This window comes from Pimephales promelas, chromosome 20 (genome assembly GCF_988280905.1).
Source record: "Pimephales promelas chromosome 20, fPimPro1.hap1.1, whole genome shotgun sequence".
NCBI classification, from domain to species: domain Eukaryota; kingdom Metazoa; phylum Chordata; class Actinopteri; order Cypriniformes; family Leuciscidae; genus Pimephales; species Pimephales promelas.
In genome coordinates this window covers 7,812,296-7,880,203 of record NC_142788.1, presented here as the reverse complement: position 1 = coordinate 7,880,203, position 67,908 = coordinate 7,812,296, and the positions used below count along the sequence as shown (strand labels likewise).

The 67,908-nt window shown below is 41.5% G+C and overlaps 1 protein-coding gene across 3 annotated transcripts; it reads right to left on the bottom strand.

Moving 5' to 3' along the window:
* Positions 1–25,463: 25,463 nt before the first annotated feature.
* Positions 25,464–63,321, bottom strand: LOC120478337 (cadherin-like protein 26). Of its 3 annotated transcripts, none has more exons than XM_089124181.1 (16): positions 63,247–63,321; positions 53,620–53,736; positions 53,365–53,511; positions 53,115–53,253; positions 50,971–51,149; positions 50,703–50,834; positions 48,582–48,764; positions 48,153–48,472; positions 47,901–48,043; positions 47,064–47,288; positions 38,689–38,910; positions 37,518–37,636; positions 26,681–26,773; positions 26,560–26,595; positions 26,399–26,479; positions 25,464–26,217 (listed from the first exon to the last, which is right to left on the bottom strand). In XM_089124181.1, exons 1-16 carry the CDS (start codon positions 63,295–63,297, stop codon positions 26,017–26,019), a joined length of 2,388 nt encoding a protein of 795 aa, XP_088980307.1. In that variant the 5' UTR covers positions 63,298–63,321; the 3' UTR covers positions 25,464–26,016. The 3 variants fall into 3 exon arrangements, with proteins under 3 accessions (XP_088980307.1, XP_088980308.1, XP_088980309.1); XM_089124182.1 differs by having other exon boundaries at positions 26,399–26,476; XM_089124183.1 differs by lacking the exons at positions 50,703–50,834; positions 50,971–51,149; positions 53,115–53,253; positions 53,365–53,511.
* Positions 63,322–67,908: the final 4,587 nt, after the last annotated feature.

Sequence of the window (67,908 nt, the reverse complement as noted above, 5' to 3'; positions counted from 1 at the left end):
GTTATAGTTATTATTTTCTAGTTGCGTTAGTTGAACTCTAAATGCCTATATTCAAGATATAGGAAAATTCGAGAAGTGGAACAAATCTGTTGTTGTATGTGCCAAACACACATTTCTTAGTATCGACGTAAACCTCTCGGTTTGCCTTAGCTGAATATAAATAGTAGATAGACCAATGCTACTCTTGCGTCATCGAAGGGTAACGTCCCCTTTTGGGGGAAAACAAACGGATTCCCCTGAGAACAGAACTCGCTCTAGATCAAGTTTCTTGATCGCAAAAATGGCATAAACTTCTCACACACTCACACTCTCTTTGCCGGCCGAGGACCGGTATTTAAGTCCGAGTCCCTTTAAACTGGTCGAAAACTGGATTACTGACCCCACGCAATGGCCAAATATGGACTATTCAGACATCTCTCACTATCTCGTGGAATGACCAAGTAAGTAGCCTATTTATTTTAATTGTTTTGTCATTAACACTCACAGTATGACAAACTATGATGAGGCCATGTCACTTGGATCATATGTAACTTTATTAAAGCTATTAACATAGTTTTGTTGTCGACTATAAGTTACTGTTGAAATAGTGGCAGGCTAGACTAGAGTGGACTTGGCTGGTTTCTGCTTGTGTCTAGAAAGTGCTAGGACTTTGAAAGTTGTATAAAATATTTGTATACAAAATATGTATAGGACCAGTGTATGTGTATGTATGGGCTATCAAATTGGATGTTGTGAGTGTGACATTACGCTATCCTATCTAGAAGGCTTGATCTACTGCTGTTCATGTTGTTATATCTAGCCCAGAGCAGTAGTCGTCGAAAAGTCATACAGGCCTTAAGCACTTTCTAGACACCAGCAGAAACCAGCCAAGTCCACTTTAGTGCTAGTAGTTCACTCCAGTCGAAAAGAAATTAAAATTTTTGATGAAAACATTCCCGGATTTTTCTTCACATAATGGACTTCATTGGATGCCAAACGGTTCAAGGTCCAAATGACAGTTTCAGTGCAGCTTCAAAGGACTTTAAACGACACCAGACGATGAATAAGGGTCTTATCTAGTGAAACGATTGGTTCATTTTGATGAACGAGTTCGAACAGGAGAGTCACAAACGCGCATCACAGAACAGAGCAAGGCGAGCATTTGTGCTTATAAGACTTAAACTTTTTTATTTATTTTTACAATGACGATCGTTTCGCTTGATAAGACCCTTATTCATTGTCTGGTGTCGTTTAAAGCCCTTTGAAGCTGCACTGAAACTCTCATTTGGTCCTTGAACCGTTTGGCACTCAGTCCATCATGTAGAGAAAAATCCTGGAATGTTTTCATCAAAAACCTTAATTTCTTTTCGACTGAAGAAAGAAAGACACGGTCATCTTGGATGACATGGGGGTGAGTAAATTATCAGCAAAGATTTTTTAAAAAGTGAACTACTGATTTAACAGCTAATGTAGCATACCTAGTAGGGGTCTCATGATTCTCCAAATCCTCAATTCGATTACATTTTCGATTCTAAGGTCACGGTTCGATTCGATTCTCGATTTTTATCAAGCGGCCAATCAGAATGCTCTCTGTCTTCATGCACTTCATGAGGCACACACGCAAGGTCTCTCACTCTCTGCCATGCACACAATACGGTTTGGAGCAGTTTTTTCAGTCTCGGCATCCACTCTCGCTCTTGCTCGCTCACTTTAGATTCCGGGAGATTTGAACTAATTTGCGGGCATCTGGGAGCCGCTATCAATATGCGGGAGAATCCCGGAACTTCCACGAGACTTGGGATGTCTGCAAACTGTGGCTTTTTTGAAGCACGAACGTTTTCAACATAACTCACTGGAAATCCAAAAAACTTCCACACCTGTGACTTCAATGAAAGAAGAGGAGGGGGAGGGGGGGGTTCAAGTTCTGTTGATGGGTCTCCTGCATCTGCAGTTGCCATGCTCTTTTGAATGGCTGTAGCTAAGTTAGAGGAGGTTGACCATTGACTCGCAGCACTTCAACACGCGTGTTTTTTCTGCTTGGCAAACCAAACGGACATGACATGGGGGCGTGGCAGCATCGGCGATTCCATTTTTTAATTCAACGTTTGAGATTGTAAATTAATTTCGATTAATTTCAATTTAAAATAGAAATCGTGACACCCTTAGTGCCTGGTGAGAGCTAATTACATAATGTTAGCTGCTAGCAGCTTCGTCTTTCTAACTAGTATAGATAGTCGACAACAAAACTATGTTAATAGCTTAAATCAAGTTAAATATGATCTAAGTGAAATGGCCTCACTGTCTAGTTTGTCATACTGTGAGTGTTAATGACAAAAAAATAATAATAGGCTACTTGGTGCCACGAGATAGTGGTAGATGTTTGAATTGTACATATTTGGATCATTAATCCAGTTTTCAGTTTTGCTATCAAGAAACTTTGCAGATCTGTTCTCAGTAGCCTGGGTTTCCCCATACTGTCTTGCCGCAGCGGGATATTATCCACACTGCTTGGCAGCCTGGACACCATGAACCAGATTTTCACCTGAGATAGGGAACCAATCACAGAACAGGGAGGGAGCAGCAAGATGATGACGACGTAAAGGCGACACACCAAAGTAGTTTGTTTATATCTATGGATCCATCATGGCAGCGGACGTGAAGATATATTCTCAATGAATGTTGAATTGGAAATTGAATGCATTGTATTAGCCTTCTCATGGTCATGCAATAATTAGCCTGGGTTTCCCCATATTGCCTTGCCGCAGTGCAATTTTATTCATTCTCACTGTATCATACGTCATCTGGTATCATTGAACTGATTGGCTATGAGCTACGTACAGGCGCATTGGATAGACATTCGTAGCACCCAATAATACTGTCACAGGTCGAGGTGGGCCAAATTGACCAGCACCCGCCCCTCGAGACCCGCACCACTCTTGGGGAGTCTGACGGAGGATGGATACTTCCTACGGAGGATGAGGGGAGCTCATCTGCCCCCGCCTGTCCTCACCACTTTCTATATAAGCACCATAGAGAGCATCTTGACCAGCTGCATCTCAGTGTGGTGTGGAGGCTGCAGTGCCTCTGACTGGAAGGATGATGGAAGGGTGGTGAGAACAGCAGAGAGAATCATCAGAGTCTCTCTCCCCTCCATTCAGGACATTGCAGAGAACCGCTGTGTAGCTCGGGCCAGGAAAATCTGCAGGGACCCCTATCATCCCCTATTGTACAGTCTATTTAGTTTACTGCCCTCCGGAAGGAGGTTCCGCAGTATGCGGTGTCGGACCTCCAGGTTTTATAACAGCTTTGTCCCCCAAGCCATCAGACTGTTGAACACTGATAAATAAGCTGTCTTATACTTTGACTGCTGTCAGATATGGAGCTAGATATTTTGATAGTAAATTATTTAGGGGATGCACATTTACTTATGCTGCATTGAAACTGCTAAAAACTGTGGCCTATGCAAACGAAATTTCGTTCTGTATACACTTGTTGTATTATGAATGACAATAAAGTTTGTCAAGTCAAGTCAAGTCAAGTCAAGGAGGACAGACAAGGAGGGAATCAATTAAAACCAAGTTTTTATTAATTATAAAAAATATCTTTAAAAGAGGGCAGGGTCAGGGCTGCTTTGTGTCACTTTCTCCAGGGGTCAACCAGGGGGAATTTACAGCACTTATCCGTTTCGTTGCAGGCTGGTAGTCGCGAACTTGCTGCAGGAAGCCTCGGGCTGGAGGTCTCGTTCTCTACACTGGCGGGGTCAGAAGGTACAGAGCGGCTGACGTTTTAGGCTAGAGGTCTCCACTGCAAAGCAGTCAGGTGTGAGTATACAGGCACGTAGTCCTCTTCACTGCAAAGCAGTCGGTGAGTATGCAAGTACGTACTTCCCTTCACTGGCGGGGTCAGACAGAGCGGCTGGCGTTTTACTGCAAAGCAGACAGGTGAGTATACAGGCACGTAATCCTCTGGCATACAAACACAATCCTCGTCTTAGCACATAATCTTCTTTTTCTTCCTAGACAGACAGAGAACTTACGGCTAGAGGTCTCCACTGCAAAGCAGTCAGGTGTGAGTATACAGGCACGTAGTCCTCTTCACTGCAAAGCAGTCAGTGAGTATGCGAGTACGTACTTCTCTTCACTGGCGGGGTCAGCAGACACAGAGCGGCTGGCGTTTTACTGCAAAGCAGACAGGTGAGTATGCAAGTACATACTTCTTTTCATTGGCGGGGCCAGCAGACACAGAGCGGCTGGCGTTTTACTGCAAAGCAGACAGGTGAGTATACAGGTACGTAATCTTCTGGCATACAAACACACAATCCTCGTTTTAGCACATAAGCCTCTTCTTCTTCCTAGACAGAGAACTTACGGCTAGAGGTCTCCACTGCAAAGCAGTCAGGTGTGAGTATGCAGGCACGTAGTCCTCTTCTCTGCAAAGCAGTCGGTTACACATTCACTACGTGTCTCTTCACAGCGGGCTGCCAGATAAATACACTCAATGGTCTGTGGAGTACAACAGTATTAGCATCTTCTCATGCAGTCAGAATGTGATAGGAAATTCAGGTAAGACATGGACATCCAGCGGGTTTAGGTTTACACTTCACACAGCAAGCAGTCCATCACATCACTTCATGTCAACAATTCAGCACTCAGTGGAAAATACACATGTATGGCTGTTGCCCATCTTCTGATCTGGCTTTCATATCAAGATGTCCCACAGACACAAGAGAGGAGGGTGAAAATTGATTTGGACTACTCACTGCCTCTCACAAACGATCTTCAGCCCCATGTTTACCTCTTTCTCCCAACTCACAGCCCCGTGCTCATCTGTCGGCCCTCCTTCCTCCTCACCATGGCTCACTCTTCCCACGGGAACACTGTTCCCAAAAGCAACGCAACATTTAGTCTCTACTTGCTCCTTTTATATTCCTTTTTGACATGATGTGTCCCAATCGCGAGGCTTTGTTCCCCCGTCCTTTGTTTGCGCTACCCCGGAACTAGCCCGGTGTCCCGTTGTTATGGGTCCGGCGGGAGGAAAAACTCGGAGAACTTTGGTTCCGCTTGCACTCTTTAAAAAAAAATAAAATTGGTCACCCCGTGACATACCCCCCCCCACCAAACCGTTCTAGTCCCTAGAATGGGGCGACTCCACTGGTGCATCTTCGTCTGCTATGCTCCGCCCCCGTCTACTCAGACCCATGGGGGAATCCTGCCGACTACGCCATTTTGATGTCACAGGTCGGGGCGGGCCAAACTGACCTGCATCCACCCCTCGAGACCCGCACCACCCTTGGGGAGCCTGACGTAGGACGGAGCAAGGGAGGACAGACAAGGAGGAAATCAATTAAATCCAAGTTTTTAATAATTATAAAAAAAGGATCTTTAAAAGAGGGCGGGGTCAGGGTTACTTTGGGTCACTTTCTCCGGGGGTCAACCAGGGGGAATTTACAGTACTTATCCCTTTCGTTGCAGGCTGGTGGTTGCGAACTTGCTGCAGGAAGCTTCAGGCTGGAGGTCTTGCTGCAAGCAGACAGGTAAGTACACAGGCAGGTAATTCTCTTCACCGCAGGGTTAGCAGACACAGAGTGGCTGGCGTTTTACTGCAAAGCAGACAGGTGAGTATGCTGGCACGTAGTCCTCTTCTCTGCAAAGCAGTCGGTTACACATTCACTACATGTCTCTTCACAGCGGGCTGCCAGATAAATACACTCAATGGTCTGTGGAGTACAACAGTATCAGCCTCTTCTCATGCAGTCAGAATGTGATAGAAAACTCAGGTAAGACATGGACATCCAGCGGTTTTAGGTTCACACTTCACACAGCAAGCAGTGCATCACAACACTTCATCTCAACAATTCAGCACTCAGTGGAAAATACACATGTATGGCCGTTGCCCATCTTCTGACCTGGCTTTCACATCAAGATGTCCCACAGACACATGGAGGAGGGTAAAAATTGATTTGGATTACTCACTACCTCTCACAAACGATCTTCAGGCACATGTTTACCTCTTTCTCCCAACTCACAGCCCTGTGCTCGTCTGTCGGCCACTCTTCCTCCTCACCATGGCTCACTCTTCCCACGGGAACACTGTCCCCAAAACAACGCAACATTTAGTCTCTACTTCCTCCATTTATATTCCTTTTTGACATGATGGCCGTTTCTCAATATGCCTTCTTGTCTGTACTTGTGTTCTTGTGGACTTGTGAAACGTCATTAGTCGCGGCCCAAGTACTGTCCCAATACACAAGTTTGCATTTCGGCAAGAACAGTTAAAAATCCCGGATGTGTTCTTGACACTCCCATTTTACCGAGGATGCATCAGTTGGTAACTTGTGTGAACTTGACAGAGAAATATCCCATAATTCATTTCGGCATTCGCGGAAGGAGCGGGAAGCAGAGAGAGGCAGGTCAATTTTAAGTTACCTGAATATTATGGCCGTTTTTTCCCGCTGTTGGCTAGTGATGTACACAAACAAACAACAGAAGCAGAATTAAAATGAGACAGGTGTTGCTTTATTGTTATGAATATACATTACATTGTGTATGTAGAGTAATCCCTTAGGCTTGGGCGATAAAGCCTGGCTGTTATCGTCAATAATTCTCGTTGTTTGGGCACCGCAGACGGCATCTGTGCAGGGGTAACATTACTATTGCGCAATACCAGCAAGAACACATCGTCTCAAACTGTCAGCAGCGTGCTGTGTGCTTGTCACCTCGTGAGTTCGTTCTTCCAAGAACAACTAGCAAAAGCTTTCTTCCCAAGAACACAAGTATGTTCTTTGCATTCTTGGTTTTGAGAAACGGCCGATGTGTCCCAATCGCGAGGCTTTGTTCCCCCGTGCGCAGCTGCCAGCAATCTTCTGCTGATTACCCCGTTTGCGGGGATAGTTTGCTCTACCCCGGAACTAGCCCGGTGTCCCGTTGTTATGGGTCCGGCGGGAGGCAAAACTCGGAGAACTTTGGTTACGCCTGCACTCTTTAAAAAAAATAAAATTTGTCACCCCGTGACAATACAGCTCTGGGCATTCGTAAACCACGCCTCAAACACGAGAAAATGAACATGCGGTAATGGTAATTTGCATTCAGAGGTTACACCCTTTAGGAAGAGAAAACCCTCTTTTGTGTGCATGTTATATCTAAACTATTAAAAACATTGTTACCTTTTGTTTGACTTATTTGGAAATGGGACATTTAAACCAGTCACCCTGTTACATTTCAAATGGTACTAAACATGTAGGCTATAATACTCGATGGTAATCATTCACATTAAACCATATATATTCTTGTGTGAGTTTTGGAGAGGGGAAGAAATCTATGTACAGTGAGACTTGTGTCTCAAATGGGGCATTCAAATGATAATTTCCAGCAAGGTACAAGGAACTGTCTTCTCGAATAGTGGTGGTTCCTCAACCAGTTCTTCCAGTTTGTACAGTCTTGCATCATCATTTAAAGTTTGTTCATTTCAAATTAAAAAGTTACATAGTGATATTAATTCAAAATGATTAAGTTATAGGGTTGAAGATGCTCTGATGTAAGCTAATAATTATCCACTGCTTTGCCTCATCCAAAATTGCATACCGTCTGAGTAGATAGCCGACTACATTCATTTCAACTGTTGAAAATGTTGATCAAATTTATTCACAGTATGAATGTGTGGTATGACTAAAATCCAGACTAACCCTCTGTCATGTTTTCATTCTTGTGGCCTGCGTCATTGCTTTACATAGTTGCCATTCATTAGTTTTCGAGTAAATGTAATTACTTAACCTACTGTACTTAGGTAATGTTTTGGCTACTTTGTACTATTGTTGTCATGATCCTGGTTCTTCTCTCTTTCTCTGTCTCCCTCTTGTGGCCGTTTGTTCACTCTCTCTCTCTCTTTCTTGCATTACGCCCGCAGGATCTCATTATCTCATCTCTTTCAGCTGATGCTACTCTTCCTATTATCTGTGCTGGTCTGCACCAGCTGTTTCCATTCTTCCCCTGATTGTTTCTCCTTCTTCTAGCGCTTTCTGTCCCTATATCCTTGTCGGATTATTCTATGTTGTGGCTTAATACTGACGCCGGAATTAACTCTACTTTGTCCTGTCCTGTCCTGTCCTGGTGTGAGCTGTAATTCCTACCTGCATATATTACTGTGTGGTTTTGCTCTCTGACTTCAGTTCAGCACTGGAAGCTGTGGTCCTCTGCCTCGCCACCAACCTACTGCTGATCTCACCTCATTCACGGGAGGTCCGGGGTTTCTCTGCCTAGCGAGTCGCCGTCCGTGGCTGCATTCGGGGCTCACCAGAAGTGGGGATTTCTGTTCTCATTTAGTGCCGTGTGGCTGTGACTGTTTTCTGCTATTATTCCCCTGAACTTCTGATGATTACTGTTGGTCTGCTTACTATCCATTAAAGACTATCAGTTGACCGCATCCTCGCTGTTGGGTCCTCTTTCCATCCAGACGTTACAATTGTATCACACTATTACTTTATATAATTAGTAAGTAATAGTAAGATTCGAGCGGTTGTAGTTTTGAATTTGAAAATGGCAAAGGAAATATCAATCAGTAGATTCTTAACTCTTTCCTCGCCAGCGTTTTTGCAAAAATTTACCAAACAGCACCAGCTGTAACGATCTCCAGCTGGAGTGCCCTGAGAGTCACTAGAGGGCACTCCACACCAGACAATCATGTTTCACTCACAACTACAATTCCCAGAACTCACTGCCCAGACTCATAAGCAGTCATCTCATTCACCTGGTTCTCGTCTTGTTCACTTCACACTATAAATACCTGTTGTTCTCATTCACTCACCGTGAAGTCTTGTTTTACTGTTAGTAGCATTTCTGAGCATTTTTCTCCTTTGTTTGCTTCCTGTATTCTGTATTTTATCATTGCTGACCCTTTTCTGCCTGCCCTGACCCTGGACTGTTTCACTGGACTCTAATTCTCGCCGCCTGCCTCGACCCTCTGCCTGTATCTGGTTTGTCTCTGCATTGTCTCCATTGCCCTGTTTGCTCCCTGCCTCTTTGACTTCTTCATTAAATGCTGCATATGGATTCCCTGGTGTCTGCTGTGTCATAACACCAGCATTGGATATTGTACTGCCCGAAGAAACCAAGTTAATCTCCTGCTAATGAGCTTGGCAAATCACCATTAATTAAAGACTGCAGGGCTGGACTGGCCATCGGGCAATTCGGGCATTTGCCCGATGGGCCGACGTGCTTTGTGGGCCGGTGGGCCGATACATCTCAAACTTATTATTATTTTTTTTTAACTGCCCATCTAACTCGTGTCAGCGGCTCATTGCGTTTAGTTTAGCGGCCGCGGCGCTGGGATCTTTGTGCCGTTGAAACGCATCGGACAAAAAAGTCAGCGCGGGTCCTTTCTCACAGACCGGCCCATGAAACGCAGATCAGCGGCCCATTTGTTATTTTCTTGATTGACACTGGGCTGGTCCAATCACATCTTTAATCACCTCCCTCTCTGGGCTGAGCGAGTGTGCAGTGTCAGTGAGTATCTGTCAAAATAGTCAGAGCGAAGGAAAAGAAACGCAAGGGGTGCTTCTCAATATCCCTCCTCGTCTCCTCGCTCCTCCGTCCTCCCTCCTATGACCCGGAAACCGATCGAGCTCAGCCATCTTGAAGGACATCTCAATTCTCTAATTGCACCGTGAGGAGTCGAGGATCGAGGAGATAGGAGGCTTCCTGAGGAGTCATAAGCGAGGATACACAGGTGCATCCTACGCGGAACTGTTATATTGACTAAACGTGACGCACGTGTCAATTCTCCTCCCCCTTCACATCGGTCACAATCATTTTAATTTATACTTTACCTTTGCAGTTTATATAAACCACACATCTCAGATATTTCAACAGTATAGCCTATCTTTATTATTATTTATTATGAATTTATTAAATAACCAAACTTCAACATCATAAGGGCAGATCCTTTTAGCGCTGCTGATGACACTGTGGAGTGACGCTCGAGTGATCAAGAATTCCAATGTATATAAAAAAGCTTTTATTCGATTCCTCTGTCCTTCTTTCCTTTCCTCGCTTCCTTCCCTCTCGTCCTACAGTGGGTGGAGCTGAGACGCAAGGAAAGGAAGCAAGGGAAGGAAACGAGGATGCACAAATAAGAAATGAGAAGCACCCAAGGAATGTGCTGAGAAATGGCGTGAAAAAAAAAGAAACCGCCTTCAGTGTATGATGAGGAGTGAGGGGGATCACGAGAGACATTAGTGAGTGTAGATAACTGTGGTAAGCAGAACTAGGCTACTTTCAGAACACAGGACAGGCTATGAGAAGGAACCAATTACTCAGTTACGCATTATTTCCACGTCTGCTTATTTGACAATTACGCATTTTACTAGAATTATAATTAGAGTATAAGACCCGTTTGTAAACCATGTTTTCCGCCAAAATAAAAGCTGAATGCCGTTTCCATCAAAATAAAAGATAACGTGTTTATATCTCTTTCAAGTTACAGAAATTAGTTCCTTTTTTTTTTTTTTTTTTTTTATTGTTTGCCCACAATAGAAAATAATTTACATTTACAGAATCAAAACAAAGTTCTATTTGTATTACAAGGTGTACACAACATAAAAGAAAAGACAGTAATAATTGAAAAAAAATTAAAATAACTACACATAAACAAGGTCACATTGACTTAGCATCCTTTAGATTGGAAGTTAAGGGAGTTCCTTTATATAATCCCAAAGGGAGGACCATATGGACCAAAATCTGTCAGATTTTTTATGTTTATCGTAAGTGAGCTTTTCAAGTGGTAACCATGCAGCGATTTGTAATATCCACATTTTGAAGGATGGAGCCTGCGATGCAGACCAAAGTAACAAAATGCATTTTTTAGCAAAGTATACCAGTGTCACAAATAGTGTTACTGCATCTTTTTTAAACAGAATGTTCACATTGAGATTTAATAGATACAAAGCTGGGGTCATATCGAAATGTAGTCCAAGAAGGTCTTCCATTACACTATGTACTTTCTTCCAGTATGACAAAATTATGTCACAGTGCCAAAAACAATGCATGAATGTACCTTTATCCTTATTGCACTTGAAACACAAGCCTGTAGCGTTGGTAAACATCTTCTTAATACGCATCGGCGTAAGATATATTCTATTAAAGAATTTGAAATTGAGCTCATGGATCCCAAGGGAGGTGCATTTAGGGTACACATTCTCACATACAACAGTCCAGTCATTCTCTTCAATGTTTTGACCAATGTCCTTCTCCCAGACTTCCTTCAGTCCCAGTAAGGTAGAGGTGCAATTACTAGACAAGATGTCATATGTCCTTGATATCGATCCCTTTAGACAGATGGGATTTAATAAAATGTCTTCAATCTCTGTTATGTCCATTCTTAACTCTCCTTTGTCTGTCTTTAGATTAAGAAAATGTCGCAACTGAAGATATTTGTAAAAATTTGACTTTGATAGTTTATATTGCTCCACAATCTGTTGGAAAGACTTTAGAGTTCACTCTGAGTATAGACAAGAAATCTGAGAGATTCCCAGTTTCAGCCATGACGAAAGCCCAATATTTTGTAATGTTAAAGAGAAATCAGGGTTGAAAGATAGTGGAGAAGATAGGGAAAGAAAGGCTGGTATTCTAAAATATGACTTAATATCTCTCCAGGCTCGAAGAGTGTTTGATATGGTATAGTGTTCCGAAATATTTTTAAGCTTTGTATAGTTCTTAACAAATGGTAAAAATCTAATTGGTAGTGGAGAGCAAGTTGCTGCTTCTATATTATACCAGATAGAATTGGTCCTCTCACTACACCAGCTAATCATATTTTTAATCTGGGCTGCCCAAAAATATAACTGAAGATTTGGCAAAGCAATTCCACCTTTGTCCTTTGGCTTCATACAGCCCATTCTCACTCCCAAGGCGTCACCTAACTGACGCCTTGGGAAGCATTTGGACATGCTTCAATATCTGACGCTTTAGGCGCCCTTTAGCGTCAGTTAGATGACGCCCTAGGATCGCGTGTACCCTACCCCCACCCCACACCTAAACCTAACCGCGTCCTCTAACTGACGCTTTCCTTTAGCGTCAGTTAGATGACGCCGTAGGATCGCGTCATTTAAGTGACGCTAAAGGGCGCCTAAAACGTCAAATATTGAAGCATGGTCAAAGGTGACGCCTTGGGGTGAGAATGCGTTGCTTCATAAGTTTGGACAATTTGATCCGAGGCATTTTATTGTTCCAAATAAACTTTAAAAGGTGCTTATTGAAGTCTTTGAAAAATGAACTTTTTAAATAACTAGGAATAGATTGAAATAAATATAAAAGCTTGGGAAGGATATTCATTTTAATTACATTTATTCTCCCTAGAAATGAAATCGGAAGTGAACACCACGTTTTCAAATTGACCTTGATTTTTTCTATAAGAGGGTTATAATTATTTTTTACAAGATCGTTAAGTGAAGCTGTGATAAAAATACCAAGATATCTAAAGCCGTCGTGTGAAATTTGGAAAGGGGAGATTAATTTTAGGTGGTCTAAAGAGGGGATATTTAAAGGTAATGCAATGGATTTCGAGAGATTTATTTTATAGCCAGAGAGACTACTATAGTAAGAAATACATTCCAACAATACAGGAATAGACTGGTCTGGTTTAAACATAAATATTAATACGTCGTCAGCATACAATGACACGCGATGATCTTGTCCTCCCACTGTAATGCCATGGAAATGTTTGCTCTGTCTAATAAGTTCTGCTAGAGGTTCAATGACTAGAGCGAAGAGCAAGGGTGAAAGGGGGCAACCCTGTCTTGTGCCTCTCCCTATACAGAATGGAGCTGATGTGAGACTGTTTGCAACGATTGCAGCCTTAGGATTGGAATAAAGCAACTTGACCCATCTGATAAAATTATCCCCGAAATTAAATTTCACAAGAGTGGCAAACAAAAAGTCCCACTCAACTCTGTCGAAAGCTTTTTCAGCATCGAGGGAGAGAACAAGTGAAGGGTGTCTTTCCTTTTGAACAAAGTTAATAATATTTAACAGTCTGCGTATATTATCAGTGCCGTAACGCGATTTCACAAACCCCGTCTGATCTGGTTTAACAATCTTAGGTATTATGCTCTCCAACCTACATGCCAGAACTTTAGCCAGTATTTTTGAGTCTGTATTGAGGAGACTTATTGGCCTATATGATGTACAGTCTTGTGGGTCTTTGTCCTTCTTTAGTATTAGGCAGATATTTGCAGTTTTCCATGTTTCAGGTATTATACCTTGATCTAACGCAGCACGTAAAGCAGGCATAAAAATATTAGAAAGCTCAGGCCAAAATAATTTATAAAATTCCGGGGGGAAACCGTCAGGTCCTGGTGATTTATTAGATGGCATTGAATGTATTGCTGCCAAGACCTCTTCTGAAGTTATAGAAGAGTTAAGATAAATTTGGTCTTCATCTGAAATAACTGGGAGAGAAATATTATTAAAAAAGGTTTCAAAATCTAATTGTGTAGCATTGTTTTGTGAACAATATAGTGATTCATAATAAGTTCGAAATGCATCATTTATAAGCGCAGGATCAAATGTAGTGATGCCATCTGACATTCTTAGAGATTTAATTATTCTCTCAGAATTATTCTTTTTTATCTGATATGCTAACAGTCTACTCGATTTGTTTGCATACTCATGATAATTTTGTTTGGAAAGAAAAAGTAATTTTTTTATATGATTGGTATGATCAAGATTGAGTTCAGCTCTAGCATGGCATAAAGCAGACCAGTTGGTTTGAGTGGGAGTTGTGCTATGTAAACGTTCTAATTTTTTTACTTCCCCTTCCAATTCTTGTCGTTTAGATATCATGGCTTTTTTATGTGCAGCTGTGTAGGAAATAATGTATCCCCGGATTGTAGCCTTAGCTGCATCCCATAATACAGCAGGGGTAACGGGTGAGTTTTTATTATCTGACCAATAGTTTTTTATTGAATCTCTAACTACATTACAAAATTTGGGGTCCGACAACAGACGAATTCAGTTTCCATTCCTTACTTCTTGTTGTCGGAGTTCCTAATGTAATATCTATCTGAACGGGAGCATGATCTGAAATAGCAATTGAGCCAATTTTACTGAAAGATGTAAGATTCAAAGAAGTGTTTGGGATGAAAATATAATCAATTCTAGAGTACGAACCATGGGGGTTGGAGTAAAATGTGTAGTCTCTACTAAGAGGGTTCATTTCTCTCCAGCTATCAATTAAACCAGTCTCTTTGCACAATTTTTTAAGAACCAATGAGGATCTAGGGTTGACTAGAGTGCCTGATGAGGATTTATCCAATTTCTCATCCATCACGCAATTAAAGTCTCCAGCGCAGACTCCCAGTCCTTTACAGTGTTCATTGAATAACAAAATCATTTTGGATATAAATTTGGGAGAATCTTCATTTGGCGCGTAAACATTTAACATAGTAATATGCTGGCCAAATATTAATCCTGTGACCAAAATAAATCTACCTTCTGGGTCTCTAATTTGATCTTCAAGGATAAATGGCAAGTGTTTACTAATTAAAATAATCGTTCCTCTTTTCCTGGGGTTAGCTGCGCATGAAGAATAATATACTTGACCCACCCAATCCCGATTCAATTTCAGATGTTCACTATCCGATAGATGCGTTTCTTGAAGCATGGCAATTGTGGTTCTTTCTTTTTTAAGGAATGTCAGTATTTTTTTCCTTTTAACCACATGTCCTAATCCCTTAACATTCCATGTCATAAATCTAATTGGGCTCTGCATGATAGTAAGGTGTGACCAAGTAATAAGCTGTCAGTGTAGTATTAAAAAATAAAAAGTAGAACAACAAAAGTGTCTGATGGGCAAAAGTTTTAACATTAGTGAACAAATTAACAAAATAACGGCATCCTCCCCCCTCCCCAGGCTCAGTCCCCAACTGACAGAGCCAGCCAAATACCCCTAAACTTAGGTCTCTGTACCCCGTTGGACTTAAGGCAAAGACTATACATGCTACCAACATAAGGTTCAGAATCATACCCGTTGTGAGAAACGCTACAGTAAATCGGCTCCAATAACGTTAAACATTATTATCCCAGAATGCTCATACAAAACTAAGAGAAAAAAAAATAATAATTATAAAAAAAGTGTGACTGCTGTGACAGTCGCATGTAACGTTAATTCCGAACAGAATAGAAACAAATGACATATGAGGATCCGGGAAAACTCAAGTCACTACCCTCTGATTATGGTAAACTTAGAGTAGGCAAGAATCTCTTTATCACTTATCTTGCAAAGTCTCTAGAAACTCCTTCACCGCAGTCGGTGTACTAAAAGTGCGAAGCTCCGACTCATGAAGACAGCGCAACTTGGCCGGATATGCGAAACCGCGGAACATCTTGCGATCGACTAGAACCCTCTTCACAGCGTCGAATTCCCGGCGTTTCCTCATCACTTCAACTGAAAGATCTTGATAGAAGCGGATCTGCTTGTCGTCGTGAGTGATCTGACGTTTTTTCAACGCTGCATGCAGAATGCGTTCTCTGTCTGAGAAGCGCAGAAATCTGACAAGTACACTTCGCGGTGGGTCATTGACTCCTGGAGCAGGAGCGAGTGAACGGTGCGCCCTTTCAATTTCGAGATTAAGATCAGAAGAGAGGTCGAGCCATTTCGGTATCATTTCTCTCAGAAATTGAGCGAGCGGAGTTGATCTCTCAGCTTTTTCGGGTAGACCAACAATGCGAAGATTTTTGCGTCTTCCTCTGTTTTCTAAATCATCCACTTTAGCTTGAAGTTGGACTACCGTTTTCTTCAGCGTCGAAAACTCACCCCCGCGGGCTTGTAGGGCGTCTTCTGTGGTAGAGATTCTGTTTTCAGCTTCCGTTAAACGGGATTCGTTCGAGGATACTCTTTGTGATAGATTGGATAGAGTTTCGAGCACTGCAGAAACAGAGGTGGATATGGCATCGAGACGACTCTTGATAGTGTCACTAAGCGCTCGTATTTCGTTCAAAACTAGGTCCGTTTGTTCCGTTGGGGAAGAAGACGTTTCTACTGACGCAGTTTGTTTCTTCTTTTTCTGTGATCGCGAAGTTGTGAAAAGTGGAAAATCCTTTGATTCTTGAGTCTCAGACATGTTAGTCGTTTGTAGAATCTTTTAAATAAGAGATTCGTCGACTTAAAAGAAAGAGAGTAGCAAATTATTAAGCAAACAGGAGCAGAGCTACAGTTTAAGCGGCCATCTTCTCCAGCGTCCGCGAGCGCCCCCCACAGAAATTAGTTCTAAGCTAATTATGAAAGTTGCTTTTATTTTTCAGTGCATGTGTTTTACAATATATGGCTATAACTGTCATGTGATTAATATTATAACTATGATTGATTATGTAGTATGTAAGACAGACACTATATCCCAACTAAAAGATTTGAGTTTTTCTTTGTTCAATTTGCACACTGAATATGGGTTGGAGCTCTTAATTTTGAACTTTCAAAGTGCACCAGATTGTTGAATTTAACATTAAAAAGCACAAAATTGTCTTACGGGGGAGCATGCCCCCGAACCCCCCTACAGGGACAGAGGTGCACTGACAAATACTACATAAACATCTTGTGAGAAAGACTGGTATTGCCAATGCAATTGGAGAATTGTATTTTAAACTTAGTAGTTATTTCATCTCACTCATTAGATGGCATTGGTGGTTTTAATAGGAGTTGTTGGTATACATATTCAAGGGCGTACACAGTTCAGTTGTTTTTATGTTCATATGTAGTGGGCCAGTCAGGGCCAAAATGCCCGGGCCGATTTTTTTTTTTTTTTTTTTTGTCCCAGTCCAGCCCTGAAAGACAGGGCATCTGCTAAGAAAGCAACATTATCAATTGTCAAATGTCTCTGGAACTACATGTCCTGTCTGATCTGGGCCAGCCATTCCTGCTAAACAAATTGAAACTATTTCAATTTATTGTAATATTAGGAAAAACTTTGTGATGGTTTTTCTTTGCGATGAGAAAGTCGGCTGGTGATGTAGTTTTTCTTTAAACCCTGCAGGCACTTTTCTGAGCAAAGTAAAGCAAAATTTACGCAGGAGGGATTTAAAGATTGGACAATTCTAATCAAAGCCTGTTAGAAGCATCAGGATAGCAAGAAGGATAGGGGAGAAATCGGGAAGTTGGGAAAAAAAGTTGTGCCTGATATTGTCAATTTTTTGTGCAAAGCAAGATATTTTGTTGTGTGGTCACAGAGAAAGTGTTAAGTATTAAAAAGCAGTAATTTGGGGGGATTTTTGGTGAAGAATACACATAGTGATTAGGGTGACATACACCAAATGTGGGATGATCATAAGTTTGTGTGGGAAAATGTGGGATGTTATTATTATTTATTTATTTCAAGGAAAATAGTGTGACAACAGAAAAGATACACAATAATAATAACTTTTAAACTTATGCTTGAAATGGAGTGGGAAGAAGTAAAACTTATTAAACCCCACCCCAGTCTATTAAAGAATTTAAACAAACAAACAAAACAAAAAATAGCTCCTTCCTTCATCAATAAAATAATAATAATAATAAAAAAGATAATAATAATAATAATACCTCATTTAGAAACAGTGGATGCACAAGTCAAAACCAAACACTCGTATCATACATATTAATAATCTACAGATATTTCCACAGGTAAAAATGATTATGGGAAAAATGACACAGGGAAAAATGTTCATTTCATTCCCAGAACATCCTGAATGTTCCCTGGAGGTCCTTCAAATAACGTCCCCAAACCCTTTAAAGAACTCCACATCGTGACTGTCTGGGAACGTTGTTGGAACAATTGGCAAGCGACATTCCTGACACCAGTGGGACGTTCTGTTTTGGAAACATTGGATTTCTGAATTAAACATTGTCCTCTAAACGTTCCCAGACCATCCTGAATGTTCGTTGAAGGTCCTCCAAATAACGTCCCCAAACCCTTTTAAGAACTTCACATCGTGACTGTATGGGAATGTTCTGGGAACGTAAAATTTCTAGCTGGGTAGCGCTTTGTTAGCTTCATATACACCTAGTGTTGTGAACTTTTACGGTTACACTTTATTTCGATAGTCACTTTAGACATTCTACTAATTAAAAGTAACTTTTCAACTACGTGTCAATTAGTATATTATAGTAGACTGTCAGTAGACTGTTAGGTGTTAGGCTTTGGGTTAGGAGAATAAGTTTATTTGTAGTCGCCAAGTTACTTATTGTCAGTTAAATGTCTGTTGGGGGACCAACTAAATAAAGTGTTAGCAGATATTAAGCTGACAGTCTACTAATACTCTAATGACAGTTGGTTGACATGTAGTTGAAAAGTTACTTATAGTTAGTAAAATGTCTAAAGTGGACTATCAAAATAAAGTGTTACCACTTTTTCTTCTAAAGTGTAGCAAGACTTGGTTGTATCTTCAGCAAGATTCTTTCTTGAGAAACACAAGGTGTTGGTAGCTGCAGTCCTCATCAAGTCAGTCTTAGCCAAGTCTTAGCCAACCAAACTCTGAAACAAACAGTGTTTCCCCTACCATTGTTTGCATCGCTTGCACTGTTTTTTTTTTTTTTTTGCCTATATGAAGACCGAAATGTATGAACTTCCTCTCCAGGCTCTAGATCCACTCTGAAAGTCACTTTGTGATCATTTTACTGCTTCATTTGAAAAACTATCATCATGAGATAAACACACAGAAACTCAAAAGGTCTTCGCGGCAACCCGTCAAAATAAAAGTTCGGTTTAACTTGACAGAAATATATTACTGTTGTACAGTAGAATTTAGATATGTCCTAATGTAATAATACACTAACACTAATCCAAATAAATCATGATTTTTTTTTTTAACAAAACTGAATTTAAAGGTGCATTGCGCAACATTTCATGTTAAAAATAGCCGTTTTCTAACCCATACATGCTTAAACAATCGCCTAATGGGCTGAATGAGCCCTTCTCTGATCACTTCGATCGCCTCTATAATCCTGTACAGTAAAATAAATAAGAGGGATTCGGGCTTGAATCTGAGACTGGGCGTGACGTCATGCGCGTTCACGCTCGCCTGGCTATGTGCCTATGTCTTGCAGGTTAGTGTATTCGCCGCCATTCTCGGCATCAGAGAAGACAACTCGAGCGCAGGGGCGGTTTCTTCATTGGGGCGATTGGGCGACGCACCACCAAAGTGTGAATCACATTCGCAATCTCATTCAACCAGAGAGTTACCCTAGCCGTCACTGGATATAGTCCAATCAGCGTCATGTCACGTTCTGTGGAGTACCGCCTCTTTTTGGGCGATTTCACTCTGGCTGAGAATCGCCCAGAGTGTTCCCATAGACTTACATTCAAATATGTTTTTTTTTCGAACTGCAGGCACTGCAATGCATTCTCTATGGGTTCCGGGAGGGCTCGCACTAACGTGCTTACATCATCATACGTATCCTTAACTTGTGCAGCGATTGGTGGGAACAAACATAAGATTAAGTGAAAAATAATATTTTAAAACAATTTTGAATTTAAACAACAATAAAAACTGAAACACTACTTTATTATCTTTATTAAATTGATTTAAAAAAAAAAAGCGAGAGCGAGAGAGGCTGTTGGGACATCTCTCGAGTTGTGGCTACAGACAGTTGAACTCAACAACGTCATGGCGAACACAGTCCTTTAGAAGCCTACACAGCAAATTTCAGGAGTTGAAAAATCATGAGTTAGGCAAAAAAGTTATTTTTTTTTAACTCTAACTACACTGTGTTATTGGATACTCCCGGGCTGTGTTGTATTTTGGAGTTCATTCATTGGTGTTCAGGAGTGTGTTTTGGTTTTAACGCTAACGTTAACGTTACACCTGGAGTTATTTTTGACAAAAGTGCACCACGACACGACCCTGCAGCTGGACAAAGGAATAATGGACTTATGTGCCTCGTCGTGAGGTAGGTAAAAGTGTATATAAAACTATTTAAAAATGTTCTATATTTTCTGACAAACACGTTTGGTCATCGCGTAGCTGCTACGTTATAGGCTAGTTATACTGTTTACTAACGTCAACGACTATGACAAACTTGCTGTTGAACGTTTGTTTACTTGTTTCAGATTTTAAAATGTCTATTTCCGTGGGGGTTTGTCGATGTAAACGAGTTAACATTAGCTAACCGTCTTTCCATTCACCGTGTTTCTGAAAATGAGTGTTTTACCGTGAAATTGATGCATCAATGCATCACAGGCATACGTGGTTACAAAATTGCAGTGTCTAACGTTACCCTGGAAAATAAGATGTAGTTGGGCTGTGTAGGCCTGCAATTATTTGAATTGGCTACGTATTAGTGGTGACCCACGATGTGCGTGATTTTCAGCTAATATATTTTTGCATTCTCAATGAATGGTGCTAGATTATGCCTCATACTGTTGTTTTTGTGATCTTCAAATACGACTGTCCTGCAGACAACCGGTTGAAGGTTACTCCTCCTCAAATCTGAACCAAATGGATTTGCTGAAATAAAGGCAGTAAATCAAGAATATGGTGTTCAGTGTAGTAATTTCCACACAAAACATTATATTGTGTTGAATAAATGTTAACTCTAAGAAGTGTTAAACAAATTTTTTTTTAAGTGTTACTTTTTAAAGGAACACTCCGACTTTTTGGGACTTTAGCCTATTCACCTTACCCCCCAGAGTTAGATAAGTCCATACATACCTTTTTCATCTCCGTGCGTGCTATAAGTCTGTTTGACGCACCCACCGCTAGCCTAGCTTAGCACAAAGACTGGATGTGAATGGTTGCAGCTTTCATACTAATCCAAATGAGTGACAAAATAACGCAAACGTTTTCCTATTTACATGTTGTGGTTTGTATAGTCACAGAGTGTGCAAATATCATGGCCATATGAGACACAGACATCTTTTGACCGTATAAATACTATATTTTCTGAAGGGGAAGCACTGCTACTTGGGCAGAGTGATAACAATCACCTGAGACGCACCGTGACGAGGAGCAGAGAGTTCGCTTCGCTCAGCGTTGGAATAAAGAGTCAGCAATTACTAACGTTAGATAGAAAAGCAAGGTTTATCATGGGTGTTTGCTTTATTGTATGAGCTGTGACAATAAACAGGGGAGACCAGGTAATACAGTACCATGTTTCATTGATTTCCAACCAAAAACGCACCCAGATTTATAAATATCACATGAATAAATAATTATTATTACAGGACTCAATATATTTTAAATGCAATTTATTAGCTGAACCAAATGTATTCAACAGTAAATACATTTGCCTATATAATATACAGTATTGCATTACTATAGGATAGAATAAGGGGAAAGTAGCACAAATTGTTTTTGCACAATGAACTCACAGCCTATCGTACCCTTTTGCACGCTCAAGTTCGTTATTTCCATGGTTATTTCAAATTTAGGCTGCTATAGGCGCGCCGCGCGCAGGGTGCAAGTTCAACGCGGTAAACGCGCTCGTTTTTTTTTCCCAAGCGCGTCCGCACCGCATCAAGATAAAAACATATTCATACCCTAATCATATAATAGTGTCACTAACGTTACATTAGATCTGGCTAAAGGCACTGTTACAGTAGATCATCTAAAAACATAACGGAACACTTACCTCAGCCGCAGGTGATCCACTTGTCCTGTCTGTGCTATCGATGGGATGGCCGTATCCTTCAGCACATTATGGTCCGTGTGGCAAATTCCATTTTTTCAAAATAGTCGTCCTCATTGAAATGTACCGAGCAAACGTAATGTCCCTTGATAATCTTAGGTGTGTTTGGATAAATATCCAGAGTAAGTTAGCCATTTCTTCATCCAGTCAGCGTTTTTAGTTGGAATTCTGTGAAACATGGTATTACCTCCCCTGTTTACAGTCGCAGCTATTTACAATAGAGCGAAAACCCATGACTCTAAACTACGCTTTTACTATTTATAAATTGCTGACTCTATTACCCAAACACCGAGCGAACTCTCCGCTCCTCACCACGGCGTGTCTCCGGTGATGCGGTTATTACGCCGTCAAAGTAGCAGTGCTTCGCCTTCAGAGAATAGTTCCCAGGTTTTATACGGTTAAAAGATGTCTGTGTCTCATTTGACTTTGTTATTTGTACATTATGTGACTATACAAATCACAACATGTAAATAGGAAAACGTTTGCGTTATTTTGCCACTCATTTGGATCAGTATGAAAGCTGCAACCAGTCACATCGAGTCTTTGTGCTAAGCTAGGCTAGCGGTGGGTGCGTCAAACAGACTTATAGCACGCACGGAGATGAAAAAGGTATGTATGGACTTATCTAACTCTGGGGGGTAAGGTGAATAGGCTAAAGTCCCAAAAAGTCGGAGTGTTCCTTTAACACTGGCAATGAGTTCATATAATTATTTTTAGACTTACATTTACTCTCCGTAGGATTAGTATTTTAACTCCATAAAGAGTTACATTTTAACTCTAAAAAAGTGTTAATTCAAATCCAAGAGCGCTGGAGTCTATTTGATGGTCTCACATGTACACTCAGATTGAGTTGATTTTAACTAACAGGGAGTTTATTCCAAAAACCAGAATTTGCTGTGTATGGAGGACTGATCCAGCTCTCAGATTTAATCAAAAATATCTTAATTTGTGTTCCGAAGATGAACGAAGGTCTGACAGGGTTGGGACAACATGAGGTTGAGTAATTACTGACATAATTTTCATTTTTGGGTGAACTATCTCTTTAAGTGAGTAATGTGATAAAATAAGTGTAATAATAGTGAGTAGAAACAAGAAGATTTATTGTTATTAAGTCACTTTATTTGTCATTAATATTAAAGTGAAGTTGACTTTACATGCTTAAGATGTTAATTTATCCATTGCATGGGTGGGCCTTGTCCTTATCAATCATCCAAATATTTGCCCCCCCTGAGAGATTTTGACAAACAAACGGAAAATTGTACTTTTCTGACTCGTTAACCTCACATGTCCCTTGTGAAGATTTTATTAATGATTGCATTTTATGTTGCAGTCACATTTGTGAAATTCGTGAAATTACACAGGCAAAAAAGTACATTGACATAACTTAACTTAATTTTTTTTTCATTAATGTGATGTGTTTCCATGCATTTTGTTGAGATGTCTTTTCTTGTATAACCTATTGTATATACAGTACATTGTTGATTATTCATGTTGCTTATGTATTATACTATTTGTTTGTGTATTCTATTCATTGATATTAATCTATTACTAGCTTCTTTTCCCAAGTGAATGAAAGTGTATGTATTAAAATGGATCTAAAATATGTAATAAACAATTCTTACCTTGTATTTGGTTCAGTTTGTTCATAATAATAGATGTTAATGCTAACCATAGTAACAACATGAAATAATAATAAATAAATAAATAAAAATTGTTTCCTGGAGGCACCTAAAGCGGTTCCACACAGTGCTTAATATAAGAGTTCCTCAGGAAACCTGTGTGGTTCCTCAGAGAACTGTCCCTTTTTTAAAGGGTTCCTAGAGGATCTAAAGACGGTTCCGCCGGCGTGGCAAAGTGAAGAACCCCAAAAGGTTCCTCCAGGCACCCTTTCTTTTTACATTGTGGGAGTTTGCCCAAGCAGTCCACATGTGTTTTGTGGATTTGGAGAAGGCATTCGACTGTGTCCCCCGAGGCGGCCTGTGGAGGGTGCTCCGGGAATATGGGGTCCGGGGTCCTTTGCTAAGGGCTGTCCGGTCCCTGTATGACCGAAGCAGGAGCTTGGTTCGCATTGCCGGTAGTAAGTCAGACTTCTTCCCGGTGCATGTTGGACTCCAGCAGGGCTGCCCTTTGTCGCCGGTTCTGTTCATAATTTTTATCTACAGAATTTCTAGGCGCAGCCAGGGGCCGGAGGGTGTCAGGTTTAGGGACCACGTGATTTCGTCTCTGCTCTTCGCAGATGATGTTGTCATGTTGGCCCCTTCATACCAGGAACTTCAGCATGCACTGGGACGGTTTGCAGCCGAGTGTGAAGCGGCTGGGGTGAAAATCAGCACCTCCAAATCCGAGGCCATGGTCCTCAGCCGGAAAAGGGTGGCTTGCCCACTTCAGGTTGGTGGAGAGATCCTTCCTCAAGTGGAGGAGTTTAAGTATCTTGGGGTTTTGTTCACGAGTGAGGGAAGGATGGAACGGGAGATTGACAGACGGATCGGTGCAGCTTCAGCAGTAATGCGGTCGATGTACCGGTCTGTTGTGGTGAAGAAGGAGCTGAGCCGTAAGGCAAAGCTCTCGATTTACCGGTCAATCTACGTTCCTACTCTCACCTATGGTCATGAGCTTTGGGTCATGACCGAAAGGACAAGATCCCGGATACAGGCGGCCGAAATGAGCTTTCTCCGCAGGGTGGCTGGGCGATCCCTTAGAGATAGGGTAAGAAAGCTCAGTCACTCGGGAGGAGCTCAGAGTAGAGCCGCTGATCCTCCACATCGAGAGGGGTCAGCTGTGGAGGGCTCGGGCATCTGTTCTGGATGCTTCCTGGACGCCTTCCTGGGGAGGTGTTCCTGGCACGTCCCACTGGGCGGAGGCCCCGGGGAAGACCTAGGACACGCTGGAGAGACTATGTCTCCCGGCTGGCCTGGGAACGACTCGGTATCCCCCCAGAAGAGCTGGAGCAAGTGTCTAGGGAGAGGGAAGTCTGGGCATCTCTGCTTAGACTGCTGCCCCCACGACCCAGCCCCGGATGAGCGGAAGAAGATGGTATGGTATGGTATACTTATTTATTTGCACTTTTTTACATTTCTTCGTACATTTATTTATGTATTTATTTATTTTTAATTTAGTCAGCTTTGGCATTCCATACTGGGACTGCCTTTTAATCTTAGGTTTCCAAAAATCAATTTTTTGTAGTACCAATCAGCGAATAGAGGGAGTGGCTGAGAACGAACACGTTGATGTAGCGCGTCAGTTTGAGTTCAGTAATCGCAGTGGAGAAAGACGTGAGAAAAGCTATTCGCTCCTTTGTTGGAAAAGAAACTGCCGAATATACAGAATTTAAAGCCGGATTGTTGTCGTCTCACCTCTTATTGCACAATGGAGGACCACGTGAAGGAGGCAGAAAGGTTGGAAGTTTGTGCTGGGCAGCTCGGTGTGCACGATGACCGTGACATTTTGGACGGACGCTCTAGCCTGGTGTTCGGAAGCCCCGAGTCCTGGCTGCTAGTATTGTTGAAGATCCGCTCAGGAGTCATTTCAGTAGCTCATATTCCCAACAGTAAATTTACTGATTCTTGTGATGAATAGAACATTTTGAGCCCCTTTTTGTACTTGTGCAGGAGGTTGTTGTGTCAGTTTTACGTTGTAAATCATACAAATTGGTTGTGATTTGTTTTTAAATAATTGTCATAAATAAAATTGTGAAAACCCATACTTTGAAGACCATAATTTGATTTTCAGTTGTAGATGTCAATGGTTAATTTGTTTTAATAAAAAAAAAATGCTATATAAAAATGTACAAACACATACTTTGAAGACCATAATTAAGGTAATTAAAAAGCAATAAGACGTAATATGAAAAATTGTTATTTATTACGATAGAGACAGATCATTCAGCATTTGCAGCAGATCAGAAAATGACCACAGTGGCGTATTTGTAATGATTAGACACAGCTTCGACTGTTGAATGAATACATCACTGTCGTTCGTGTCAAATATACATTTTGAATTAATAATTGTTCCTAGATTAACAAAACCTGCAGCTCTCGGTGACTGAAATCCTATTGTAAACATAATCCTCTGATCATTCGGACTTGTTGATTCCAGCCGTTTCGGCGCATGACATACGTCACGAACACACGTTAGCGATTGGCTATGGCAGATCCTGAGTGACTTTGGGCAGATCCAATAGTTTTGAACTTTAATAGTGAACTCGCCTACAAGGAAGTAAACGTTTCTCAATGGAGAGAGGCCAGACTCTATGTACAAATGAAATGTACTAGAGTCTGGTTGAACCAGGCTATTATCTTCCAATATTCTGTATCAATATTTTTGATTTCATGTTTTCATTCAGTATCTCGTTTTCAAAAGATCTGCTACACTTCTTGAGATAACTGTTTAACTTTACATCAGGTCAGGTCTGGAAATTTTTGCTAGTTGACTGAACCTGTTGTCCAGATTGATAAGCATCTCTGGATGAAATTCATTCTCTGGAATAGAGAGGGCATCCAGTTCGGCATTGTCCATAGCTTGTCCTTCATCTGCGTAGCAGTGCGGCTCATAAACAACAAACTTCTCATCACGTGTTTGGAGGGCAAGTAGTTTCTGAAGAGAAGAAGCGGGGAAGGAAAGCGCAATGAAAATGGTTGACCATCCTGTCAAACATTTGGACATGTTTCTTATGCTCTAAAGTTTCTAAATGCTTCTAAATTATTAATGATAAAGAATGAGTAGATTTATCCAATCCTCTGATTAGTAGTGTATGTTTAAAGAAGCAAAAAATCACCTTGTTGATCACAACAGCAAGGTTGTTGCTCAGGGAAGCCACATTGCCGTAAAAAGCCCTTGATCTGATACTCGATCGCTGCTTAAAAAAGACAGATTATGATGTAAGAAAGGCTGAGCTGATTTTTGCATATGGTATTAATTATTACACTTAATTCTTACATTGAAATTTTCTCTGTATGAACTTCTTGTGGAACTCTAGAAAACACATATAGCAGAAACAGTCCATAACAAAACCAATGACATGACCAAAACTTCGGAAACTTGTGGTTGTAATACTCACTCTATGTATTGAGCGTCTGAACATCTGGTCGGTGAAGACTGTCTGGGTAGCCTCCTGTTTTTTATGTATATATTGAAGCTGGATATTTTGAAGCTAATGTAAAAGATTGTTAAAAAAGTTACATCTCCTGTATAATAGGAAACAGCATGCAAAATTTAACTTTAAAGGAGTAGAAATAAAACTGAACTGCATTTAACTGTATTTTGGATTGAATATTTCAGTTTGAACTACTCATGAACAAACAATTGTCAGGGGCTGGTTGAAGCAGGCAAGGAAGCAGGATCGACATGCAGCAAATTTTATTAAACAAACTAAAATAACCTTATACAAGAGACTAAAGAAACATAAACGGAACAACCAAGCATGACGCGACAATGACACACAAGGATGACTAAAACACAGGACTTAAATACACAGGGAGGGAACAGATCAGGGGCCCGTTTCAGAAAGGAGGTTAAGTGAAAACTCTGAGTATGTTAACCCTGAAATGAGGGAAACTCTGGGTTTTCCGTTTCAGAAAGGGGGGTAAATCAAACCTGAGAAAGCAGAGTAAGTCAAGCCGTTTCTGAAAGAGAGGTAACTTATACTCAGAGTCAGTTACCATGGTAACTTACTCTGTGAACCTAACATGGTCGGGAGCAGGGTTTCTTCAGTAAACGTCTCAGTTTACATATGTAACCCTGGTTCCCTGAGAGGGAACGAGAGCTGCGTTTGGAACGCGGTGGGAACGCTCTGCGTGATTGCGCCGTGAAGCACGTGTATAATCTGTCCAATGGAAGAACAAGACGTCATGGGCGATGACGTCATGACCAGGAAAACTATAAAGCACCCCAAAAAATAGACCGCATTAGCTTCTGAAAAGGCCTGAAGCAAGTCGATCACAGGCATGCAGGTAGTATGGCAGGCGAACGCAGCTCTCGTTCCCTCTCAGGGAACCAGGGTTACATACGTAACCTGAGACGTTCCCTTTCAAGGGAACTCAAGCTGCGTTTGGAACGCGGTGGGAACTCCATACCCACGACGCCATATGACAAATGCCTGTACTGTATGAAATAGAATAGCACACTAAGACACAAGCACCCTAGACCCTGGATTGGAGCCTAGGTCCAAGTCATAAAAACGAACAAATGTATGCGGTGAGGACCAACCTGCCGCACTACAAATATCGTGCAACGAAACCCCAGATATTAAGGCTTTAGAGGCCGCAATACTCCTAGTCGAGTGGGCGCGGACAGCTAAAGGTGAAGGCTGACCGGCCGCTTCGTTAGCAAGTGTAATAGCCTCAATTACCCACTTGCTCATAACCTGGTTGAAGGCAGGGCAACCTCTCTTAGTTGACCCGAAACAGACAAACAATTGATCTGATTTACGCCACAGGAAAGATCTGTGGACATAAGCATCCAAAGCCCGAACAGGGCACAGCAGATTAAGCTTTTCCTGATCAGGAGAAAAGGTGGAGGACAAAAGGCCTGCAGAACTATAGAACCCGACACACTAGTGGGTACTTTAGGAATATAACCCGGCCTAGGGTGAAGAAAAGCTTTAACCATGCCAGAAGCAAATTCCAAGCACGAAGGGGCAACTGAAAGGGCTTGTAAATCACCTATCCTCTTAATAGAAGAAATAGCAATGAGAAACAAAGTCTTAAATGTAAGGAACTTTTCCGAAATCTCCTCAATGGGCTCAAAGGGAGCCAAAGCCAAGCCTTCCAGTACCACAGCCAAATCCCAGGCAGGTGTTCTCGTGCGCTGAGCAGGCCTAAGCCTCAAAGTGCCACGGAGAAACCAAACAATGAGGGGATCTCTCCCCAAAGATGAACCACCCAAAGGAGAGTGGTAGGCAGAAATACACGCCACATACACCTTCAAAGTGGATGGGGATAATCCAGCAGAAAACCGTTCTTGCAAAAAATCAAGTACTGTACCAATCGGGCAGCTAACAGGATTACATTTGCGTTCTACACACCAAGTAGAGAACAGTTTCCATTTCAAAGCGTACAGTCTTCTCATGGAGGGAGCTCTAGATTGGAGTATGGTCTCCACGACCTCAGTCGAGAGACCTGACTCTATGAGCTCGGCCCCCTCAGGGGCCAAGCCCACAGTTTCCACAACTCCGGGCCAGCAGGTCTTGGGACAGCAGGTCCCTCCTGATCGGAATCTCCAATGGAGAGCCGTCTAGAAGAGACACTAGGTCCGAGAACCAGACTCGGGACGACCAGTACGGGGCTACTAACAAAAGACTGACCCCTTCCTAGCGAACCCTCTCCAGAACTCCCGGAATCAGAGATATCGGGGGGAAAGCGTACAGGCGCAGCCTCGGCCAAACCTGACCCATCGCATCCAGTCCGAGAGGAGAAAACCACATTTGACAATGAGTTGAATCTAAAGATGCGAAAAGGTCTACCTGAGCACGACCAAATTTCTCCCACAGGAGTTCCACCACCTCGGGGTGAAGTCTCCACTCCCCGGGCCTCGGCCCCTGCCTTGACAGGATATCTGCTCCCTGATTCAGATGCCCTGGAATAAAAACTGCCCTGAAAGACAGCAATTTCCCTTGGGCCCACAGAAGGATCTGATGAGCCAATTTGCAGAGGTGACGTGACCTCAGACCCCTCTGATGGTTTATGTACGAGACCACCGATGTTTTGTCCGTGTGGACAAGCACATGGTGGCCTCTCAGGTCTGGCAAGAAGTGCTTGAGAGCTAGAAACACCGCCATTATTTCCAAACGATTTATGTGCCAGGAAACCTGATGGTCCTGCCAAAGACCTCTCGCCGAGCGACCACTCATGATCGCCCCCTCACCCTGTGAGGGAAGCATCCGTCGAAAGCAAAATGCGTCGACAAGAAGCCCCCAACACTGGGCCCTGGGCGACGAACCAAGGTTTGCTCCACATGACCAAGGCACGAAGGCAGTGCCGCGTGACCTTGATCAAGCGAAACGGATTTCCCCTCAGGGAAAACCCCTTGGTCCTGAGACACCCCTGCAGGGGTCTCATGTACAGAAGGCCAAAAGTGATAACATTGGACGCAGCTGCCATGAGACCCAACAGTCTTTGAAACTGTTTCACAGTGAGTGACCGGCCTAGTTTCACCCCTTTTACGGCTGAGAGAATCGATGAAATGCGTGCTGGAGACAACTGTGCCCGCATCGTTGTCGAATCCCATACCACACCCAGATAGTTCGTCCTCTGAGATGGGAGGAGAACACTCTTCTTGGCGTTGAGCCTCAGCCCTAGCCGTTTCAAATGGGACAGAACGGCATCTCAATGCCGAACTGCCATCTGCTCTGACTGAGCTAAAATCAGCCAATCGTCGATGTAATTTAACACACGGATGCCCTGGAGTCTGAGAGGAGCCAGGGCTGCATCCATGCATTTCGTGAAAGTGCGGGGTGATAACCCTAGGCCGAACGGAAGAACCCGATATTGGTACGCTTCGCCCCTGAAAGCGAACCTCAGGAACTTCCTGTGATGAGGATGGATGGAAATATGAAAATAAGCGTCCTTCAAGTCTATCGTCACAAACCAGTCCTCGGACTGAATCTGTGACACTATCTGTTTGAGTGTAAGCATCTTGAACTTGAGTTTCTGAACTGTGTGGTTTAAAAGACGCAGGTCTAGAATAGGACGTAACCCCCCATCCTTTTTTGGAACAATAACGTAGCAGCTGTAAAACCCTGACTCTCTGCTGGGAGGAGGAACCCTCTCTATAGCTCCTTTTTGCAGAAGTGTCAGTACTTCCTGCTCCATGACCAGAGCCTGCTCGGAGTTCACCATGGTGGGAAGAACCCCTATAAACCTGGGCGGACGAGAACCGAACTGAATTCTTTAACCCGATTGTATAATCTGCAGGACCCAATGAGATACATTTGGCAGAAGTTTCCATGCTGCCAAAAAATCTACTAAGGGTACCAGTCTCTCGAGACTGGCCTCTGGATTTAATTGAAGAGCCACTTCGGTGCCCTGAAGCGGATAACCGGCAGGGAACAACCGACTTGACTGTTCTATGACCCTCCTCGGAGGATCGTCTGGGGACGCAGACACCTCAGTGCCCTGAAACGGATAACCGGCAGGGAACAACTGAACTGACGACACTGCGACTCCCCTCAAAGAGTCGCCTCCCGGAGGGCGCAGAGGAGAAACGATTCCTCGAAACCGTTTCTCCCCGCAGGGGACCACCCTCAGAAGCCTGACAGCCTTGGCGTCAGGACTTCTTCTTAGCCGAAGCTTTCTTAGAGACAATGACAGTCCTCAGATCTGGTCTGTCTCTAATTGGCTTCGACTGCGATCGCCAGAGGAGGAGCCCAAGAAGCGACGCTTTCTTTTTGCTGTACTCTGTACTGCGAGGAGCTCGTAGTCGGCCGAGACTGATCAGAACGCCCAGCAATCTCAGGGATATTAGATCGGCGAGGAAGAAACTTCTGGAATGCTGCATTTTGTTTCTTAGATTCTTGAAATCTTTCAATAACTGGGTTTATAGACTCACAAATAAACCAGAAGGTGATAGTGGAGCATCTAGAAGAACAGTTCTATCTTTATCCTTTAAATCAGCTAAATTAAGCCACAGATGGTGCTCAGTAGCCACCAAAGCTGACATAGATTGACCCACAGATTTAGCTGTCTCTTTGGTGGCACGGAGAGATAGATCCGTCGCGCGACGTAATTCGAGAATCACGTCAGCGCTGACTTCCTCACAATCATCCAAATCCCTAAGCAGGTCGGCTTGGTACGCTTGCAAAATAGACATGGTATGCAAGCATGCCGCAGCCTGACCCGCCGCCGAATACGCTTTACCCACCAGCGCTGAAGTTGATTTTAATGGCTTGGTGGGTAATGCCGGGGCTTTGAGAGATGACGCTGACTCAGGAGAGCGATAGCTCGCGAGCGTCTCTTCAGCCTGAGGCATCGTCATATAACCCGCGTCCTTCATCCCCATAACGTTACTATAATTATGTGTCTGGGGATTAAAGACACGAAAAGACACCGGCTTTTTCCACGACCTCGACACCTCAGTGTGGAGATCGGGGAAAAACGGGAGTCCCTGGCGTGGAGGCTGCACTCTGGATGGCAAAAATCTCTCGTCTAACAAACTCTTTTTATTTCTGCAAACATCCTGTTCTCCTGTTTCTGGCCACTCAATATTTAGTCTAGAAACAGCATGAGTTAAAACCTCCATGAGCTCCTCGTCTACAAGTGACTTGTGATATGGTTTCGTGTGTTCATGTTCACTTGCATCAATACTGACGACATCCAATTCCTCAGAACTGGATGTGCCTCATCCCGGGGAGAAGAAACCGCAGCGCATGCTTCTCCCTGAGATAAGGCACTAGATCCAACTGGTAAGGGCTGAGAAAGGGCAGAGCCCTTCTCAAACCCCACTGTTAGATCCATTTGCGATCCCCAAGACGAGCGCCGACGCTGTGCCTCGGCAGCAGCGGGACCCGCGCCCCGGGGAGCGCGCACCGAACCGTCCTCCTCAAAGAACGCCCGGCGAGGGCGGAGCGTCTTCACAGACAGCTTATCGCAATGCTCACAGTCAGCTCCCTCGAGAACTGACTGGGCATGCTCCACTCCAAACAAGCAACACAGAGCTGATGTGTGTCATACACATACACAACGCTTGTATTCTTGTTTAGCCATTATATGATATATTGTGAACAGACAGACAACAATAAACCAGACACGGACAATTTCATACAGAGAGCGCTTGTGAAGGCACAGAAGCTGATGCGGTCTATTTTCTGGGGTGCTTTATAGTTTTCCTGGCGATGACGTCATCGCCCATGACGTCTTGTTCTTCCATTGGACAGATTATACACGTGCTTCATGACTCAATCACGCAGAGCGTTCCCACCGCGTTCCAAACGCAGCTTGAGTTCCCTTAAAAGGGAACCCAGAGTTTCTTGCGGTCTCCTTCCCTTTTTTAAAGAGGAAGTGCTGTTTAAACACCAACAATAATACTACAATGTATTTACACATTCTTTAAGGAACATATATTGTTTGTCCATTGTTTAATTTACTAAATCTTTTTTGCAGCACTTTGCCAAAAAATAAAAGGATTAAAACTTGGCTAAACTTTTATTTGATTACCACCATTTTTGATAATATATTTCTATTAAATCATTAAAAAAATTGCAATAAAAACATTTAATAGAACTCGATTATTTTTCAAACATAATTTAATAAGTTATTAATGATAAAAAATAAGATGTTAATCTAATTCATAATCAATTATTGAAGTTAGTTGATTAGATATGTTTTATTGAACAAATGTTTAATTTATTTAACTGTCATTTTAACTGATGATAATAATAACCGTAATTTAATAATGCAGTTTATATACAGTGGTGTGAATAAGTTTGGACACCCATGCTAAAGTTGCCTAAAAAGAGGAATAAAAAAATCATCTTTTGGATATTGATCTTAATGCCTTAATTAGAAAAATGAGGAAAACTCAACCTTTAAGGACACAATTTTTTTTGTGAATGAATAATGTATCATAAATAAATAAATGTTTTTCCTTAAAATACAGGGTGCATAAGTCAGGACACCCCTATGTTAAATTCCCATAGAGTCAGGCAGATTTTTATTTTTAAAACCCAGTTATTGCATGGATCCAGGATAATATGCATCCTGATAAAGTTCCCTCGGCCTGTGGAATTAAAATATCCCCACATCATCACACGCCTTCCCCCACACCTAGAGATTGGCATGGGGTACTTTCCATAAGATCATCTTTCAATGCAAATTAAACCAGCTATTAGGCTAACTGAAGCAAAAACCATGTCAATCTCAAGGCATGGTGAATGGTGTGTGATGATGTGGGGATATTTTAATTCCAAAAGCCGAGGGAACTTTATCAGGATGCATATTATCTTGGATCCATGAAATAACTGGCTTTTAAAAATAAAAATCTGCCTGACTCTATGGGAATTTAACATAGGGGTGTCCTGACTTATTCGGCATATGGCGCGCGCGCGAGGCAGATCTGGCCGTGCTCGCGCTTGCTCGTATCATCACTTATGATCTGCGCTTTTCCATAACGAATGATCTTTTGAACTAAACAGGCCTTATCTACTTGTGTTTGTGTGTCATATGAATAATAAATGCCCCATACATGGAATCAGAGTGCCTACTGTATGTAGTAAGTTAAGTTGTTCAGCTGCTAGCTGTTCATTTTCTTTAGACAAATATAATCAGGAAGACTGTTCAATTATAAATGAATGTAAATGGCATTTTCATCGTTTACTCACTGTTTACTTCCTTTTGAAGGTGTGAAAATGTGTTGGTTGAGTATTGCACATTGAGCAGGGTAAGCCCAAGCTAATTTGACATTATACATGACTACTTTGGTCTGGTTTACATAGTTACTGCCGTTCAGAATATGCTGAATTTTTTGTCAGTAGACTGATCTTTTCCCCATGAACCTGAATATACCTTTTTAAAGTCCTGGGTAATTTGGTTCATGCTGGCTAAAGTTTCACTGAACATACAGTATAGCCTACCTTGATTGCACCTTATATTTTCCAATTTCTACATATCATGATTACACATTATTTAAGGGGTAAATATATTCTCTATCTCAACATTATTTTTCCCCTGGCTATAATAATTGTCTCTTGTTTATTGGTACAATAATTTTGATTAGTTTTGGAGTGGCAGTGATTTGTAGCTGGTAATGGATGGTAAAGAGTAAGATAATGGCCTTAAAAAGATCTTAAAAAGAATTTAACAAATGAACATGAACTAGTTCATTTTTAGATAATAATAATAATAATTCATTACATTTATATAGCGCTTTTCTGGACACTCAAAGCGCTTCACATAGAGGGGGGGGGTCTCCTCAACCACCACCAATGTGCAGCATCCACCTGGATGATGCGACGGCAGCCATAGTTCGCCAGAACGCTCACCACACATCAGCTTACTGGTGGAGAGGAGACAGTGATGAAGCCAATTGGTGTATTTGGGGATGATTAGGAAGCCATGATGGACAGAATAGTATCCCCATTACTATACTGGGGCACTAGGACCCACACAGACCACAGGGTGAGCACCCCCTGCTGGCCACACTAACACCTCTTCCAGCAGCAACCTGGTTTTCTCAGAAGGTCTCCCATCCAGGTACTAACCAGGCTCAGCCCTGCTTAGCTTTAGTGGGCAACCAGGCTTGGGCTACAGGGTGATATTGCTGCTAGATATGTGAACTTAGTTCATTATTATCTGTGTGAACTGAACTTTGAGCTAGTTCTTTTTAACTATGAACTAGCACAACACTGCTCGGAACTCGATCGCGAAGCCACAGCTGAAGCGATCTCATATGAAGCAATCCGAGTGGCGTTGCCACGGCTGCGGATGCCATATGCCCCAGCAGCCTCTGAAAAAGTTTTAGTGGGACCTCACTTTTGCCCTCGAACTGTCGAAGACAAGCCAGCAGTGAGTGTGCGCCCTCGCCCGTAAGCTACGCGGACATGGCGACCGAGTCTATCTCCATACCGAGAAAAGAGATCCTCTGCACGGGGCAAAGTTTGCTCTTCTCCCAGTTGACCCGAACGCCCAGATGGGCTAGGTGCCGGAGCACAAGGTCTCTGTGTTCGCAGACCTGATCTCGAGAGTGTGCTAGGATTAGCCAGTCGTCGAGATAATTCAGGACGATTCTCGACAATCTTCGTAAAGATGGGAGGATACAGAGACAGCCCGAATGGGAGAACCGCTTACTGATGTGCCTGCCCCTCAAAAGCAAACCGAAGAAACGGTCTGTGTCGAGGTAAGATGGAGACATGAAAGTGAGTGTCATTCAGGTCTATCGCTGCAAACCAATCCTGGGGCCGAACACATTCGAAAATGCGTTTGGCCGTGAGCATCTTGAATGGCAGCTGGTGAAGGGTGCGGTTCAAAACGCTTGGGTCCAGAATCGGTCGTAACCCACCGGTTTTCATGGGAACAATGAAGTAGGGGCTGTAAAAACCCTGACCTCATCTTGGCTGGAGGGACAGCCTCGATTGCACCCTTCGCCAGCATTGCCACGACCATCGTAAAGCGGACTCCCCTGAAGCGGGGAGGAGACCATGCGAACTGAATAGCATAGCCGAGCCTGATAGTTCGGGCGACCCAATGGGACAGATTGGGGAGCTCTAACCAGGCCCCCAAAAACTGATCCAGTGGAATCATCCAAGCCACAGGCGTCCCCCCGGAGGGGCAGCGGGGCGGAGAGATCGGCACAGGCCGTTAATGGTTTAAAGCCCTAAATGGTTTAGCACCTATGTACTTAACGGACCTTCTTTCGCCCTACAATCCACCGCGTTCCTTAAGATCACTAAATTCAAGGCTTCTGGTCATTCCTAGGATATCGAAGTCCAGTAAAGGAGGGAGGGCGTTTTTTCTCCATCCAATCTGATGGAGTTTGGTTCCTTGCCACTGTCGCCTTGCTTTTGGCTTGCTTTGAGCTTGCTCAGTTGGGGTTATTTATTTAGTGTTTAGCAATGTTGTTGATCTGTGTTGTGCTACTTACATGTTATCACTGTGAAGCTGCTTTGATACAATCTGTATTGTGAAAAGCGCTATATAAATAAATGTGACTTGACTTGACTTGACAGGCGAGGGTGGCATAGCGACCCTGCGCACGTGCGCCAAGCTAACCCTGAGACCACCCTGTCCCCCAGCCGAACTACTAGCCCTGTTAGAGGAAGCAGAACGGGCCGTGGATGCGGGGACTCTCACTTTGAGATCATTGAGTCTAGATCTCAGTGTAGCGATGGTCATGTTCCCACAAAAGGAACATGAGTCATCCACGAGTGCTGCTTTTGCATGCTCAAAGCCCAAACACACAAAACAGCACTCGTGCCCATCAGAAGATGACAGATATCGACCGCAACCAGAAAAACACGGGCGAGACATCTTTAAAAAGACGCGCACCGTGCAGCTCTTTCAGGATAGGAAACTCTACAATGCTGAGGTGACCAGGGAGAAAACACAGAGTCTGGCAGACCGCAGCACAGACCGCAGGCAAAGTGAAGACTCACTGGGTACCACCGTCACACCAACACTGGAGAATCGCTCGTCTCGAAGAGGTGAGTTACTTGTGAACTCAGATCTGGCTTGTGGAGTGAAGAGATACTCTTGGCTCAGAAGCGAAAACTTACTGCGGTTGCGTTTGCTTCCTCCTTTTATACTAACGAGGTGAGGCGGAGTTACGCTATGCAAATTCTGCAGACCCATGGCATTTTCTTGCCATTGGCTCGTTTTTTAATACTCGATGAGGATTGGCTTTCTAGGCGAAACCCCTATTCTCCGTCATCCGACGTAACTCGGAGTGACTACGAAAGGGAACTACTAATTCTATTCAGCAAGGACATATTAAATTGATGAAAAGTGACAAAGACCTTTACAATGTTATAAAATATTTCTATTTCAAATAAATGTTCTCTTTTCATTAATAAATAATATCTAAATATGTATCACAATGGCCCCCCTCCCAGAAAGCGATAAAAAAATAAATAAAGCAACATCAGCTGTTTTTAACATTGATGTTTCTTGAGGATCAAATCGGCATATTAGAATGATTTCTGAAAGATTATGGGACACTAAAGACTGAGTAATGATGCTGAAAATTCAGCTTTGATCACAGGAATAAATTACATTGTAAACTATATAACAATATACAGAAATTACCATTAAATGAACAAATGCTGTAAAATAACTGTTCATTATTTCATGTTATTACATAATGTTGACATATATAACCTTGTTGTAAAGTGTTGCCAAAAAAACTGAATAAAATGCACCAATTCAAATATTACTGAAGGACCACTACTGTGGGTTGTGTAATGAAATTACCATGCAGTCTGTTCCTGGAGTTTCCATATTTGATTTGATGAGATTACCAATGGCATCGTCCATTTCAATAATTTTTTGATCTGCCTTGCAGGAGATCAGAAGGACCATTGAGCACATTGCTGAAAAAAGAGAGAATTTCTGTTTACTTTGGTCCAACCGTGGTTAGATTAACAGTGGAAGACTGCCAGAGATGGTTAGTCATAGTGGAAAGGTTGTGTTCTCACATTCACAGCAATCAAACACACTCAGGAAAACCAGTGAGCATTCTTTAGATTAGGCCTAGAAATCACATAAAAACACAACACAAAGTTCTACCAATATTCACCTTAATACTGTTGGATATCCTCCTGACGAGAGACCCTGAATAACCAATGACTCCTTTAAGTCAGATAAATCCGTTCAGATAAATTATTTTAATAATTTATAAATTATTTTGATAATTATGTTGCCGAACAATCTGTGCACATTCGAGCAAGATCATTTTGTGAGTATGACAAAGCAGACCGTGGTAAACTGTAGCATATATGGATTCCAGTATGTCATTGATTAGAGTCATGTGCGACTGGATCAACATGAGATTCTCATAAGTGTACGTTAGTGCACAAACTTTTCCACTATGAGGTAACACTTTATTCGATAGTCCACTTTAGACATTCTACTATAAGTAACTTTTCAACTACATGTCAACTAACTGTCATTAACTGTCAACTACTAACACTTTATTTTGTTGGTCCCCCAACAGACATTCAACTGACTATAAGTAACTGGGCGACTACAAGTAAACTTATTCTCCTAACCCAAAGCCTAACACCTAACCATAACCTAACAGTCTACTGACAGTCTACTATTATATACTAATACTCTAATGACAGTTAGTTGAAAAGTTACTTATAATTAGTACAACGTCTAAAGTGATAAAGTGTAACCCACTATGATTCACCATCTTTGGCGGTCTGGAACAATAAAATAGAAGTGTATTTCTCAAACGTCAATAAATACCAGCCTCTACAGGTTTCCACAACATTTTCATTGTTGTTTTACCACACCTTTAATGGTTGGATTGACTTGTACAGAAGGATGGGTTTTTAATCCAAGAAAACTGTTTGCGAAATCCTTTCATTAACTATTAGGACTATTAATACCATCAAAACATTTTAAATCACTGCATTACCAATGAAGACCAGAACTGTAAGACCAACGATCCAGGCTGCAGAACGTCCCATTTGAGCCATCCGAGCCATCCTGACATGGCAGTTGGAAGCGATAGAGCAGTCACACACTGTGACAGACAGGTTTTGGATGGAGGACAATCCCTGCTGGTCTAATATTTTGATCTGGAGGAGGTGATGACCTGAATACACACTGTGTTCTTTTACAAGACTCACTGTTGTGCCTTCAAGAGAAAAAGATGTGTTAGTATTACTGCTAGAAGATACAAAATTACAACCTCAAAGAGGTGGTGGAAGAGCGCTGTCTTTCTAAGGGGGCTTTTACACTCGTTTGCTGCGGTCTGAGCGTGTTTGTTCACGGCATCCCCCGCAGCGTTGATCTGGTTTCACACTCAACTTGATTCTATAAAACCCTGATGCGTTTGCATGCAAACTTGCACGGCGCATGATATAAAACAGAACATGGGTCAATGTTGTGTTTTTTATCAATTCGCTACTATTTTGCGCAGTGGAGTGAACAATAGAGGTTTACTGTGCGTGTCTCACATAAGGTGGCCTCCTGCTGCTTGCAAACCAGACTGATCTCATGAAGTAGCGTGTGTATGCCACGCCAATTCGTATTTCCATTTTTGGCGTGCTATCAAGACGCATAATCGCCTTTCAGCGTGTTTATGAACGCCGTTGACTTAACGTTAGGGATGTCCCGATACCACTTTTTCACTTCCGATACCGATACCGATGCCGCACCTTTGGCTTTTGCCGATACCGATATTAGTCCGATATTTTTTTTTTCGTGGTCCGACGTGCCGTATACGGCCCACAACAGGGGTGCACATAACTTTATCAGTGAGTTACTCAGGTGAGTACCAGAAGATGGTGTTTGGTACTCACACATGTAGCGTGGTCTTAAGTGCAGTCTTCCTCACTGTCCTCCTCAGTGTCACCACCACTGTCCTCTTCAGTGTCCTCTGCTTCAGCTTCCTGCATGGTAGATGAAGATGCTGCAGATGCACCTCCCTGTCCTTGGTTGAGCCTCCGATTAGCTGTCTCCATCCACAGGTCAACAGCTTGCTTTGGGTCAAATGTCTCTGTGGTCTGCTTTGACAGGTGTATTTGCATCAGGGCTGTGAGACGAGCATGTGACAGACGAGATCTGTACTTGGTTTTAATTATGTTGAGATGTGAGAATCCCCTCTCACAAGCTGCACTGCTTAAAGGCAGCGTTAGAGACAGCTTAACCATCTTGTTGATGTTGGAGTAATCATCTGGGTTACTTGTATTTACTATTTGGACCAAGTCATACACAGAAGAGGCTCCCAGGCGTTTTCCTGCCTGCTTTAAGCGCATCCATTCTGTCACAGTGGTGTCTTTGTCAAGTTGCAATGTGGCCTCATATTTCTTGAGAATGCTACAAACTGTCGTGTTTCCAAAACTGTGGAGGTCTTGCATTTCCTGAGGCCATGTTGAAGGATCAAATACTAAAAAATGATCACATGACTTGAGGGAGTCATATCTAATTTCAAACTCTTCAATTAACCCCCTGAGTAAGTTTGTCTTATCTCTGTCAGCATCAGCATTAGAAACAGTGTGTGCCCTGTGGCCTTCACTATCAAGCAGAAGTGTGAACTGTCCAATGGCCACCATGAGTTCATCCTTACATTCTCCAATGGTCAGCTTTTCCTTCTGAAACCTAATGGATGTGGTCTTCAAAATGTTACCAATGTCAAGCATGTTTGACAAAAAGCACTGAAAACGCTCTGAGCAGATATGCTGTAAGTCACTGTTATCACTTTTAGCCAGTTGCATTTTAATGGCTGGCAATAGTCTTGATATTTTTAACAGCGTTTCATGCCTCCATGCAGACCATCTGATATTATGAAACTTACCCAGCTTCACAAAAGATATCCCATTTTCTTCACACAGCTTCTTCAGTTCAGCAGTTTTTTTTGCTCCACCTTTTTGTAAATAAAACTGCAGCAGCTTGACCACAGAACGATTAAATGTCTCACAGTAAGGAACGTTGCGATCAGCTGATTTTGCGCAGTTCTCCAGTGTGTGTGCCGTGCACAGAATGTGCACAAGGGAGTCTCCGACCGCAGCAAGTTGCCGGAGTTTTGGCACAACGCCGTTGTACATACCGACGTTGACAGCAGCCCCGTCTGTGCACACAGCCACCAACTTTGTTGTCCAGTCATCCAAGCCTGTGTCCTGGAAAAGTCTCACAAGTCCGTCTGTTATGGCCTGCGCAGTTCGGTCAGCACCCAATTCAATCAGTCCAATAAAATCTGAGGTAAACTCTCCGGTGCTGGACACAGAAACAATGTAAACGATTTCCTGCTCAGTTTTTGTGATGTCCTCAGAACCATCAAAAAGCAGCCCCCAAAATTCAGCAGACTGCAACTTGGCTCGTAACTCCCCGCTGATGGCACTGGCGATGCTTTGCATGATGCGCGAGCCGCCTTCACGTGAATGATATGCACCTCCGACATTTACTCCTAGCCGCTTCAGTAAAGGAATATCCTCAGAATAGGAAGACATAGGACGTGCGTGTTTAGCTTTATGGAAAGCGAGGAGAAAAATATTAAACAGAGCTTGTCGCTGTTCTTCATTCAGCTTGTCTCGCCATCTGGCAAGTGGGCGACTAGATATTTCTTCTCGGCTAGCTTGTTTATTAGCAATAGCTTGCGCCACATTCGTGTGCTCCTTGCTCTTTTCATGTTTGTCAAATAAAGGATGGTTGAAATTCTTTGAGCCTTTATAAAACGCACCTGTTTTGTCTGCTAGATGTGGATTTGAGCGGCACATCTTGCACCACATTTCAGTGCGCTCGTCGTTCGCTTCAAGCCACGGCACATCTTTGAGCCACTTTTCCGAAAAAAGTCTTTTTTTCGGCTCTGGCTCCAGTTGGCGTTTCTTTGAAGGTGGCGAAATGCCAAAAAAGCTGCTTAACGTCTGTTGTTTTTTGGACATCTCTGGCAGTAGGCTAGTTAGTTGACAAGCAACATGTCGTGGGTAAAGTTAGATGAGAAGATTAAGTACGCAAAAACGCGGAGTAACACAAGTCGCATTACGCATTTCTAATTATTGTTGCGCATGCGTACCTGCGTACCAGTTATGTGCACCCGTGTTTATAGGTTTAACTTTGTGAAAGACAAAACAAAACAAACACAAAAGTAAACATAATACATATCTTTGGAAAGCTGAGAAACTCGTGATTCGAACGACGTAAACCATTTTAAGATACAATCAACACAGCGGGCACAATCTGTCTCTTTGTCAGACCACCAACAGCCAAAACAAACCAACACAAACTGGAAGAAACTCACCAATTAGCCATCTGTTAGTCCACATTCCAACAAAAATGGTTTGGTTTCACTGTAAAGCGTCCATACAATCCAATTTGAAGAAGTTTTTAGTCCAAAACAATTGTATATATGAATAAACATCCATGGAATGTAAATAGTAGCATTTCGCGTTAGCCGACAGCGCTATCACAACTTCGACGCACTAATGCTACGTTCACACCGGACGCGAATAGGGCGTCAGGCGCGAATGATTTCAATGTTAAGTCAATGCAAGAAAAATTCCTGCGGCGCGAATGAGGCGTGGAGCGCGGCGCGGAAGACGCGAATACGCCTCATTCGCGCGTCAAGTTGGCGCGAATGGCGCGAATTGAGCGTTGTGCATTCACGCGTTTGACGCGAATTCGCGTCTGCCGCCCGAGTTGAAAAATCTGAACTTTGGCGTGAATTCGCGCCGCGTTAACCAATCAGGAGCCTAGCTGCTTGCTCATGTGGTGAAGTGTCTGGATGCTTCAATAAATTATTTTGTTAATATGACTAAATGCATGGTGGGATTATGCACAACAAAGCAAATGTTTCATCACTTAAAACATTATTTCTATATGGAGACATGTTCATTTTGTATTGAATGTTATTCATTCCATATCTAGAAATAGTATTATGTTGTAAAGACAATCAACATATGTGCATAAATTCGTGTCTGGACGTGAGAGAGAGAAAAAAATCACAGGAACTTTTGAAGGCTGGCTCTATTTATTATCAAAACAAAAATAAATGACAGCTAGATTAGATGGATGAGGGGCCGGGCGAGGGTGATCCTCGCTCAGATGCGGGACAACAGGTCATCAAACTGGGCGCGTGACAGGCGAAAGTACCGCTGACAGCGGCCGTCATCCAGCGCAGCTCCTGGAGCGAGCAAATGGTGAAACTCGCCAAACGGTTCGGCTCCGAAGGGTCCGGTGGACACAAATATACGGCGACGATGATCCCCACGCCGCTGTTCTGCTATCCAGAGTAGAGCGGTAACTCTCTTGATGAATGCTCGGTCGACATAAAAACAATGACCGCCAACGGATTTTGATTCTGACGCGCGTCACGCGCGTAAATTTCGCTTCAAACTTTACGCGCGCCAGTTTCGCTCTTGACACGCGAATTAACACTAGTGGTCAAGCGTCTAGACGCGTCAGGCGCGAATTTGACGCGCGATTCGCGTCCAGTGTGAACATAGCACAACACTATTGATCCGTCTAACTTCAGTTGAAACGTAAACATTGGAGAAAAAAGAATGTCAAAATGGCCGCTGACCCATGAACTATTGATTGACAGGTCATTTTAGCCAATCGGCGAGTGTTAGGGGTGTCTTCTAAACTCCAACAGCCAACGAGCGTGCCTGGTGAAGATCGGTACCTACCTCTCTTTGGGTGACAGTTTATCTATCCAGTTGCAATAGAGATTGAAATGACGCTATTTTCTGATAGCCAATGAATTTCTGAAAAGACTGAAATGCAGCTTTTGTGGGTGGAATCATCCGATTACATTAGAATCCGTGCGCAAAGCGAGAGTGCGCGCGTGTGCGTAAACACAACAATCATCACGTGACAGGCTGCGCCGCTAAACTGGATATCGCTCATATTTTTTTCTCCCCTCCGATCTCCGATCTAGCGTTCTGGGCCGGTATCGGCGCGATACCGATGCCGTGGATCGGATCGGGACATCCCTACTTAACGTTATATAAATATATGACTTACCTCAACCCCGTCCCTAAACCTAACCGTCACTGGGGTTAATGGCATTTATGACTGTTCCCTCACCATCCTAGGTAAAAAAAAAAGATATGACTTACCTCAACCACATCCCTAAACTTAACCGTCACTGGGGTTAATGGCATTTATGACTGGAGATTTGACTGCGTGTTCAGACACGCGGAATGACACGGACGTTAATGGCGTAGACATACATGCATACACGCGGATACACGCGGATAGCTCAAAATGCGTAGAGATAACACGCCACCTGACTCGAAAGTGGCGTGTATGTTTACGCAAAAGTCATGATGTCATGTTGTGCAAACAGACTCTTTTGAGGAGACAGTGGATTTGAAAATCTGTTGCCCTGATTCCACACGCAATGCACTGAGTACACTGCAGGCTCACTCTCGCTCGTATCCAAGGTAAATCATCAACACTATCATCCCTTACAAATTTAACTGAATACATCACAATAAGCTAAAACGTATGGAGGTCAATTTGCTTCCTGAACATGTGCGCACCAGAGTCCATGTTGCTTTCACATTCACGCGAACCACGGCACGGTTTGGGAGTAAAGGCGGGCATACACTGTGCGATTTTCGTCCGATTTTGAGCCGAATTCTGACTCGTGCGACTCATTTTCGTGTCGGACCGATTTTCAGCTTTGTCGTTTGTCGTGCAGTGTTCGTGCAGTGTACAGGGAGAAACGAGAGGCGATTAACCTCTCACGATCGACAATCGGATGGTCGGATGAATTTCTGGCATGTCAGAAATTTTGGTCGCTCCTCGTGACTATATCGCACAGTTGAAGCAAAGCTACGAACCGATTGCCCTAAACTCAGTGTTTTTTCCCTCACTGCACCTGCGCGAAAACAGAAGTTTAACCATTTCATCTGCAGCAAAAATAAAATTAAAATAAAAACGAGCTACAAATTACTGTTGCTTACCTCCAGTTCGTGTTGCAAAATGGATAATATTACCCACCGTCTTCAAGCCACCTGATATGTAACACCTCTTTTATTATTTTGTCAAACAATGTTTTTGAAATAAACCTGTTTTTAATTTTCATTGACGATTAATTATGGCAATGTTCGGACATATTATAGACTGTTAATAGTTATTTTATATGTATATAATTCATTGTAATCGACCTAAATGTTTTAGACAATTTTTAATGAGGAATAAGATTAATATTTTATTATCCTCACAGCACGTTGGTTATGTGCTGTGAAAATATTGCGTGGCAAATTAATTATAATAGCGGATTAATTTAATAGTAAAATTAGCCTATAGGCCTCCCTTAATAATGATAATATAATAATAATAATAATTAAATGCATAAATTGAAAATACTAAATCATCTTGCCTTAAAAAAGTGATCCTGAAGACATTAATTGGTTTGATTAGATTTGGAGATGAACTGTGCAGGACAGTCGATCGGCAGGAGCAGGATTGGGCACCCTTGCTCTAATAATGCCTCAACCCCGTTGAGGCATTATTAGATTGAGACATTATTAGAGTCTGACAATACCTCTCTCAATCCAGAGATATTGTCAAAACAAGCATCTGCTATAGGGGGTTATCGCAGATATTACACGTATAGTGTGAGCAGTGAAGTCGCAGCTCGACGATCGGACCGTACAGTGTGAGCACATAAATCCTGAACTTTGGCTTTGCATCGCATGCGATTTACTCGTTCAGTGTGAGTAGGTACCTTGCAGAAATCGCACAGACATCGCACAGTGTATGCCCGCCTTAACCGAACTCAGACCACCTCCTCTAGGTAGTCTCGGGTTTGGTACGCCAATGTGCACCCAAGTCCCATGACAGCATTCACATGCGATAGCGATTTTTCAAGCGAATTGTGCCCCGTTCCGAACTAAACTGCCAGTGTGACAGAGATCTCTTGCATAACAGCCCGTTCTCATCCTTTAGCGTCACATAGAACGCTATATGACAAAACAGCGCTATACTACGCACATGGCACCCTTTATCGTTAATATTCACACAAACCCAAGGCGTCATAAATCCTTTAGCGTAATATCAGACTACCCTACCCCACACCTAAACCTAACCATCACAGCGCGTGTAATTTTTACAATAACGGGTGCCATGTGCGTAGTATAGCGCCGTTTTGTCATATAGCGTTCTATATGATGCTAAAGGATGAGAATGCGTTGGGCATTATTAGAGCAAGGGTGCCCAATCCTGCTCCTGCCGATCGACTGTCCTTCACAGTTCATCTCCAAATCTAATCAAACCAATTAATGTCTTCAGGATCACTTTTTTAAAGGCAAGTTTGATTAGAGTTGAAGATGAACTGTGCAGGACAGTCAATCAGCAGGATCAGGGGCCTCATTTATAAAACTGTACGTTGGATTTACATCAGAAGTGGCGTACGGATGAAACATTGGACGTGCCTACATACAGAAATATTCGGATTTATAAAAATGTACGCAAGCAGATCCTACGCAGTTTTCCGTTAATAAATCAATTCTAAATGTAGCGCAGCTTTTGCAGCTTCATGTCACACCCATAATTGCCCATAAATAGTCCGTGAAACGCCCACAAGTTAATATTCATCGATTGTGAAATCACGGCAGACACAGAGGAAAACCGAGAAATGTAACTTCTTGTGCGTCATTACGCATTGGCATCATGGCATTTTATTACCATCCATTTGATTGCATCTGACAAGCTACAGATGTGTTATGAGGATGAATTGCTAGCACACCAATATAAGCCACAGTAAACCTCTCTTGTATTCCAGAACATATTTCACTTTTCTTTTTGCAAATATGTGTTAATTTGCATTTCTGTTGTAATCTTCGTTTGATTTTGTTTGTATTACTGGTGAAAAAAACGGGTGTTCGAGTAGACTGTCAATTGTAAGACTTGCTTTGTGACATCTTCATGTTTTTTATGAGGCGCAATTTTGCCATTTCTTTTACACAATGGTCTACAGTTTCACACACTTTCACGTGTTTCTTCCATCTGCCATTTCTCATTTCACCCATTTTTGTGAGTACACCTGGGTGGGAGTTTGCGTGAAGGACCGCACATTTTCCCGTCAAGTTTGCTTTTTATAAATACCAATCATTGCGTGGAGAGCGGCGTACGACGCCTTTTGTGCGTGGGCAACGTTTATAAATGAGGCCCCTGGATTGGGCACCCCTGACCTAGAGTAACACAACATAACGCTGTTCTTATTTATTTTAAATGACAACTTATTTTACTTCTGGGATGTTTTTTCCAGATTGAAACAGGACATTCAGTGAGGAATAGTGTAGGGTGGATTGGGATGAGTGAAGTAGATGGTGGTATTACCATGGGTTGGTTCAACTCTCCATTTGTCCTTAACATCTCCTAAAAGCTCATAGTGGAAAGGTGAACTGTATGGAGGAAGGTCCAGGTCTACAGCTGTGATGTTGGCCACTGTGGGCTCTTTATCCAGACATATGTTGACTGTGTTCACTTCTAGCATTGGTACGTTATCATTTTCATCATTCAGGTGAATAAATAGAGTTCCAGTCCCTGTCAGCGGTGGGACACCTGCCAATCGGAGACAAACAGAAAAATTAATTTGGAGTACAAAACATGATAATGTTTTCATACATGTTCATTCATGAGTTTAGCTTTCTTCATGATGAAAATAGGACAGTTGTTTCACCCTAATATTTCTGACACTGACTGCTATAGAATGTCTTGCAATTGGTGGCAGACTTCATGCTATTATCGTAAGTATGGTTACACAAGACTAACTGGATAGATAATTTTTCCATGTATTTTCCGCTAGATGGATTTTAATGTTGGACCCTGTGTGGTTAATTACTTCATTAAATTCAATTTGTAAATCATTTCGAAATAAAATCACTTATTTGTCCAGGTATACTTTAAGTATTAAGTTAAGTGTGTTATGCTCACCAAGGCTACGTTTATTCGATAAGAAATGCAGTAAAAGAAATGCCATTGTGCTGCCTAATATTTTTTTTTGGAAACGGTGATAACTTTTTCAGGATTCTTTGCTGAAAAGTTCAAAAGAACAGCATTTATTTGAAATATAATTTTTTGTAACAAAAAAAAATATTATCTGTCGAGTTGGATTAATTGAATGTATCTTTTGCTGAATAAAAATAAGAATTTCTATAAAAACCATCATCTTACCATCATCCACAGTATATAGGGTTGCTCTATAGGTGCCATTTATCCCAAATGGCGACTCTCTGTCCAGAATTTTATTTGTGGATACTAGTCCAGTCTTTGCATCAACAGTTATCCACCCATCAATATCTTCACCTTTAACGAATCTGAGAAACGAAGAAACACTAGATGAATTCACCTTTGTTTATCTGTGATCCTGTACCTCCAATAAACTACAGTGGCATTAGTTTTATACATATTATTAGCATCTCGTACTTAAATGTGTTTATATGGCTTCCATCCATGTCTTTAGCAGTGAAGGTTGCAAGACTTGTTCCTGCTGCTATGTTCTCCATTATGTAAACGTGTTTAACAGAGGGTGTAAATACTGGAGGGTCGTTGACATCTTCAACATAAATGGTCACTGGAATGGTATTATAGAGGTTTTCAACACTCATGCCAGAGTTTTGAGGTATTTTGTTGAGCTCCCACATAGCATTCGGCACTTGCTTTTTGACCTTACATGAAAAGTAAGGAATTTCGTTCTGCACACTAATGGATAGATTTTGGTATGATTGCTCCTCATAGTCCATTTGCTAGGCGTTGGAATGTAGGAATGAGCCAAAAAATAAAGATAGTTTAGAGAGGTGTCAACATGAATGTATGCATAATATATTTCTTACACCAACAAAACAGTTTGCCTACCTTAACAACTGTTAAAATCCCCTCGTTTGTATTAGGGTCTGTTTCAATTTTGAATTGCTCCCTTTTATCTCCATGGATAGTGTATTTGGCTTTCCAGGCTTTTGAACCACGTTCGTCTTTGTCTGTTACTTGCAGTCGCAGAACTTCAACTTCAGTTTCCCGCTCCTTGACCTTCCCAGGTCCCTGAAACACAAGTGAAATATTTGGTTACGTTTTATATAACAACCTGTATTAAATATATATATATATATATATATATATATATATATATATATTTAACAAGAATATCACAAGCATTAAAACTTGAAAACTTCAATGTCCAATGTGAAACGAATTGGTTAACCTAATGTAACCTCGGTTCTCTCTAGATGAGGGAATGAGTATTGCGTAAGTTTAGCTTACGCTACGGGAAAGATTCATCTTCTCGAGATATTATCCTTAATTTTGTATCTATTGTCAACACAGTGCAGCAGCTAGCAGACCTAGAGAAGGCTGTCTAGGGTGCTCATTGGCTGCCCTGCGGCAACTGCAGCAGCCTACCACTAAGCCCGACGTGACGCCACGTCCAATGAAGGGCGTGCATGCCCTCAACGCGCCCTAGCCCTTGGAATGGGCGTGGCTTAGCGTATATAAGCGGGGCTCGGAGGCTGAATCTCTGGTTTTCATCGACTGAAACGAAATAGCGCTCGTGGCACGAGCATGGCAGGTTACGCAATACGAGAGATCCTCTCATAAGTGAACGTATCGGTTACCATATAACGTAATCTCGATTCTCTCTAGATGAGGGAACGAGTATTGTGTAACCTGCCGTGCTCCCTGACCGGGCAGAGGAGATTAACATCGCTCTTACTATCGGATGCTGGCAGAGCCCATAGGGAAATGACCTGAAATGAGCCAATTACTTATCCATATCTAGGTTTGAGGATAACTTTAGTCATTTGGTCCAAACGCAAGACACGCAGCACTGACAAGCGTGTAAGTCCCCCGCACCTTTTACTGATGACAGTGTGATCAGAAAAATGGTTTTCAATAATAGGTATTTTAAATCCACAGAGTCTAAAGGTTCAAAGGCGTATGCTTTCCGGGCCTCCAGAACCAAATCCCACATAGGAACTAAAGGGGGACGCGGGGGATTCATTCTCCTGGCTCCTCTAAGGAAGTGGATGACAAGCTCATTGCTTCCTATTGAATGGCCATGCGTAGATTCTGAGAAGACTGCAATGGCTGCCACATAGACTTTAAGCATGGAATGGGACCTTCCCTCGTCCAGCAGCATTAGAAGAGTGGAGCCTCATGGAGAAAGGTGCATTCCACGATTAAGCAAGCTCCGAGTGAAGCTCTGGGAGGAAGGGCACAGGCCTGGCTGAGGGCACTTGATGGCTCCTTAGGCGGTGACCACTTAAGACGAGTCAATGGCCTGTGAAAGGAGGCGAATCAGCTCAGCGTCCACTCCCGTGTGGGTCCTGCCAGATTCCTGGATCCAGGAGGAGGCGGAGTGATTGGAACTCAACCAATCCTCGCTGTCCGTAGCCAGAATGGAACAGCTGTCTTCTGCGACGAGTCCTTCCGCCTCATCATCAGATGAGACGGCACAGTGGGCCAGTGGCTGCGCATCGGTGAGGGGGGACGGAGAAGGCGAGGGTGAGGCTTGAGGGAGGGACTCCGGTGAGCGATTCGCAACGGCTACAGGCTCCGGCGGCCTTTGAGAACGCCGCTTCTTCCAGCGCGGTCCTACAAAGGGTGGAGAGACAGCTTCGGTGGTGACAGCTTCGAGTCGAGCCCACAGGGTTGAATCTTCTCAGAATTCAGCGATGCGGAGAGCTTCACTGATATATGCTAAGCCACGCCTATTCTGGCAGGCTAGGATGCGTTGAGGGCGCGAGCGCCCTTCATTGGACGTGACGTCACATCTGGCTCAGTGGTGGGCTGCTGCAGTTGCCGCAGGGCAGCCAATGAGCACGCTAGATAGCCTGCTCTAGGTCTGCTAGCTGCTGCACTGCGTTGAAAATAGATACAAATTTAAGGATGATTTTTGGCTTCAATATCTCAAGAAGATGAATCTTTTCCATAAGGTAAGCTAAACTTACACAATATGGGAGAACCTCTAATAAGAGAACCTACTGTTTTGCCAGAGAACCCTGGAAGATTGTTGTTTTCGTCGAAAATATTGATTATCACTGTACTTGTACTTGACAATTGTATCTTTTCCCCTTTGTCCTTTGCTTCAACCAGGATTGTATATGTCTGAGCTTTCTGGAAAAGATTAATTAAGTAGATTTCTTTTGTAGGAATGAATACATATTAATAAAGCACAAATTGGAATGCATATTATCTGAATGAAATGTAACAGGTAAATAATTATTACCAATGAAAGAAATTAGTTTCATACCTCATAGTCCAAACACCCTCTAAAATAAACTGTCCCATATTTTTGTCCTTTTTGCTGCTGAATATAAAATTCAACATTATCTTGTTTTGGTGTGAAAGCCTTTATTGTTAAATCAAATGTTCCATTGTTTGTACTTGAATCATCTCCATCAGTTGCCAGTACTCTCAGTACTTCTTTACCTAGGAAAAAATGTGCTACATGAATGTAAAGTAATTTCTTCACCCTCCAAGTATTTATTTGATATTGAAGGATATTTCACCTAGACCTTATTTAATCTCTTATGTTGTTTCACACCTGTATGCTGTTATTAATGTTGTACTACAGAATCCAATCCTATCTGGACATGATTTCACATTGTATTTATATTGTCTCATACAATTGGAAACAATCATACAATTACATCTGTAATGACATCTAGACGCCTAAATTTAACTGTTGACCCCTTAAACCTACCTATACTACCAAACCTTAAAAATGCACTTACCTAAAGGATTATTAGGAACACCTGTTCAATTTCTCATTAATTCATTTATCGAATCAACCAATCACATGGCAGTTGCCTCAATACATTTAGGGGTGTGGTCCTGGTAAAAACAATCTCCTGAACTCCAAACTGAATGTCAGAATGGCAAAGAAAGGTGATTTAAGCAATTTTGAGCATGGCATGGTTGTTGGTGGCAGACGGGCCGGTCTGAGTATTTCACAATCTGCTCCATTACTGGGATTTACAGGCACAACCATTTCTAGGGTTTACAAACAATGGTGTGAAAAGGGAAAAACATCCAGTTTTTCGGCAGTCATGTGGGCAAAAATGCCTTGTTGATGCTAGAGGTCAGAGAAGAATGGGCCGACTGGTTCAAGCTGATAGAAGAGTAACTTTGACTGAAACCACTCGTTACAACCGAGGTATGCAGCAAAGCATTTGTGAAGCCACAACACGCACAACCTTGAAGTGGATGGGCTACAACAGTAGAAGACCCCATTGGAGACCACTCATCTCCACTACAGATAGGAAAAAGAGGCGACGTGGCGTCACAATTTTCAAGAGCTCACCAAAATCGGACAGTTGAAGACTGGAAAAATGTTGCCTGGTCTGATGAGTCTCGATTTCTGTTGAGACATTCAGATGGTAGAGCCAGAATTTGGCGTAAACAGAATGAGAACATGGATCCATCATTGCTCAGTTGGGGTTATTTAGTGTTTAGCAATGTTGTTGATCTGTGTTGTACTACTTTCATGTTATCACTGTGAAGCTGCTTTGATACAATCTGTATTGTGAAAAGCGCTATATAAATAAATGTGACTTGACTTGACTTGACGTTTTCTTGGCACACCTTACTGCCAATTGGGCATCGTTTAAATGCCACAGCCTACCTAAGCATTGTTTTTGACCATGTCCATCCATTTATGGTCACCATGTACCCATCCTCTGATGGCTACTTCCAGCAGGATAATGCACCATGTCACAAAACTCAAAACATTTCAAATTAGTTTCTTGAACATGACAATGAGTTCACTGAACTAAAATAGCAACCACAGTCACCAGATTTCAACCCAATAGAGCATCTTTGGGATGTGGTGGAATGGGAGCTTCATGCCCTGGATGTGCATCCTACAAATCTCCATCAACTGCAAGATACTATAATATTAATATGGGCTAATATTTATAAAGAATGCTTTCAGCACCTTGTTAAATCAATGCCACATAGAATTAAGGCAGTTCTGAAGGCGAAAGGGGGTCAACCACAGTATTAGTATGGTGTTCCTAATAATCCTTTGGGGGAGTGTATATATATATTGGGGTCTGCAAAAACATTGACAGTTTTTTGGAACTAACTTTGAACTAACATGAACAAACAATAAACAAATTTAACAAATACAACAACAAATGAATTGCTCATGGTTGGTTAATGTTATGGTAAATGGTAAATGGACTGCATTTATAGTTAATATATTAATAGTTCATATATTAATAATTATAATATATTATAATATTAATAGTTCGTTAATATATTAATGTTAGTTAATTCATTAACTAATGAACCTTATTATAAAGTGTTACCATTTTTTATGCTTTGTTGTGGTGGGTGAACTATTCATTACATTTGACAATTTCATTAATAAATTAGTGAAGTGCAAACTACCTTGAGGTTCTGACTCATTTACAGTCACTTGATAGACTGTCTGCTGAAATTCTGGAGCGTGATCATTTATGTCCAATATTTGGATATGAACCCCGAGCCTTGTATCAGTGTTTAAGTTGTCTTTTGCTTCAAATGTCAACTGTAATTGAGTCCAGTGCATGTCAATATACAAGCCTTTTTTTGCAGTGTATTTACATGAATTTCAATGCTATTATGAAATTGAGTGATTTGTTTATTAGGGAGTACTTACTTTGAGAACTTTAAATCCTTCAAAGTCAACCTTTCCATATACTAAAACATATCCTTCTTGAGTAATATTGAGAATACCCTTTGGCTCTAAATCCACACCCTGACCCTTTAGCTCGTATCTGACTAAATAAGACCTTTCAAGTTCAATCTGAAACACAAACAACATGCACAGAAATCACACTTAAGCAGTACTTGTACACATATGTAATGTGAAAAACATACAAATTAATTGGAATTGAACGACAAAACCGCTCACCTTGCCTAATATGTATGGAAATGGACCAGGGTTTTCTTCCTCAATAGTGAAAGAGTCAATGATCCATGCACGCTTCTGTCTTCCCCTGTCAGCCCACACACACACGGTCCAGGTAAACTGAGATAAAAAGAAGTCATAAGTAATGTTATGAAAGTCATGTCAATGCGTGAATCTCACAAATTCCCAGTAGCACCTCATTGCAGTACACGAGATCCAGGGGGCAGAGTTGATCTAAGGGGTGGAGATGGGTAGGATTAGGGGTGGGTCTAGGGATCAGGAGGCGGGTAGGTTTAGGTATAGGCTTGTTCAACTTCATGCAGCTCTGCGCAGACCGATCGTCGGCTGACTTGAAACAGTGCATGCCGGTTAGAAATTTTGTCCGACTTGATGCAGCGCTGACTCCACGTGACTGTGACATATGCCATCAAAGTACCGCGAGAGCGATACGAGAGTAGCCGGAGGACTCAGCCAGCGAACCTTCTCAAGAGCGGCTGCACAAGCTCTGATGATGTCACAGCTGTTCCACGATTCGCCGGATTCACCGCATGACAACGATCACGTGCTTTTCGTGTTTATTCTCGCACATTTATTTCCACTAAAGCTCACAAATCAGTTTTCTATAACAGTTAACAGTCTTTTCATGTAGTCGCGATGTTATATTGTGTCATGTTTATCATGTTTATCAAAATAAAACTGATTAAAAAAATGTTGATTCCACATCATTGATTATAGGCTTATTTTGAACTTTATTCTAGTTCAAACAGATTCTGTATAAAACAATAAAAGTATTGAATGAAAATGTGTCTGAAATATCTGTTTATTTGGCAAATGTTGCATTTATTTCACTTCAGCTGTGGTAAGCATGCAAACACCACGTGAGTGGTCACTACGGGACCCAGAAATTGTCCGACTTCACGTCTCCGTTTGCAGCTCCTCCCTGCCTGCACGCGGCTGTTCTCGCCGATCGGTTGCATCCAGCCGCAGGCGATGTCGAACACACCTAACATGTAAGGTGGGAGGAGTTGGATCTGAATACAAGGCCTCTCCCCAGATTTCGTGTTCTGCAGTGAGGACCATCTCCGAATTCCGGCCATAAAATGTCCTATTTCACCTACATTTTCATTTCCTTCAGTGCTGGGGATTACAAATTGTAGTCCATCACTAAACACAATTTACCTAACTTTTTTATCACATTTATACATTTAAGTGAAATCCTTTATCATGTTGATAAAAAAAAATTAAATACAAAAAATACAAAGAGAAAGAAAAATTATAAAATGTTTTGTTTTCAACAACTGGAATTGCGTTTCACATTACATTATGTCAGGGTTTCCCAAACTAGAGTTTGTGAAGAAAATGCAGGGGGCTCGTAAACTGATGATAAGTTAATGACAAATTAAATCTTAAACATGTTAAATTAAAATTAAACAATAAAAATAAAGCACTATTTAAAAAAATATCATATTTTATTTTATTTAATTACTTTTTTTTTTCCCTCTCGAATGTCCATTTAATTATAGTCGCCTGACTAGAGGCCGGTCTGTGTTTATTCTGTAAAACTGGAAGATTTTCTGAACATGTATAAGCTTCATGCATGAATTTAAGCATAATATGCATATTAAGCATATTACGCGGAGCCGGAGGTGAGGCGTTTATTTTGTTAGCATGAGTGCGCTGAAGCGGGCACGTACATTCGCAGCCTGACTCCTATGAGTATTCAATATGCGCGGCTCGCTAACAGCAACAGTTGGCTGTTTTGAATGAGACGACTCGGTTACTGTGAACGGGGAGCGCTTTATGCGCGAGCAGCACCGGGGACAGTGTCTGTTAAGAGTGAGTGCTCGTGAGCGGGCACGTGATTTACACACATAAAAATACGTACTACTTTTTTTTTCTTCGTCATTTTCTTTGCTTTATTGGCGGTAGTCCAGTGTTCCCCTTTGGGTTTCGCCGGGTTCCGCAAAGAAGTTAGAGAAAATAGAGGAGTCAAAGGTGTAATGGCTAATTTTGCATTTACATTTATGTATGTTTCTTTTCTTTAATATACAATCTTTTATTTTTTTTATTTTTGTATTTCATTTATTCTTTTACTTATTTTTGTATTATGATTACTTTTATAAAAGAAAATTTCTGTTTTGTTTTTGTTTTCAAGATATGAAAAAGGGGTGGATATGTAAGGGAAATTTTAAACTGAATATTAAGCTAACCATGTTTTGACATTTGACCTCATTTAACCAGCTGAGTATCTGAGACAATGTACTAAGGCATTCTCTACTTCAGATGAATGTATGTGTCACGGGGTGTGGTGGTGAGATGGTTGAAGACAGGAGACTGAAGAGGTTAAGGCTCCAATTCTAAATCGTGGTCTGGAGTAGGAGGCCCTTTCAGGGCGGAGCAGGATGAGGGCGTGGCCAGGGCGGAGCAGGATGAGGGCGAGGCCAGGGTGGAGCAGGATGAGGGCGTGGCCAGGGCGGAGCAGGATGAAGGCGTGACCAGGGCAGCCATGGCGGTGAGGTCCCTTCGGGCTGCCATGGCGGTGAGGTCCCTTCGGGCGGCCATGGCGGTGAGGTCCCTTCGGGCGGCCATGGCGGTGAGGTCCCTTCGGGCGGCCACGGCGGTAAGGACCCTTCGGGCGGCCGTGGCTGGGACACTGGGCCCCCCCCCAAAAAATATTTGGGTTGAGTCCCCGGATGAAGGGCAGATGGGGAGTGGACGGTCTCGGGTTGGACGGTCTCGGGCTGGACGGTCTCTGGCGCTGGCTGGACGGTCTCGGGCTGGACGGTCTGGACGGTCTCTGGCTGGACGGTCTGGACGGTCTCTGGCTGGACGGTCTGGACGGCCTCGGGCGATGGCTGGACGGGGCTGGTGGGAACCAGCAGTGAAGAGCATTCAGGCTCTGGAGGGCTGGACGGAACCAGCGAGGAGGGGAATTCAGTCTCTGGAGGGCTGGACGGAACCAGTAGTGAAGAGCATTCAGTCTCTGGAGGGCTGGACGGAACCAGCAGTGAAGAAAGTTCTAGCTCTGGAGGGCTGGACGGAACCAGCAGTGAAGAGCCTTCAGGCTCTGGAGGGCTGGACGGAACCAGCGAGGAGGGGAATTCAGTCTCTGGAGAGCTGGACGGAACCAGCAGTGAAGAGCATTCAGTCTCTGGAGGGCTGGACGGAACATTGTATCTTATTTTTTTATGTATCTTTTCTTTTTGAACATATGCTTGTGTGTTTTATAAGCATAGATGTTTTCTTGTTTTAGACAGAGATGATTTATACAATAGATGTGCCTTTTCAGTAAATGCTGTGTCAGGGAAATTGCAAATAGGACAGACAGGCCAGGTCAAAAAGACATAAAATTCAAAGGACATAAAATTGTTAGGTACAAGACAAAGAGCGAGATATGTGTGATTAAGGGGAACTGAAACTGTGTACGAAGAGGAGGGGGTACATCTTGGAGGGTGATGCTGAAATAAAAAAAAAAGTTGAAAAGTTTGAGGCGTATGAGAATGAGGACACGCATGAGTTTTGACTAAGAAATGAAGTAAACATGGGAAAAATTTACTTGGTGTAAATTACTATGATTATGGAGAAGTAAATGTCAAAATTGTGTGTAAGTTCTTTGAATGAACTTGGGGTGGAATTAGTGGTGGAAATTTTGATTCTTTTCAGAGACTCGTTCATTTTTAGTTCGTTCACCAAAATGATTCGTTCAGACTCGTTCACTGATTCGTTCAGTTTTTTTTCCATATACATCAGCAGCAGGTGCGGCAAAATGTGTTAACAACGTATTTACTTGTTACAAAATAAAAACTGATTTGACTTTATTAAAAATTTTGCCCTAGGCTACTCATTAAATTGATAAAATAAGTCTAAATAAGCAATCAAAGTCTCAACACTCTTTTTATCTTTTAAATTACACTCTTTTCGGATGATCAAATCACAAGTGTTTTTTAATTTGTTTGCATACTAGGCAGGCTAGTTAACATTTTATTTGTTTGGTCAGAACGAGTTAAACGAGAAGTTATTTTCTGTATGTAAGTTATGAATTGCGCGTTCACAGTACGGATACCTGCGCTTTGCATTCACTTTCTGCTGATTGATGAACTAGATTGACAGAATGGCCGACCTGGTACACGAACTGGGTATAGCAACCAGTTCGTTCAATTCGTTCAATTCGTTCACGAACGGGAGATCTCTCTCTCGTTCAGACTCATTCAGCAGAGTAGATCCAACCAATTACATGCCCCTTCTAAGCCCAAGCTGAAATGCTATTAGCTGACGTGAGTCACGTGACGCAAATGAGCTGGAATGACGTGATGCAAATAATCAATACTCTATTTTTTTTAAATGTTTTACAGTGTTTAAACAAACAAAAGTGCATGACATGACATATATATTTATTTTTAAAGTATAAAACTGTTGAAACATAAAACAACAATAATAAAAATAAATAATACAAAATGCACACAAAACAACACCAGTGCTAGTGGTGCCACTCATTTTGAAGTTAGCAGATTACCTGATGTAGTTTGTAGATTTTAGTAAAAACGAAAATTTTAAGCTGTCTTTTTTTTTTATTAAACCATCAGCTTGCACTGTTAACTTCGTCGTCATTATTATCTTGACGTTCAAACAACTGGTTCTTTCATTCACTAACGAGATGTATGTAACAGTTCATTGGACTCAATAAAGGGCGTATTCGTTCACTAGATTCAACAAATCACATGCTCCGTCCTCGTATCATACTCGAAGGCTATTGGCTCGAGGTTTAGTCACTCTTTGTCTTTGACAGATGAAACGGGCCACAGAGCTACACGGTTCATTGAGCTGCGCATGCGCGCAATAGCGGCGCGCAGTGGTAGAAGGGGGAATTTCAGTGAACGAGAAATATGAGTCAATGGATAACGTGAACGAGAATGATTCGTTCACCTAAAAGATTCGTTCAAAAAGAACGATTCGTTCACGAACGTAACATCACTAGGTGGAATGTAATGGCTAATTTTGCATTTACATTTATGTATGTTTCTTTTCTTCAATATACAATCTTTTATTTTCTTTTATATGTTTTCTTTTATTTCATTAAGATGTGATAGATGTGTGTGTAACTTTACTAACGTTGGAAAAGATGTATTCGTAAGCATTTAAAGGAAACTATTCATATCATCTAACATATACTCATAAGCATTTAAAGGGTGATGCTCATGTAATCCAAAGGACATTATTAAAGATATAACAAGCTGTTAGAAATGCATAAGTTAGAGTAAGCTTAAGGTATAACTAAACTGTTAGAAATGCATAAGTAATGTAAGCTTAGTGTGAGGACATATTGTTCTGTGTTTAACAAAAAAGCAAGCAGCATGGAAACATTTTAATAGCTCTTTGTTTCTCAAGTGTGAATTATATTTGTGCAGGGTTTTGATCAAACAAAAGATAAAGCAGAAAGGTCGAACAGTACTTGCAACCAAGAGATAAATTGGGGTGTGAAGTCAAGCTGTACTTGAACACAGGAAACCTTAACACAGACGTCATTGTGCTGTGTGTGTTAAATATATGGTTACAAGAATAGTTAAAGGAGCTAAACGCAAGTCTCTGAGTTTTTGCAGAACTACGCCCCCTCTGGCGACAAGCGAAACTGCAACCAGAGCTGTGCGTGTTCATGGAGGAACACACACACACGCACGTTTGCACGAGCTGTTCATAACCCAAGGAGCATCAGCCGCACACTGTGCGGCACACATCTTTTGTTACAGTCATAATGAGGTAATACAGTAAAAAATCTGCAAGTCATTTAAAATATATGAAAGGAAAGGCATTCAAGTAAATTACACACTTATGTGTGTGAGAGGGGGAAACGGGGGTAGTAGAAAACTTCGGTTTTTGTTTCCATCTATCTCCCTGTGCTTACTGTATCCACTTATGATTGAATTATTATGGAAACACGTTCAGTTATCACTTTGTATAGGACCCATTTGAGTCCTAGAGCAGACCGGAGATCTCTCCGTTTGTTGAAAGCCTTCCCGATGTTGACTCTCGATTTATTTCCGACGCCTGGCACTGGACAGACTGAAGTTTTATTTTCTTTGTCTCACGCGGAGTTTGCGTTGGGGTTTGTAATGAACTACAAGCCGGTCTCTTTCCGCGCCATATACAGATATGATGTGCACGTCACCGAAAGCAACAGATATGAGCTGGATTTTATTAATCATCGGCTAATTTCAAAATCAGCAAAGACAGCAATAAGAGAGATCGGCAACAGGCCTGGTAAGACCAATTCATTTATTTACTTTTAATGAAGATTGTAGTGTTAAGCGTCTGCGACTTACTTTCACTTTGATTTGCGATAGATTGCGGCACGCTGCCTTGCTCAGCTCAGCTGCTCATCTGAGGTGATGCGCGTCGTCATATGACTAAAATAACATGACATATAGCTTGGTTTCAACAACCAGATGCATTTACACTTGTCCAGTTTCGTCTGGAATGCGGCCCAGACCACGTCCTCAAGTGGTTTGAGCGATCGGATTCATCCTTCTCTAACGCGTTTCGGAGGGCATTTACACCCTGGTCTTTTCACGATCGAATAGTTATCCGATCACAGAAAACACATGAAGTGACCAGGTGTAAACAGCCCCTTTGAATCCATCGTCTACTTTTGTGGAAAGCTGACTAGAGTTGTGTCGCTCGAGTTGTCTTCCTTATAATCCGGAGCGCCTTATATATGGATCATCATCTTATACGGTAGGTGGCGGTAAAACTCCTAAGCGGTGAGCAGCCGGTAACAAGAAGTAGACGAATGAGAACGTCCTCGTCTCAGTTCTCGCGCATGCGCCCATAAGGAAGTAATGGAATAGTGGAATAAAGTCGTTATTTATGTTTTTTTCGCACAAAAAGTAGTCTCGTCGCTTGATAAACTTATAATTGAGCCGCTGTAGGCACATGGAATATTTAAACCTTTTCTTTAATGACTTTATGGGCCGTCAAGAGCCAGTCCCTTAGGCATTTTATATAGGACTGATCCAGCTCTCAGATTCAATCAAAACTATCTTTATTTGTGTTCCGAAGATGAACGAAGGTCTTACGGGGTTGGTACAGCATGGGGGTGAGTAATTAATGACTTAATTTTCATTTTTGGGTGAACTAACCCTTTAAGAGCAGCGCAAACATGTTTCCTTGCTAGACTTTATAGGAGACAATCGGTTGCAAACCAGACATAGCCTGCATGGTTTCCTGGGTTTTCAGGTATATAAGGATGATGAGAAGGACTAGCCTTCGCCTTCACATGTAGACGCTGTTCTGTATGTTGAACGCCAAAGTTTGGAATTATTTTCTTGCAAGAAAATAAACTTTTGATACTTTGACTTTTGAAAAGGTTTCCACTTGTCTTCTTCCTCCTATCTTTTTGAACAACAGAGAATTATTTCCACAACAAAGGTTATATGACGCCATAGACGGGCGACGAAACGGAAATAAAGAAACCTCCCGTGTCTTCAGTTAAACAATACATTTCTCCATATTTGGTGGAAACTGTCGGTATAATGTAAGTACACATCTAATAGAAACATATAACATAGATACAGTTATTTTTGCTATTTTTAAAGCAGAAAAATACATATTGTGGCTTTAATTGACTAATTGTATATAAACCTGGATTTCAACTGACTTTATACAGTGTGATTGACTTCTGCAACATGAACACTATCTGTCTTGGAATATATGAGCAGAGAAACATGAGCCGGCGTGATGGCTTGCAGTACACGATGATATAGCTGTATCTTATGGAAGCTTGTTTCCGCCATAGAATGAAAAATATAAAAGGTGATTGCAACCTTTTATCTCACAATTCTGACTTTTTTTCTCACAATTGCGAGATTACTTCTCAGAATTTCTCAGAATTGCGACATATAGTCAGAATTGCGAGATATAAAGTCAGAATTGCGAGTTATAAAGTCAGAATTGCGAGTTATAAAGTCAGAATTGCCAGATTTAAAGTTGCACTGGCGTGTTATAAAGTCAGAAATGCATGGTATAAAGTCAGAATTGTGAGATATAAAGTCAGAATTGTGAGATTTAAACTATTCTGAGGGGGGGGAAAGTTAGTCTTCTTTCCCGCTTAGAATTGGCCTGATAAGTCACAATTGCGAGTTTATGTCTCACAATTCTGAGAAAAGATGTCAGAATTTCGACATATAAACTCGCAATTGTGTGTATAAAGTCAGAATTGCGACATGTAAACTCGCAATTAAAAAGTCAGAATTGTGAGATAAAAAGTCGCACTTACGTCTTTTTTTCTCAGAATTGCGACTTTATATCACACAATTCTGACTTTACATCTCGCAATTCTGACTTTACATCTCGCAATTCTGACTTTATATCACGCAATTCTGACTTTATATCACGCAATTGCGACTTTATATCATGCAATTCTGACTTTATATCTCGCAATTCTGACTTTATATCTCGCAATTCTGACTTTATAACTCGCAATTGCGACTTTATATCACGCGATTCTGACTTTATATCTCGCAATTCTGACTTTATAACTCACAATTGCGACTTTATATCATGCAATTCTGACTTTATATCTCGCAATTCTGACTTTATAACTCGCAATTGCGACTTTATATCACGCGATTCTGACTTTATATCTCGCAATTCTGACTTTATTTCTCAGAATTGCGAGATATAAAGTCAGAATCACGTTATATAAAGTCGCAATTGCGAGTTATAAAATCAGAATTGTGAGATAAAAGTCACAATTATTTATTTTATTTTTATATTCAGTGGCAGAAACAAGCTTCCATAGTATCTCATCACACAGGCCTTCACTGAAAAAAAATCGGAGTAGGATTTACTTGAAAAAAGCTAGGCAACTTTTTTCACTCAGAAAATGCTAGTAAATTTACAAAGATTTGCCAAGTAAAAACCTAAACATATTTATCAGTATATTTAATTAGAAATCTTTAAGTTAAATTTACTTGGAATATGGAATTAAGTAAACTTTACAGAAAATAAGTAATTTTAACTTGGCTAGTAAAAGGTTGATTAATATCGATTTAGTTGAAATTTCCTTTCCCTTTGCATTACATTTCACTAAAACAACAAATATTGAATTTTATTAGTCATTTATAGTATGTGCTTTACTTAGATCATCTAAGTAATTTATATTACATCATGCCAAATGTTAAGCATCATGTGAATGCAAAGACCTCAATACTTGGTATAGACAATACACAATGGCAGTAACATTTGATGGGTCATTTTTGTGTTTGAATGTGTAATTTTAAACAAACAAATTACTTGAAATGTCACAAAATGGCAAGTTACTAATACTGACAACAAAAATCAATGATAAAACAGTGTAAATACAGCTGGAAACCAGTGAAAAATGAACCTCATTAATTATTCAAGGTCCAGTGCAGATGGGAACCCCAGTATCAGAAAGGTTGAGTAATTTTTACTTAATTTTATTGAGTTGATATTTACACTTTCATTTCTACTCACTTGAATTAAGTACTGATATGGAATTTACTTAGTTTTTTTTTAATTCTTGCCTGAACTAAGTTTTCATGTAAATTACATTGTTTTTTGTCAGTAGTATTTACTTCACCAAAAAATCATTTTTTACAGTGTTGAACTCACCAGCACCAGGAGCAAACTGACAGGAAGGGTCTTCATGTTGAAGCAGATCATCAAGCAATCCAGTGTGAATGAGTTTCCTTCTTTCTCATAAAGCAATAGTGTTCACTGCCCAAATAACAGATGGGAGAGGGGAGGAGATATTCAGATCAGGGAGGGCAGGGACTGGCTCAGTGCTATTTTACTCTGTTATTTGATACAATGTTATTTGTGTGTGTGTGTGTGTGTGTGTGTGTGTGTGTGTGTGTGTGTGTGTGTGTGTGTGTGTGTGTGTTTGTTTTTTATTAGTTTTATTGAAGTTTAGTTTATTTAGGTTTAGTTATTTTAGCCCTTTTCTTACACTAAACCAAAATGAGGAAAATTGCTTTGGCAACTATAGCTGAAATAAAATACGCTTAATTATAATGTTATGTTGACATGCAGTAGAAAAAAATACACATCATATTCATAAATAAAGAATTCCTTCCATAGTTCCTGTTGAATCATGGCCACATTGTACTAATTCATTTCCCCCCTTTTTTTATTTAGTCAAATTAGTACAAAGTGACAGATTCATAATTCATGCTTCGTAATCAAACAACAATCTCGTCAACAGTAACATTGAACTCAATTACTAAAGCAAAGCATGCATGTTAAATGCCTATATTAATGTTTTAACCTCTGCACGTCTTAATTTCTTGATTTCACCATGAACAAAAGCTAAACAAAATTAGCTATAATATGAAAGTAGACGTTTCACTGAAGTGAAAATTTTATTTAGTTTAATTTACTTTATTTTACTTACCATAATGACAAGTTTGAAAGAAAAAATGCTTTTAAGATATGCATCATATTGTCTGTTATTTCATTAAAAAATAAAATAAAATACACCGGAAAAAAAAAATGTATAAAACCCTCTTTTTTAGTACATTACACAGTATTAATTACAAAAATGTGCTGTTGTAACCTTGGGGAGCTGCTTAATTACAAGTCTTTGGAAACATTGTTGAACACTAAATGACGAAAACTGTCTGACGCAAGGCACACCTAATTCCACAAAACAGGCAGACAATGTTATCAGAGGGTGTCATCCGAGAACTTGCCTGCAATTTTACTGCGCATCACTGCATGGTTCCTGAGAACTGAACAGGCTTGGCAAGTTAACACACGCTAAGTGAGTCTATTATTTGTATTTTACAAATATTACCTTAGCAGTCCTTATTTGGTCAACTGTGTGATGTTACAGTATGTCAGTTGCTGAAATGTAACATTATTAAAAAAACATGGATATTGCTATGTTTGTAACAAGTTAGCTTAAAGGGGAAATATTTATAATCAATCATAACTTGTTATGAATATTTGGGTCAGTTACTTGGATTTGCATTTGTAGCCATTGCATCTTGGAAAAGGAGTGTCAAACATTGAAGTTGCATTAGTTTTCTTCTCCGTTGGATGAAGAAGATATGATGAACTTGCATGGATAGTTCAACTATGTTCTGCATGAAAGTTTTCTTTCACATGGCTGAGCACATGCAGATTGTGACCTGCCGGCAGAGAGGCTACGCAGGCAATCAAGGAGTGAGGAAGTCGGAAGAGTTTGTTGCCCATTCAGTGTTGGTAAAGTTGCAGCTTTCTTCTGAGTTGGATTGAAGAAATAATGTCTGACTCTGTTGGGAGAGTGAAGGCATAGCAGGCTGTGGTCACAGCATGGCCCCTGCTGGGGGGTTCCCACAGACATCAACATACCTGTCAAGTATCCTGTTTTGTCCAGGAAAGTCCTGTATTTTACCCTTCTTTCCCGCCATCCTCCCGTATTAGTATTTTCCCATAAATCTTCTGTAGTTTAACCTGCATTATTAAAAAATAATAATACCCCGGTCCTGGGCGGAGTAAAATAAAAAATAAAAAATAAAAAGAAACCATACAAACATACAACAGGTACTTTAGGTGGCAGTTATCGTGAGGTTAGTGTGTGAGGTCAGATCAGATTGTGAGTGACAATGCGAGGAAAACAAAAAAAGCGTGGACTGGAGGCACAAAAACATGCCCAGGTGATGTCAGCATTCGTGACGAGAAATGCCACCGAGGCAGACCAGGTCACCCGTGCAGAGGTAAAAATGCCAATGCTGTGTGCCAAAAACAACATTTCATTCTCCTTTCACGACGACTTCAAACAAGTGTGTAGCTGACATGTTCCTGGACTCTGCTATTGCACGGAAATACTCAAAGGGAAAAACTAAGGCTATTTTTCTAGCCTTATTAGCCTTATTTTTCTTAAGGCTAATTCCTCAAAGGTAAGTTGGCATGGCATGCATGTTGTAGGCTAACTTACTAGTTAATTACTGGATACTCAACAGGTGCCATAGCAGCAGAACTAGAGGATGAGTTGGTCAAAACATGCCGATCTCAGCACCTTTCACTGATGTGGGACGAATCGAACAACAGAAAAACAGACCAAGAATTCGTCACCCTGACTAGACTCTACGATGAGGCCACTCTGTAGGTCGCTACAAGATTCCTGGAGATGCCTATATGCAATGTAGGAAATGCAGAAATTGTGAAGCATTAAAGGCACACTACGTATTTTTTCAACCTTTATAATATCTTACCAAAACCCTTGAGATGGTACATCGACTTACAATAGTTTGAATGACACATCTGCCATAGCCTGACAGTGTCTATATCGCTTTTACCTGCACTATTTAACTTTGCATAAATAAAAAATGATAAAACACTGGTGTGGACGGAGATCGTATTTGTTTTAATTCTCCGTTTTTAAACGAAAACGTGTGGACGGGGCCTTACAGTCAGCTCAGGCCGACGGTGTTTTCAGTGCAGTAAATGTGTCCGCTGTCCCCAACCCACATTCACTCAAAGACATGTTAAGCCCCACGGGGCTCACCACGCTTGCGCTCTCTCAGCAGACTGCTATAAGGGAGTCGAGCGCGTAAGGCTTCCTGATTTACAGTAAACACTGCAAGCACACACACAATCTAAAGACACGGGAGGCTGACCGGTTGACTGTTTGTTGACTTTTGCGACAGTGCTGCAGCGCTTGTGGCCTAGGGACGCTAGTGGCTACGCCTATTATAAGAGTTTATATTCAGACTATTTTATCCCAGGGTCGACTCGGATGCGGAGTTGCCCAGTGGAATTGAGGAAAATGGAGAAGGTAAGGAGTGTGAGTTTTCAGATTTTGTTACAACTACACGTTTTTTTTTTTTTTTTTGTTTTTTTAAGAAACAAAGCAAATACAAACAAATCAGGAACAATGTCCAATCTTACTACAAACTTACAGTGCTTAGAAAAGAGAAAAAAGAAAAATAATAATAAATAAATCAATAAATCATCTTAAAAGAACAGAAGAACATGGAGCATGTCATGGAAAAAATGACATTTACATATTCAAAAGAAATTAAAATAAAAGGGCAATTATTTAATAAGATTGTTTACAAAAGAAGCAAGTTTCTCAGCTTTCTTGTTATTAATAAATAACAAAGAGTTATAAAAAAAAATCAGCTCATTTGTCCAATGAGTATTGTCAGGAATTATCTTGTAAAAACAACATTTATGAATGAAATGTTTACTTAAAAGAATTACATTGTTAATGCCAAAATCATTGTGATCCTTACGAAAAAATACCGAATTTTATATCATTAATTCTTAAATTCATCATCTGAAATCCTTTGGAGATGAACAATTGTTGATCCAGATCTTTGGGTTCAGCTTCACAGAAGTTACAATTTCCTACATACATTTTAAATGTTTGTTTTAATAAGTCTTTAGTCGTATAGATCTTATTTATAATTTTGAATTGAATTTCTTTTATCTTTGGCAGGACAGAGAATTTTAAGTATTTACATCTGATCTTTTTTATTATCTCCTTTTCAAAAGTCTTTAAAGTCCCTGTAAAGGCAATTCTACAAAAAAGTTCTAAACACATTATAAATGTTACACATGTATTGCTAAAACATATTACAAAGACTGTAAACTGTGAAGTACTGAAATGTGCAGTTAGACCGTTAAACAGTTTTTCACCATTGCAATTATACGGATTGTTTGGGCGGGGCTAAAACAGGGCTCGATGACGCACTGGAGCCCAAGAGCTCCTGGAGACGCCCCTATTTGATGACGCACAGAGTCTGATCTCTTCCCTAACACACAATAACACTCCCAGAGCACATTCGCATTCACCGCTCAATCGCGAGTGAATGTCAGTACAATTAGTTACTACAGCTGAGCCTACAGTTTTCTAGCTAGCGATGCCTTCAACACAGAAATGCATAGGCTACTACCTGAATGCGATCATGTACAAAACAGATCGGTATCTTTATTTAAATTCCCTAAAAATGATCACATCAAGAAGAGGTTTTTAGAGAGCCAACCTTGATGAAGAGCTGAGGATCACCGCCAACATCCGCCTCTGTAGTGATCATTTTACACGGGATCGTTTTATAAACTTTCCAGTGACAACTGGGATTCACTGATAATCCGCTGTTGCTGGTGAACGGGGTCGGACCGACTATCTCCCGCCTCAGCGTTCATTCTCCCGTCCCGAAAGCAGTATCAGCTTATATCACTGTCGACTCTAGCTTTCCCCCGAGTGGGCGTGGTTTCCACGCAGCCAGCGGACACGCCCCCAGGGTTTGAGAACAGAGATAACTACTCATTTTTTCAAGATTTTGA

Excerpts from the sequence above, each read along its gene's own strand:
- LOC120478337 (XM_089124181.1), bottom strand. The coding sequence starts at position 63,297 with ATGATCTGCTTCAACATGAAGACCCTTCCTGTCAGTTTGCTCCTGGTG. Across the intron at positions 50,835-50,970 it reads GAGGGTGTTTGGACTATGAG|AAAGCTCAGACATATACAAT; the intron begins GTATGAAACTAA and ends AATCTTTTCCAG. Across the intron at positions 26,218-26,398 it reads TTGCTGTTGTGATCAACAAG|AAACTACTTGCCCTCCAAAC; the intron begins GTGATTTTTTGC and ends TCTTCTCTTCAG.